The 71707-nt window shown below is 44.6% G+C and overlaps 2 protein-coding genes and 2 pseudogenes across 6 annotated transcripts; 2 read left to right on the top strand and 2 right to left on the bottom strand.

Moving 5' to 3' along the window:
- Positions 1-16122: 16122 nt before the first annotated feature.
- GSG1 (germ cell associated 1) lies at positions 16123-32636 on the top strand (the record flags this gene model as incomplete). The annotated part of the gene is given in 9 exon segments (XM_079773714.1): positions 16123-16170; positions 26132-26450; positions 28594-28764; positions 29450-29599; positions 30216-30327; positions 32296-32302; positions 32306-32359; positions 32363-32470; positions 32472-32636. Coding segments are annotated over 9 exon segments (1134 nt in total).
- An 808-nt stretch (positions 32637-33444) lies between these two features.
- FAM234B (family with sequence similarity 234 member B) lies at positions 33445-61331 on the bottom strand. Of its 3 annotated transcripts, none has more exons than XM_079773711.1 (13): positions 61253-61331; positions 53185-53583; positions 52055-52153; positions 48265-48453; positions 47133-47263; positions 45749-45896; positions 45156-45297; positions 43852-43995; positions 43598-43679; positions 41264-41419; positions 38898-39015; positions 36511-36731; positions 33445-35947 (listed from the first exon to the last, which is right to left on the bottom strand). In XM_079773711.1, exons 1-13 carry the CDS (start codon positions 61287-61289, stop codon positions 35942-35944), a joined length of 1872 nt encoding a protein of 623 aa, XP_079629837.1. In that variant the 5' UTR covers positions 61290-61331; the 3' UTR covers positions 33445-35941. The 3 variants fall into 3 exon arrangements, with proteins under 3 accessions (XP_079629837.1, XP_079629839.1, XP_079629838.1); XM_079773713.1 differs by lacking the exon at positions 61253-61331 and adding an exon at positions 61098-61199; XM_079773712.1 differs by lacking the exons at positions 33445-35947; positions 36511-36731; positions 38898-39015 and adding an exon at positions 40332-41072.
- LOC307101003 (ATP synthase subunit ATP5MPL, mitochondrial-like) lies at positions 36784-38813 on the bottom strand (annotated as a pseudogene). The gene has a single exon. The product of its transcript is annotated as an ATP synthase subunit ATP5MPL, mitochondrial-like (transcript).
- A 1578-nt stretch (positions 61332-62909) lies between the features above and the next one.
- LOC307102078 (ATP synthase subunit alpha, mitochondrial-like) lies at positions 62910-64520 on the top strand (annotated as a pseudogene). Its single transcript has one exon. The product of its transcript is annotated as an ATP synthase subunit alpha, mitochondrial-like (transcript).
- The last annotated feature ends 7187 nt before the right edge of the window (positions 64521-71707 follow it).

Below are 71707 nucleotides of genomic sequence, written 5' to 3'. Positions count from 1 at the left end.
TGGGGACATCTGGGGAGACTTCCCTGAGAAAAATGCACTTACGCTGAATAGGAACGAGAAGGATGAGTAGAAATGAGCTGAATGAAGTGGCCCAAAGAGGCAGCAAAAAGTGAGGCAGGTTTGAGGAATGGAAGAAAGATGGTGAGGCCCAAGGGCTGGGAGGCTGGCTACACACTGGAGCACTTAACTGGCTGACATCTAGATAGTCAATGGCTAAAAAAGAAAGTTCCACCAGCACAGGGTAAGCCTGAATTAAACCCAACGTCCATGTCTCCAGAAGATGCTCCCGACTGCTTGCAGCAAAGCCACCAACTAATAAATGGCTGACCATACACTGTCACACACTGTTTAATAAATAATGTGTCCCCTGAGTAAGAGTCTGTCACTAGCTGGCAAGGTTGGGCAAACAGATCACTTTGCTGACCACTCTGTGCCTCATGTGTTCTCATGTCTAACATAAGAGGGTTAGATTAAATAAACCCCAAGGTCTATTCCAGGGCAAACATTCCATAAGGATAAGTGTATAGCAGCTACCAGTCAGTGGGCATTTAAATTTTGAAGTCACTGCACTAGATCTTGCACAGGTTTCCCCTGCTTCCTGAAAGTATAAGCCTTTTTAAGCCAAAACATCATAAAATTACAATGCAATTACCATTACCTTATATGAAAAAAGCATTGAGTATTCCCAGATCCAAAAATTAACCTACCAAATTATACCAAGTATGCTTAATTACATTTTTAGAGTATTTTTGACATTCCAAGCCCCAACTCCACAATTCTGAAACAGCTATTGCAGTTAGAAAACCTTATGTATTCATTTAACCAGCATTCATTAAGCATCTACTCTCTTCCACGCTCTGGGGATGTCCCGAAGACCAAGACCAAGGGTGTTACACTTAGCTTTGCGCTAAGTGTAACACCCTTATGAGCTCTCTTAGGCTTTTCTGATTCCTTAGGACACATCTTGCTAACAGATGCACAGAATAAAGGGAGGTAAAGCCCAGATGCTCACAGACAGTTCAAAGCTCTGACGTCTTGATGCTGAGGTGCTGGGTGTGATTCTTGAGGAGCCACTCTTGCTTCTTGGGGCGTCCACTGCCTCTAATGGCTGGCAGAAAAACAAACACTGAACACTATTCCCACTTTTCACCTTTTTTCTTAAAAGCAAAAATCCCCTTGGGACTTCTTTTGGCTAGTGAAAACAGGTACTAATGTAATACGTCTTTTGGAAAAGCAAAGTGGCAAAATGCAAACTTTCGAAAGCAGGGGATAGCTCACAGAGAAGGTATAGGAATCATAAAAAGAGCTTACTCTAAATGTTACTCCATTGTAAATGGTTATTATTAATAATACGAATTCTAGCCCTAGCCGATTTGGCCCAGTGGCTAGAGCATCAGCCTATGGACTGAAGGGATCTGGATTCGATTCCGCTCAAGGGCACATACCTCGGTTACAGCTCGATTCCCAGCCCCAGTAGGGGCATGTGTGGGAGGCAACCAATCAATGTGTCTCTCTCACATCGATGTTTCCCTCTCTCTGTGTCTCTCCCCATTCCTTCCACTATCTCTAAAAATCAATGGAAAAAATAATCTTTAAATAATAATAATAATACGAATTCTACACCTTCTTCGAGACCCAGTTCATTTGTCTTCATGATGACCTTTTCAAATACTCCAGGACAGAAGTTAGTCACAATACATAATTTATATGTATTGTCAAGAAGTCTTATGCTCACTTCTTTAGTGATGTCTTTAACTTCCTGACTTGGTTATTTGTGTTTGAAGACAGAGATCATATCACCCATCTCTTCTGGATCAGGCATCCACACTTAGCTTTATGGTAAAGATACCCAATAAACACTTGTAAATTGATTGAATCTCATATGTCACCATTCTTCATACCTATTACCAGGAGAAGCTTAAGGAAAGTCAACAGGAAAGCATGTTAATTATTTTTAATCAGTCTTACTGTCCCTGTGATACAGGCTCTATTGCCTGGGGAAGGCAGGCTGGTAAAATCAGTTTGTGGGATGGCAATCCCATTGAACTTATATGAAAGGCTGATTTAGCAATTAATGTGTTCATAGGATATTTGTATCAAGTGTATTATTAAGCACAGACTTAAGTATTTAGATATGCAAAATAAACTACAATAATTTGAGTTCCTTTCAGCAGCTCATCATGTGGAATAGGCCATCTGCCCACCCACAGAAAACAGTCAGGGTCAGAACTCAGAAACCACATCTTCACCCTGTTCCTGAGATCTTTGAGCCACAAAACATGTCATCCATTCCAAAAAGATGCTCATGGAATTAAGTTCTGAGCTATTATGGTCAGCAAGCAATAACTCTTATGAGCAAAAGCAAAACGAAAGCAATAAGAACCAAAATTAAGCTACAAATAATACTGGAAAAAATACACAGAATACTATAAATAGTTATTACGTTATCACCATTATTATACATGTTTGAGGTGCTTAGGTAGTTTATTTCCTTCAAGATGCTTGTCCTGCAAGGTGGGTGGCAGTGCCTTGGTCCTGGCCTCAGAGTCTAACAGCTATGCATCTCAGACACATGGTTAGCTAAGCATTGAAAATGCTCTCAACGAGTTATGCTAAGATACTAGTTTCTACAGAGTCATCAGCACCAATTCAAAATGCCGCTGTCATGGAGTATGATAGTCCACAAAATGCTACAAAGCTATCATTTCACAAACCTGCAAATGAGGATCTGTACTCCCCAAAAGTCCCCATGTGGAAGTTTATTAGTGTTAGACTCCGACAACATTTCAGTATTTTCATCTGTGAGTAGAGAGAATGGAGAGGAAACCCTACAGAATCTTCCCGTCCTTTATTTCCTATGTTCTCATCAAAAGTACATATTACTCACATGTTTCTTAACTTGGATTTTCCAAAAACAGGGCTTTCAGGTAACATTACAACCTGTGAAATCATGTATGTAATGTCTCTGATTCATTATAAGCATTCACTGAATGTTAATTTACTTCTGTCTTTCCTTCTCCCTAAAAATAAAAATAAAATACAGAAATCAGGGATAAAAAAATGTGCCACCAAACCCAAAAGGGCAGTGACAGTGAGAGACTACAGCCAGTTCTTCAAATGCTGTCTTCACCCAGCCAGTCATGTGTGGGGCAGAGGTCAAGAGGGAGACCCAAGCATCTGTTGCCACTGGAGATGGGAACACATCTGTAAAAACCTATGTTGTGAAGAGATCCGCCCAGGTTAATAGGCCCTGATTTTATAGATTCAGGCTATCTCCAGGCAAATGAACACCCCATTAAGAGTATTCACATGAGCCAGCAGGAAAGGGAATTTTGCCATCTCCTTCTTTCACTAGAGCATGAGGGATTTGCAACGTGATTGAATGCTAGAGAGCTAGACTGAGAGCCAGCCTTCACCATTCCTGGTTGTGCACAGGACATCCTCCAAATCACCCACTGTGCGTCACTCTGGTGCAGACAGCCAGGCCAACCATGCTGCCCAGAACTGGGGCCAGTGCAGCCCTGGGACCAGCAACAAGGCACATCCTTGATTGATGAACATTGCAGAGTTAATTAAAAATCAGAAACAATGGGACTGATCTCCAAACCAAGATATTATTGTTGTTGGTGTTTACACCTGAGGTGGAAATTCTAACCTTGGGCAAGTCAAAATACTCTCTCTGTAAATTAACTACAATTATGCCTGACAGCAGGTACCACATTTGTCAAGTATAAATAGCTTTGAGATCTGAAGATGAAAGGCCCATTTGTCTTTGCTGCTTGTGAAGTTATTTTGCAGGAATCTTCCTCTTCTCCCTGTGCCTGAGCTGGAGGGGGCGCTCAGAGCCCTCGTCTCTGGTTTGCCAGAGAGGAAGGAAAGATATGGATGGCATGGAGACTCTGGGTTAAGCTCTGGATTTAAGTCACTGAAATTTAAAGATTACGTGAAATAAACTAACCTCTTAAAAGCAAACTTCAGATAACCAGCAATTTTATGAGGTGCTGTATCCAAACAACTTGTTGTACCTGCCATACAAATGTTAATGTTTTAATGAGTGTTTTTGCTTCTTTTATTCAAGGGCCTCGGAATCCTTTAGGATGAGAGGCCGCAGGAGCCTGAAAGGGATTAATGACAGGCTTTAGGTGTTATTATCCTCCCACTGAGACACCTGCAATCAAGAGGGCAGAAGGTGAGTTTTCAGCCTGAAGCACTCAGGTGACAGGTAGTTTTTGCTGCTTCAGAAAACCTCCCCAGGAGTGACTGGACAGCACCAAGGAAAAATGGGCAGGGAGAGTAATAACACTTGTAACAATAATAGCATGGATGAGACTTAACCATGTCGCCAGATGCTGTTCTCAGATCCTTTAATTTAATCCTGACAACAACAGTGTAATTTTACATTTTCCAGATGAGGAATCTGAGGCACAGGAAGATTAATTTGCTCAAATGTAAACATCTTGCACCTGAAACTAATATATTATTGAATGTCAACTGTAATTGAAAAGTAAAATGTTAAAAATTTTTAAACATCTTATAAGTGGTACAAGACAGGATTTGAATCCAAGTAGTTTGATTCTGGAAACTAAATTTTTGACAGAGAGACAAAGCTATTTAATCCTGTTCATTTCATAAAAGACTTGGCCAGCTCAGGTGGGTCTGAGGTCCCATCTTTCTGCCCTCATTCCTCCCTCTATACCTCTGGTCTCGTCCTAGATGAACGCCAATCCATTCACTGTGCCCAAGAAAGTATGTAGAACAAAGCTCCAGAAAATAAGGGGGTTCCTGCTAAGCATCTGCTTCTTACGTCTAAGAAGCTACTGTGTCAGGTCAGATTGAGACATCTAATAGCTAGAGCCTGAAGGAGGACTACGTTTAGTGTGTGTTCAGATACAAAGTGGAGCTCATTCAGAAGAGCAGCCAGGATGATGAAAGACCAGGAGACTATACCAAATAAAGAAATGCTGAAGGGCCTGGCTGGTGTGGCTCAGTTGTTAAAGGTCAATCTATGAACCAGGAGGTCATGGTTCAATTCCTGTCAGGACACATGCCCAGGTTTCAGGCTTCATCCCCAAAAGGGGGCGTGTAGAAGACAGCCAATCAATGATTCTCTCGTCATTGATGTTTCTCTCTCTCTCTCTCTCTCTCTCTCTCTCTCTCTCTCTCTAAAATCAATTTTTAAAATTAAAAAAAAAAAAGAAATGCTGAAGGAACTAGAGATGATTAGACTGAAGAAGAAAGGACTCAGAAGACAGGAGAACTAGCCTTAAATCTCTGACTGATCAGTTCTCAAGAGGGAGATGACCCCAAGAGGGAGAGTTCACACAAAGGCAAAGAAGCTAATTCCAGCTACTGCTCAGAGCTTGTCCAAAGACACATGGACTGCCTAGTCTTAGAAAAGGTATTTAAGTTCGAACTGAAGACCATTGGCACCCTTGTTAGTGACACATCCTTTCACTCTCAAGAGTCCTAGTTTGGATCTAAATTAATGGTCACCAGGAAGAGGGAACACAGCCCCTGAGCTCCTGGATAACCTGTGTAGGTTTAAAAACATTTCCAAGCATGTCATTTTAAATTTGCATATCCAAGATTTTTTTAAGGTAATGGTCCTATTAATTGACTTGTCATTGCAAGAATCATGCTTTTTATCTACTGTTCCATCATTTCCATTACGGTTTTGAGCCTATTTCTTCCCAGATTTGTTCCACTTTCCTCCATCTGTCAGCTCCACGCCAGCAGAGGAAACAAGCCCAGGAATGTTGTGCCAAATGGAAAAGGCAGGAAAGCGCTGTTTGACTTGGAATTTCACGGCATGTGGCAGGCAGGGTGGAGAAGTGACTGAGCTCTCTGAACAGGGTGTTCTTTGGGGCCTAGGGAACTTGGTGAAAGCATCTAAGTTGAAAACAAATGGGAGGGAAGGGCAGAAGGGATAAGCTGGGCCAGGCCTGGGGTTGCTGTGTGCCAGGGGACAACCATTGCGCAGGGATGCAGTTGTCTTTTCCTGTTGTGGCACTGCTTAGTTTAGCTTTGTGCTTTTCGGTTTTTAAAGAAAACCCTGCCTAGGGAACTGCCTGGTACTGGCCCCATTGAGAATCACTGATTCAGTGAAGCCTACTATTTTATAGATGAAGAAACTCAGGTGATGAAAAATTAGATTTTTTTTTAAGCCTCAAAGGTGCTCTTTCCTGTGAAATAGCAGGTTGTAGAATGTAGCTCCTTCTTCCTCATTATTCATATTAACTTCTTCTTTCCACCCATCAGCCAAAGACAGCTTTGGTCTGCAAGAAATGAGGAATCCTGGTGTGGAAATTCTAACAGGAAAGTTAAGGATGAGAACTTTAGATGTTATCAGATACAAAGCCCCTAACTACCACCTGTGTCATGAGAAATTCCACATAGAGCCTGGCTCAGTTAGCCATTGTGTGCAGGTGCATAAGAAATTGTAGACGTTGCACCAAATGCTGTATTTCAAAGAACAGAAATTCAGTTTGAATTGGAGATCTATGGTGAGGATGTCATTTCAGAAAGTATATCAATGAAAGGAGGAGATTTTTACTAGGTAGATCTGCTATACCTCCCAAACTTGGCACAGTGGCCTTATGTAGTAGGTGTCTTGGGGGCACAGTCTCCCTAATCACCTGAGCTAGGTGCTCTAAGAATGTCCCTGTGAGGGTTATGTGAGCCCTCCTATTGTAGTTGAGTCTTGATTGTAAAATAATTATTTTTAATTACAGTTTATGGGAAGACTTATAAGAGACTTCAGTTAAAGAAAGTCATATAGGAAGATGAAGTGAATAAGTCTTCAGAGAGTCTGGGTACCAGGTCCACGCTGCCTCAGTCAGAGGACTAGACTTGAGTTTCCTTCCAGGTTATGATAATTATTGTGAAGAAACATTTCAGCCCCGTGCACAGTGAGAAAGCAGGGAGCACTCGGCTGGGAGTCCCCTGGTCCATCCCCTGCTTAACTCTGGGACTTCAAATCACCTCATTTCTTTGAGGCGCAGGGTCCACATGTGTCCCCAAGAACGTGTACGAGAGATGCTTCCAAAGCCCCTTCTAACTCTGAACATCAGTGATTAAAGTCTAAAGGAGCTTGCAATTGCCCTGGGACGTCTTTCTCCAGGTCAAGTGATGAAATGGAAAGAGTAGCAGGAAGAGAATTTGCCCATGAGTGTCTTCAAGTGTTTGCAAAAAGGAATTGAGCCAATGAGACATGCAAGCAGGGAAGTTTTAGACTTTTCCAGAGGATCAATTACCTCTGTCCATGACTACTCCACGTCTTATGATTGTCAATACATGGGGCAAAGGCAACTTCAGATGGCCCCCTCTCGGAAATCTCCTCCAAAAATGGTTGGTCATGGTAATGGGCCCCTTCTTCTGAGTGACCTGAAGCACAGATAGGAGACCTATGTGGCATAAGCAACTGATTTTGTCATTAGCTCCATGGACCAGGTGGACGAGTGAGTCACCCAGCACCATGAGTTAAAGCAAAGAATCTGAAGAAGAAAATCAGCAAAATGTGGAATAGAAAGGTGTTAGGGTAAAATACCCTTAAAGCACTAGGAAGCCAAACAGTTGGAAACTGGTCACCTTTTCACAGGGAAATTCTATTCTGGGGTCCTCCAACAGCACCCCAAACACAGCAGTTGCCACGTAAATGCCTGCCAGTGGCCACAGGGGTCTCTGGACCAAGCAGTGACTAGTCAGTGCAAACACACAAGTGTTGGAGTGGAGAGAATATATTCAAGCACATCCCCTTTTGCTTCTGGAGGGCCAGGAGTGGGTCTGTCAGAGCACAGAGAACGAGGGCCACTGAGGGGGCACATCTCCTGAATTGCCCTGTACAGCAATGCCTCCTGGAAGCCAGCGAAGCGTGTGATGCTTTGAATGTATCTGATTGTCATCTCTGAGCAAGAAGCCACCAATAAAGACCCAGGCCCATAGGTGGGTGACATCATAATAGTACCTGTGTAGATTAATGTCTGTGTACCAGGCTTTTACAGTGTACATAGCTTTTAAGTATGCTATCTCATCAGATGCTTATGTCAACCCCACAAAGTAAAAAGAAACAAAAAACTGATGTTATCGACCCCTTCTTCAAAATAAGAAAACTGAGGCTCAAAGTGACCTAATGATATAGTCAAGCTCCCACAGCTAGAGCATCAGAGCATAAGCTCTGATGTCTGAATTAATGAAAGGCAGTACTTCAAAAAAAGAAGGAAAGGAGGCATAACCAATCATCTTTGCTTTGCTCCAGAACCTTTCATTCATTGGCACTGTGGGTGTCAACCCCAGGGTGCGCTTTCCTGTGTAAGAGGCTCCGAGTCCCTGGCAAATCAGCAGCCTCTCCCTGCTCACACCCCATTCTACACAGCTCCCCAGAACCGCACTGGGTGGAAAAGTTAATAACAAGTCCTGCTGCACTCCCACACCAATTAGTACTTAATGTATTGAACACCCACGCAGTCCTCACTAAGCCCCGCAGGGCTTTATGGCCACAGAGAAAAGGCTGTCTTTATTCTCAAGGAATTTACAGTCTGAAGAGGAAGTAGGAAAAGATGCATATCAAGTTACACACGAGATAAAATGCATCACAAAACGCCAGGATTAACAGTATCTGAAATCTAATTATAGGTGGACAATGTCTCAAGTGAGGAAGAATCATTAGGGTTTGGTCATACTTCTATATCTAAAGATAATTGCTTGAATGAAAATATTTGCTTTGCTCACTGTCCTTAGTAAATAAAAACATGTTTTCAAAGGCATGCTTAGATTTTGCAAGCCTTACATTTACTACAACTACAACTAGTAAACTGCACAATTCCTTTTAACCTTTTAATCCTTTTTATGTCAATTATGACTATCTATATATATAAAAGGCTAAATGACTGACTGTATGTCCATCCAACCGTCCGACCGACCAGCCGGTACCTATGACGCACACTGGCAATTTAAAAATAAACATTGACTCACACATGCGTGATACATATAAAGCTCTCGCTGGCACCAATCACATGTGTGTGTTTCATTCTGTCATTGTTGATCGTGAATTTGGTTGTTTTTGTTGACATTCTGAAGCTGAAAGAAAGCGGCGGCATCGACGAGATATGTCTAAAAACCAACTATTGGCAAAACTACCTCTGAAGCTGAAAGAAGCCGGCATTGTCAACAGAAGATATCTGAAGACCAACTATTGGCACAACGTACCATTTGAGTGATGATTCCATCAATTCAACGAATGATGCCGAAAAGGAAAATTTTTTCATTGAATTTCTTAATAATATTACTCCTTTGGGAATGCCATGTCATAGAATTAAAATTGAAAGTAGGTGCAATCATCATGCTATTGAGAAATCTTAATAGTAAATGAGGTCTTTGTAATGGTACTAGATTTATTATCAAAAGATTGCGACCTAACATAATTGAAGCTGAAGTATTAACAGGATCTGCAGAAGGAAAGGTTGTTCTGATTCCAAGAATTGATTTGTCCCCGTCTGACACTGGCCTCTCATTTAAATTAATTCAAAGACAGTTTCCCGTGATGCCAGCATTTGCAATGACTATTAATAAATCACAAAGACAAACTCTAGACAGAGTAGGAATATTCCTATCTGAACCCATTTTCGGACATCGTCAGTTATATGTTGCTTTCTCTAGAGTTCGAAGAGCATGTGACGTTCAAGTTAAAGCTGTAAATACTTCATCACAAGGGAAATTAGTCAAGCTTTCTGAAAGTATTTTTACTCTTAATGTGGTATACAGGGAGATATTAAAATAAGTTTAATCAATTTATCAGTCGTTTTTATCAATGTTGTTTTTATATGTATTTGTCGTTTTTATATCATGTTTTTGTTGTTTTTATTTCATGTTTTTACTGTTTTTATATCATATCTTTGTTGTTATATCATGTTGTTATGGTTTATTAATCAATTTATATATTATTTTCATATACATTTTACTAATTTTCTTGCATCTGTGACACTTCTATTATAGAGAAAGGGTGAATAGTGGTATTAAAATATTTCTTCTAATTAATTTCCTTTCAATGTGCACCAATCTGTGCACTGGGCCACTAGTTAATAATAATAGCTTCCATTAATGAGTTGCTTATTCTGTGCCTGTACTATAAAATGCTTTATACTTATTATATTACTTAATTTCCTCTAAGACCCTATGAAGTAACTATTATCTTCACTCTTCAGCTATAGAAATTGAGGATTAGGGAGATTATTTTTTTATGTTTTTATTAATTTCTGAGAGAGGAAAGGAAAGGGACAGAGAGATAGAAACATCAAGGATGAGAAAGGATCATCAATTGGCTGCCTCCTGCATGCCCCCCCCCCCCCCCCCGCTCCACTGCGGATCGAGCCCAAAACCCGGGCATGTGCCCTGACCGAAAATCAACTGTGACCTCCTGGTTCATGTATTGATGCTCAACCACTGAGCTACACTGGCCGGGCTAGAGATTTTTTTTTTTTTCAATTACAGTTGACATTCAATATTATATTAGTTTCAGGTGAATAGCATAGTGCTGGACATTTATATAACTTACAAAGTGATCCTCTCGATAAGTCTAGTATCCACTTTACACCATACATAGTTATTGAGTATATTCTCTATGCTATACTTTATCATTTCACATATATGTGGAATCTAAAGAATAAAACATGAGCAAAAAAAGCAGAAACAAGCACAGAGAACAAACTGATGGTTACCAGATAGGAGGGGCAGAGGGTTGGGGAATTGGGTGAAAAAGGTGAAGGGATTAAGAAGTACAAACCAGCAATTACAAAATAGGCATGAAGAATAGAGAGATTTTTAATACACTTGCTCAAAGTCATATAGCTTGTAAGTCGAAAAGTAGATTTGAACCAAGATATGCCTCAATACAAAGTTCTTTAAAAGTTTGTATTTCTTGCCCGGCCAGTGTGGCTCAGTGGTTAAGCATTGACCTATGAACCAGGAGGTCACAATTCGATTCCCCATCAGGGCACATTCCCAGGTTTCAGGCTCAATCCCTAGTGTGGGGTATGCAAGAAGGAGCCAATCAATGATTCTCTCTCATCATTGATGTTTCTATCCCTCTCCCTTCCTCTCTGAAATCAACAAAAATATATTTTTTAAAAATTTATATTTCCTCATTTTAGCTTTATGGCATCCTCATGAAGTGGGAAAGGTTTTAGTAATCCCATTTTAAATATGAGGAAACATTTATCCAAAGTTTCAGTGACTTGCCAAAGATTTTGGACACTAACCCTGCAACCCCATTCTACTTACAATCCATCCCATTGTCTTTCTATGGTACCAGAAACTACTCACATCAAGAGGGAAAGCCAGAATACTATAATACTATAATACTATAATCCTTCAGAAAGAAGTCGAATCCATGCAGTTTTAAATTGTTCTTTGCTATATGGGTAGCATTGCATCCAAATATTAAAAATCTACCCTTTACCAATAGAGAATGCCGATGGTTTGGAACTTCAAATCCAAGCTGGCAATGACCCACATTTAAGAAAACTCCTGTCCTGAACTCTCTCAAAGCCACATCATGCCAGTGATGGCTGGAACCTTGGGCAGGCTCCCTTGAGCACTTATCCTCTTAAAACTAGCACTTATGTTGCAATCACTGATGACTCAGCAGACATGAAAGTGCAATGGAATCCCTCTCCACAAGCCCTGTCCACTCTCAAGTTGCCTCCTTGGAGATCCACCTTCTTTGAACTTCTGCCATATTGGTTAATCAACCTAGTTAGTTGAGTGTGTCCAGGCCCTGGTACCCCTGCTTGCACAGATCTCTGGGAATTGTAGTTCTGCTGTAAATGATCAGAAAGTCACGTCACCATCTGTACAGTCACATCCTCAGGTTCCTCCTGGGTAAAATAATATTAATAAGCCTACTTGACTGCATTATGGGGATTAAATGAGACAATGAACAAAAAGGCCATAGTATAGTACATTGTAAGTAGTCAATAAATATTAGCTAGCCAATATTATATTGCATTATATTATACAGGGTGTGGCAAAAGTAGGTTTACAGTTGTTCATATGGAAAATGATACAATCTACACTAGTAAAAGAGAAATATGCAAATTGACCATCACTTCACTATGCCCACCAGCCGATCAAGGGTGCATATGCAAATTAACCTGACAAAGATGGCAGCAGCCCTGCCCCCCAGCCGCTCCAGGCCTCTGGGCAGCATGCATGCAGGCGCAGAGTAGCAGGGCGGGGTGGGACGCCTGCTATGAGGGAGGGCGGGGGGCGGAGGGAGCTACAGGGGGCTGGAGCAAAGGCTGAAGGCGGCAGCCAGAGCAAAGGCCTGAGTCCCAGGTGCTGGAGGAAAACCGGTGCCGGCAGCCAGGGGAAGGAAGGCCTATTGTACAAATCTTTGTGCAATGGGCCTCTTGTAATTAATAAATAATAATACAAGAATAAACTGTTTTGCATACTCATAACTGTAAATCTGCTTTTGCCCCACCATGTATAATCACTAAAATATAATATTATTATATTATTCTTATTGCTTCTGATGAGCAGTTTAAGTATATTGAATTTAATTAAGAAGAGTATGACTAATCATACATGCAATTGGATATATTTTTTTTAATCCAGAATTGGATCCTTTTCTCAACCAACAATGGTTTAAGAAGGAAAAAGACAAGAGGTAGGATTATTCATATATCAGATGGGATCACGTTGTGCCTGTGACATCTGAATGGATCGGCAAAAGAAAGCAAAGCTGAAAACCATTTACCTTTATGGATTAGAGGGAGGAAAGGCTTGGAAGAAGAGGTTGTGTTTTTGAGACCTTTGTTCCTTTACTAACAGAATCCCTACATATTCAATTTTTCTATGTTCTTAATTAAAAGCAATAAGGCTCAGAGAGGACATGCTTTTCTATAGACAAAACTAGAAAAAACATACCTGAATTTACATATCTGCACTAATAAAAGAGAAACATGCAAATTAACCATCACTCCGCTACACCCACAAGCCACGCCCACCAGCCAATCAGGAGTGAGTATGCAAATTAACCCAACCAAGATGGTGATGGAGGAAGCCAAGCTTTCCGCCCACTCTGGCTAGCCCTGGCCTTCGCTCAAGGCTACAAAGTTTCAATTATAGATGATAAATAAATCCCAACAAAAATGGCTGCAGCCATGGAGCGAGCAGGAGGCTTGGGTTTCCCCGGCGATGGAGGAAGCCAAACTTCCTGGCCGGCCCAGGCCTCCACTCAAGGCTACAAAGTTTCAATTATAGAAGATAAATAAATCCCAGATCTAGGGCCTCCACTTGGGTTGCCGGGGGGGGGGGGGGGGGGGGAAGCGTGGCCAGCCTGCAAACCACCACAAGCCCCTCGCCCAGGCCGCCCCACGCCCCAAGGGAACCCCCACCTTGATCTGGGACACCCTTCAGGGCAAACCAGCCGGCCCCTACCTGTGCACCAGGCCTCTATCCTATCTAATAAAAGAGTAATATGCAAATTGACCATCATTCCAACACACAAGATGGCTGCCCCCATGTGGTCAAAGATCCTGCCCCCATGTAGACACAAGATGGCCGTGACAAGATGGCCAGCAGGGGAGGGCAGTTGGGAGGGACCAAGCTGGCAGAGGAGGGAAGTTGGGGGCGACTGGGCCTGCAGGGAAGGGCAGTTGGGGGGGGGGGGGACCAGGCCTGCAGGGGAGGGCAGTTAGGGGTGACCAGGCCTGCAGGGGAGGGCAGTTAGGGGCAATCAGGCTGGCAGGGGAGCAGTTAGGCATCAATCAGGCTGTCAGGGGAGTTGTTAGGGGGAGATCAGGCTGGCAGGCAGAAGCGGTTAGGGGCAATCAGGAAGGCAGGCAGGCGAGCAGTTTGGAGCTAGCAGTCCTGGATTGTGAGAGAGCAGTCGGACATCCCTCGAGGGGTCCCAGATTGGAGAGGGTGCAGGCTGGGCTGAGGGACACCCCCCCCCGTGCACGAATTTCATGCACTGGGCCTCTAGTATACAAATATAATACAAATATGCATATTGTTTGTATATACATATATTCACACAAATATATATGCATATATATATATTTATGTATACATATGTGTATATATATATATATGTATGTATACATATGTGTGATAGATATATATAAACTCATGAGTTCACACCAATGCCTCTAATTCCAGTGCACCCCCATATAGGGTTCCTTCTTTACTCCCCCACCCATATTTGATTCCCCTTTCCGATGTGAGAATTCTAGCTCCCAACAGCATGAACACATTTTCACATTTGCCCAATGCCACAATACATCTAAAATAGTTTCAAAATTGCTTAACATATCTACCACAAGATGAATAAAGTATATATACTAAAAATATCCAGGAGTTGGTTTCAATTCTCCCATACTCAACCTCACCCAAGAAGGAAGGTAAATAGTCAAATAGTGTGTTCATAAATTACTTGAATTTTTCTTTCTTTTGCTTTTTCCTCTCCAATGTGGTTGTAGTATTTATTTGAAATTTAGTTGGGTTCATTTGTTTCCACTTGTTTCCAGTTTTAGGTTTTTCTTTCCCTTCCCATCTTGCTTTAATTTTATTTTTGAAAATGTAGAACATTAACATGCTTCCAAAAGCCAAAACGATACAAAATTATATATATACTAGAGGCCCGGTGCACAAAATTCATGCATGGGGTGGGAGGGGTTCCTCAGCCTGGCCTACACCCTCTCCAATCCAGGACCACTGGCTCCTAACTGCTCCCCTGCCAGCCTGGTCACCCCTAACCGCCTCTGCCTCGGCCCCTACCACTGTGGCTTTGTGCGGAAGGACATCCAGATGGATGTCCAGAAGACATCCGGTCTAATTAGCATTTTACCCTTTTATTATTATACGTCAGTGGTCGGCAAACTGCAGCTCACAAGCCAGACAGAAGGCCCCCAGCCCAACTCTTAGCTGCAATAGTGAGGAAGCCACCACCTCTCTCTTTAAACCTCAGTTATGTCTCAAATCCTCATTATGTACTTACTAAAATTAGTGAACCTCTACTAGGTTTCCAGATACTAGTCCTTTAGAATGGTAATTTCTATACATCATTACCTTTTGAAGGATGGTCTGGAGCTGTACTATCCAATACAGTAGCTACTAGCCACATGTGGCTCTTGAGTCCTTATAATGTGGCTAGTGTCACTGAGAAACTGAATTTCTCACTTGATTTCATTTAATTTATATTTTTAAAATGGAAGCAGTATAAAATATTTTTCTATTGAACTCAGCTTCATTGTTTTGGAGAGGACTACATTTTATTGCATATCACTATTGTATTGCAGTGTGTGGTTCCATTTTATTTATTTTTTAATGTAGCTACTAGAAAATTTATGTGTATATGTATGTGTGTGTGTGTGCGTAGAGAGAGAGAGAAAGAGGGAGAGAGAGAGAGAGAGGCTCATATGGTATTTCTAATTGAAATGTGGGTCTCACTGGTTTGGCTCAATGGATGGAGCATCAGCCTGCGGACTGAAGGGTCCCGGGTTTGATTCCACTCAAGGGCACATGCCCGGATTGTGGGCTCGATCCCCAGTGAGGGGCATGCAGGAGGTAGCCGATCAATGATTCTCTCTCATCACTGATATTTCTGTCTGTCTCTCCCTCTCCCTTCCTCTCTGAAATCAATAAAAAATATTTTTAAAAAACTCAGTGTGGTCTGGTCAGCATCATGTGGGAACCATCCCAGACCTTCAGAATCTGCTAGTTTACAAAGACACTCCCCCACCAGATGATTCTTATGTTCAGTCATAGAAGCACTGAGCTGGATGCCTTAGAAGACATACAGGCCTCTGGTAGGTACACCCTAGAGTAGGCCCTGTCCTTCTGGGAGTTGGGGGAGGGGGGAGGGAGAGGGCGAAGCAGGGAGATCCCTGCCTGCCACTGTGATGTCACAGAGTAAACCTCATGTGTCAGCCAGCCCCGCCCTGACTGGTGAAAGAGCTGCAGGACATCCTTTCCATCCTCTCCAGACCACCTCACACCACCTTAGCCCTCTGCAGGCAAGAGGGAGCCTGATTCATCTTCACACTAGATACTCATTCCACTCAACCAGATAAAACAGAGAAGATAAACTGAAACATCTTTGACTCAGAACTTCAAAAGTGAATGAACAAGTCCTCTCAACTGACTCAAAATGTTTGTCTCACCCAGAAGGTAGGTACCTTTATTTTTGAAATCTCATGACTACCTCATGTGTTATCCCTTCTCTCATGTGTATCCCGGAATATTGGATTTGTAATATAGGTTATACAAATTCGTCAATTTCTTTCACAAGCTTACGGTAAAGAGCTTGAGAACACACTATAGGATTACACAAAATGGAATAAAAATATATTACTCAAGCCCAGTTTTTATTGATAAACCCAGAGATGTCCATACCTTGGCCTCTTGCTCTTTCATCCTCTTCCATTAAAATGTCCATTTCTTCTTCCTTTGCCTCTTCATCTTACTTTTCCTCTCTGTTCCCAGAGCTTCTTACAGCCCCTAGCTTTTCTTTTTTCCGCTCCATCTGTATGATTCCTGTTGCCAAATTCTGGCTCCTGCTAAAAGACCCAGTGGTGGTGGGAATGAAAAAGATGCATATGACCCTGTTGAACTGAAAGAGTAGATACTAAGTTCTCTTCCAAAGAATGAGGAGGCACCCCCATGGTCCTGCTGGAAGCCAGCTCCGGCCTGGAATCTGCTGAAACTTAAGGAGAGCATAACCTTAAGCTCTTTTGGTCTCAGAGAATCTGTGAGAATCTGCAGGGGTCCTCCCAGACGCTGGAAGACGCTCACAGCCAGCAAAGATGTCTTGGCTTGTTTAGGGTAAAACCTATATCTGGAAGGAACTTGCCTCCCATCTGAAAAAGTTGGGGACTACCAACCTTCAGCTCAAAGGTTTCTAAGAAAGTTTTCATTATCATATATCTTGCCATTCTCAAGAGAGAAAAATGGAGCTGTTAGCTAGAGAAATAACACACACACACAGGCACAGAGCAATGTGGTATGCTGCCCGCTGGCTGGAAGTCAGGGGTCTCAGAAGAAAGGGTAAGACAGGGCCTAAGAAAGGGACACTGGGGGACTGCAGAGCAGAGCTAGTGATTCATTCTGAGGAGCCATCAGTGTGGGCTCACTGCTCCCTACCTCAGAAGCAGCCCCAAAGTGAATAGAAGGTCAATTGAAGAATCCTCAAAAGTGGATAAGAATAGGATAGAAAGGGCCAGCCAGAGTTAATTTTATTTACCACTGGCTTATGAGGAGAGACTCAGGGAATGTGGGAGAGTCTGGTTATCAGTCTTTACCTGAAGTATACAGCACACTTAATCCATTGCCTCATTCTGGGTGAGTTTCCACTATCTGGCCTGCAAAGTGAACCCTTTGATAAGGTGGCCCGTGCCTTCCCCTTACCCACCCCCCACCCCACCCCCAGGGGCAGCCTGCGGATGAGTCAGGCTCTTACTAGCGCACGTGGCCTTGAGCAGTCAGCTGCTCCGAACCTGATTCCTCCCGGTTGTGAGGATTCACGCAGATGCTCGTGTCTGGTACACGGTATGGGTTCCCTTTCTCAGCTCGTTCTCCCAATTTAACTCTGAGGAAATCGTCCCTTGGTGAGAAAGGACTAGAACTCAGGTCGGCTTAGGGATTCGTGGCCCCAACATTTCACAGAAGTGAGGCAAAGACAGAGCCTGGTTTTAGTACAGGAGCTAGGGACCCAGGGACGACAGGCGCAGGGCAACGCCCGGCACTGGGATCCACAGGCCTGGGTGGGAGGAATTCCTCGGACGACCCCGTCCCAGCCCTCCCTGCCGCCCGCCCCTCCGAAAGGCCTCGCTCGCAGCCCCCGCCCAATTCGGCGTCCACGTGGCGGCGATCCGGCCACGCCTCGTCGCGTCCTTGGCCCCAAGACCACCCGCCCTCCTGCCCGCTCTCCACGGTTCCTTCGCTGGGAGGGGCCCCGCGACGCGGTTCTCCCCTGACGCGGGAGGGAGGGAGGGAGAAAGGACCCCGCTCCCCGCCCCGCCCTCCGGGAAGTCCACGCCCCGGCCGCTAGGGCGGGACCAGCCAAACAATGCAAAACACTCTCCGGGCGCGTCGCCGTGGTAACGCGCGCCCGTTGCTAGGCGACCCGGCGCCGTAGTAAACCGCGTGCGCGGTGTTACTCATCCAGGGAGGGGGGCGATGGGGAGCTGGCGGGGACTCGGGCGGGCTCCCGCACCCAGACTGCTGGGGGAGGGGGGGAAGGGGGGAGGGAGGGCAGGAGTAGAAGGGATGAGGGCGGCTCACCAGGAACGGAAATGGGGCGGCCGCGCCCTGAGCGCCCCTCCTAAGGTTACTGGCGTTGGGCCCGCAGCCCTGCCCCCGCCCCGCGTCCCCAAGAGCCCAGGGCCCAGCAGGCCCGCGCGCGGGCTCCGTGACCCGCGCGTGAGCGATTGCCCCCACAGGATGTGCAAATGTGGCTGACCCTCTGATTCACTCCAGATGCTTGGGACGTTGAATAAGGCGGCTTCCTCTCCTGGAAATGACTGCTGGAGCTAAAGCCCTCAAACAATTACATTAAAAAGCGGAAAGGGAAAGGCGACGCAGAGGAGAGGCCCCCAAACGCTTTTCTGGGGTCCTTCCCACTGAACATATAAGTAGAAGTGTTCCCAGAATTTGGGACCCATGTGAGGAAGAAAGGAGTCGTTTTTATTCTGTGAGCATTTGAGGCCATGTGGACATTAACCATGGTTACGGTTGAGACTGACCCGAAGCTGGGAAATCCCAGAGCTAAGTGTCCAAGAGGGACGTGAATGTTTTGGACACTCAGCATGGGCATTTTGCTGGCATTACTCTTCCCTTCCAGTGTCAAAATGTCTTGTGTGAAGACCTCATCAGTGAACACTTAAATATGAGGCACTGAAGTAGAGATAGATATAATTATAGCAGCAATATCTCAGATGCTTCAAGATACATCATCCATACGGGCTCCGATCCCCAGGGAATCACCGAGCTTGGGAAAGGACAAAACATTTCCAAACTGTCACTGGCTTTTGAGCAATGTGTTTGTACCCTGGACTCTGTGGACTAAAGATAATACTTGTTCATGAGATCATTGCTGTTATCTGGGCTTTGGTCATCCAAAAGCAGGAATGTTTCCACAGGTGGGAGGAAATGGATTGGCCGAGGATCTGTTTGGTGACACTAGGGGTGCATGTGTGGAGAAAGGCAGCGGGTGTGTCTGTGGATCTGTGGACTCGCACTGCTGTTACGTATGTGAATCAGGATTCCTGTCTCCTTCAGCAACCGGAGGCTGTTGGGACACTTTTCTTTATTCACATCTTATCTTCACCTAATAGACTCCCTAACTGTATTCATGGGCCTCCTTTCCCTTACACACTTCACTCATTCATGGATGTTCGACAGGGCTAGGCTCCGAGGATCAGCAATGAATAAAACTTGGCTGCTACCATATCTAACTACTAAAGTCATGTGAGCATAACAGACAAGTAAACCATGTGATGAGTTACATGACAGCAGCACACAGAACATGCAGGAACAGGTGCATGTAGGTCAGAGCCGGTGAGAGCCCACACATTTACACCCCACTCCAGCCTTTTACCTACCGAGGAACAAAGAGGAGGGCGTTAATGGGCATGGGCCAGAAATCTGACTCCTGGGAGAAGGACAGAGAACTACTGCCCAGAAGGGCAAGTGAACCTTTGTTGGGAGAATATGCCAGTATGGATAGTGGAAAAAAAAAAAAAAACACAGCTGGAAACCTGAGCCCCAGGCTTTGACCTTTGGGAAGTGGTGCGCTATACAGTCTCCTCTGGCTCAGCGTGCTTACCCATTGTTCTAATCACCTCTTATCTACAGTGGACTCACAAATTGAATTCCTGTTTACACAGTATGCGTGGGTGTCCAGAGACCATTGTTTCTCTTACAGATGCCTATGAAATACGGTTTTGTACAGTGTGAGGAACAGTGACTGAGAACCTTACAAATATAGGTTGGTCCCAGCCCTTGGCTTTGTGATGTCATCAGCACTGAGTTGCATATCTATCCCTGTGGGGCTCATCCTGAGATGGTAACAGTCCAACCTACAGAAGTTAAATACTGTTTTGAGATGTGGAATCTTTGTGTCTGTGCTGAATCATGAGCTTCTGAGCTGAACCTAATTATATTTATGTTGCATTGACTAGCAATTACTTCTTCTGTTCTAAGAGAGGAAAGAGGAGAAAAAAAAATATTAACTCGCCTAAATTACAATGAAAGGAAGTGAGTGGGATGCTAAGCTCTGATTTTTGTGGCCAGGCACAAAACTCATGTTTTGCCAGAGAGAGGAAATTAGACATTGTGGCCCAGGATCCTTGGGATGGGGGGGTGTGGGATCTCAAGATGGAGCACAACTAGTAGCCAGCCAGCCAAGCACTCACACAAAATGCTTAGCCTCCTAAGGGGGTGGATTCGGGCTTTGGAAAGGCCTAAAATAATATAATTTTGGAGGCACTCTTTAAGAAAAGCAATACAACATGACAAGTACAAATTAGGTAGCAGGGTCTTGGGAGGGGCCTGCATAAGAGGGGGAACGATGAAGCTGAAGTTTCATTCGTTATATTCTAAACCCACCTCTAGGCCTCCTCATGAAAGACTCGGCCACTCCCATCCGCTTTTCCCTGGAGAAGGCAAATGTCAGTCTATTAAGACACAGGGGGTGCGGTTTATGAGCAGAGGCAATAAAAACCAAAGACATAAGGCTGTGCCAAACGGTGACTCAAGCGGGATATGAGAGTGTCTGCAAGTATTTGAAGGGTGTCAGCAGAGAGAGGGGAAAAGAATTGTTCACTGTTCTGGGGTGGACAGGGAATGAGGGTGCAGCTAAGTAAATAAGAATGTGCACAGAATTCATCGGGAAACACCGATAACTATTTTCTGATACTGTGGTGTAGCATTTCCCATGGGAAGTACTTAAGGATCGACTGAATCACCGAAAACTGACATTGGCCACAAAAAATGTGCTAAAGGAAACAATCCTGGTTCGTTCGGAGCCCTGAATTCCATAAGGCTGACACATGTGCTCTATAGATTAGTGTGGGGAGCAGGCCAACCGAGGAAACGAGAACAATCCCGAAGGGAGGAGCCGCCACCTCACCCACAGTTGCTGACTGGTGGGGAGCACATGACTAAAGAGGAAGAATCTGAGGAGATGGTGCCACCCAGCGTTGTGATGACTACTGTAGCCAGGAAACCAGCAGCCAATTCCATCATGAACTGTAACCACAGAATTGCTGCTCCCTGGTCCCAGCGGATAGGGAATTCTGTCACAACGAATAAAAGGGTCATTGGGTGATACAAAAATTGTGCCTGGGCAACAGTCAAATAGGCTGTTCACATCAGTGTGAGAAGAATAAAGAATATATTGGGTGACAGAAGTGAGATCCAGAGAGGCTCCTTTGGCTAAAAGGTAGACTAAAAGACTAATTCAAACACTCTGAGGAGAGCCTGCCTTTGATTCCCTAAGCTGACTGCACAAACACAGAATGGGAAAAACCTTCACTTGGTTGATGGTGAATCTGGAAGAGGTGGGAGAAGGATAGGGCAGGGAATAGAGGGTTTCATTAAATATAAGCCCAAGCTCTAGCCGGTTTGGCTCAGTGGATAGAGCGTCGGCCTGTGGACTGAAGGGTCCCAGGTTCGATTCCGGTCAAGGGCATGAACCTTGGTAGCAGACACATCCCCAGTAGGGGGTGTGCAGGAGGCAGCTGATCAATGTTTCTCTCTCATCGATGTTTCTAACTCTCTATCCCTCTCCCTTCCTCTCTGTAAAAAAATAAATAAAATATATTTTAAAAATATATATATAAGCCCAAAATGAGTCAAACAGGTGTTATTTTAAAATATATTTTTATTGGTTTCAGACAGGAAGGGAGAGGGAGAGATAGAAACATCAATGGTGAGAATCATTGATCGGCTACCTCCTGCACGCCCCTACTGGGGATGGAGCCTGCAACCTGGGTATGTGCCCTGACCAGGAATTGAACCACGACCTCCTGTTTCATAGGTCGACACTCAATCATTGAGCCACACCAGCCAAGCCAGGTGTTATTTTAGTTCCCTGGTTATATATTTTTTCAGTCTGTTCAGCTTTTTACTGATTGTTAGGTCAGAGTGGTAGTATACAAGTTGCTTACATGTGGAGCCAGAAACAAGAAGTCCATCCTGGGTATATACTAAGAGTGTCCTAAAATTACAGATTCCGGACCTCACCCCAGAACTACTATGGAATCTCAGGATGGGGGTCCAGAAATCTACATCTTTTCCAAAGTTTCGGATAGTTCTGATGCTTAGAATAGAGAAGTACTGCTCTCAATAAGAGGAATTTATAATCAAGACAAAGTGTTATGAGAGGGGTACAGTGTGACAAGGACAGAGAGGAGGGAACAGCTCCCACTCATTTTTAAAGAATGAGTGACTTTCACACTAATCTTGATGAGAGTCAGATCACCAAGTAAGAAGGTAATACAGAATGTCTCCCACCCTTGTCATCCTAATTAGTATGATTTTTGAGGACAGAAAGAACAACATGAACTTCTAGGTGACCAGAAACAAGAATATATGCAATCAACACCTTATTCATTTGTCATATTTCTTTTTTAAGCTTTAGAAACCATCCTATATAATAAAAGCCCAGCAACAGAATGGCAGAACGACCAGTTGACCAGTCTCTATGATGCGCACTGACCACCAGGGGGAAGATGCCCAATGCAGGAGTTGTCCCCTGGTGGTCAGTGCGCTCCCACAGTGGGAGCACCCCTCGGCTAATCGGGATGAGCAGCGTTCCCACAGCAGGCCAATCCCCACAGGCCACGCCCCCCCACACCAGTGCACGAATCCTGTGCACTGGGCCTCTAGTTTAAAATAAAAATAAAAATTGTCACTCCTTTGCCTGGAGAACAGGGAGAAATGGTAGATAGCTGTAGCATTGCTGACCCTGGAATTTGTCTCCTATCCTACTCCATCTGCATCCTTACCACATCCCCAACCCAACACTCTCTGACTGCCTCAGCATTCCATGCAAAGGGTTGATGTTAATAATCCTTAGTAATGATGCTAACTGAAGGGTGGAGACCATCCAAGATACCAGGAAGCTATTTCATATCCATGAGTTCTATGAAGCTCTGACATTGCAGATAATAGAGCTTATTAAAGAGATGGAAAGCCCTACATAAGGGAATGAAAACCTTTGCATTAATGGTGATCCTGTAATATTTGTGTGTCTGCCATAAAATGAAGCCCAATCCATTCACACCAGTTACCTAGGGAATGGCAGTGGAATGGAAACTAAATCATCACTTTGTAAAGAAATGTCCCTCTGTGGGTGCAGGTCTTTGCTTTTCTGTGATTAATCCCAGATCCCCATTGGCAAACGCTCCCATGTAATCTCCCAGAACAGCTGGGCCATGATTGCATTGTCAATTATTAAATGCCCAAGTTTCCTGCAAGGCAGCATTTAATCATGAGGCGCTCCAAAGAGAGAGAGAGAGAGATGGAAGAGGAGGGATGGTAGGGGGTGGGAGGAGAAGGTGGGAAGGCTAGTTTTCAATTTTTCAACGTTAAACCAAAGAGATTTGGAACCCAGACGGCATCCTGCAGTCCTTCCACACAAGCTGCAAGAGTCTCACCATGGCCAAGGTAACCAGCTTCGCCCTCTTACTGCTCAGAACATACATTGCAGAGTTATTTTGCACCTGATTCTTCTAAGAGGTGTGACTGTCTCATCAATTTGTTGTCTATGTTAAGCCTATGTTAATTATGAGTTTTTCTGTTAACCAATGTTGATGGAAGAATTAATACCTATACACTTCCTAATGATCTGAACCCAAGTGCCGGGAAGTCACTCATTGTCCCTTTTCTGTGGAGTAGAATCACCTTGGCATGGGGCTTGTCAGCACATGAAAGACATAACTTTCCTTATGGCTGCTGCTTCTTCATGATCACCTTAAGGAAACCCCTGAAAAATTAGGTTTGTTCTTCCATTCAAGAGGTTTGTGGATCCCGGAGGGGGGAAAAGGCATATTGTGGGGGAGAAATAAAATATGTGATAGGTGTCAAAGATCATTCTTGAATGAGGGTCCTTATGTCTATCCTTGGTGGACACTCCTTCTGAAAGAAGCCTCTTTGGGCTTCATTCCAAGCTCTCTTCATCTTTTGTTTCTCAAATCACCTTTCCTTAAATTCATTGTCACTTTGGTGCTGCAAAGTGGTTGTACATGGTGTGGGGTTCGTTATTCTTATTTCTGAATAATCTGCAGAACTTAAAAATATGTGTAAATTGAAATGGATTAAGGGTAGAAATGAAATCTGATGTGATATGATGATGATAAACAAATTTCCAAGCCACCAAAGACTGAAAATAAAGTTGTTGAAAATGTAGAATTGCCTAAATCCTTAGACAAAATGATTAATGAAGATGTTTTATCTGGAAGTCTATTTCCTATTCAGGCAATGGACAGGAAGATAATTAGAAAGGGTAACTTGTGTAACAGAATAATAACTAAAACCAATAGGATTTTCATGATTAAAAACAAGATTAAAACATTCTTTTGGGGGGCGGCGGCGGGGGTGATGAGCCAACATATAATACCCATATCTAGCAATATAAGATGTTTCTCCCTTCCAGGTGCTGTGGTTTTTCAGTCCTTACCGAGGTCACCCAGAGTCTTGCACAGTCTGACAATTCTTGGTGGATTTCATTTGTTTTGAGTGCTTAAAAAAGAAAAACCGAATTAGCAGATTGCCTTCCAGAAACAGTTTATCATGTTTTGTATATTGGTTTTTATATACATATGAGTAGTGTGTATTTCTTATTGCCATAAAATAATCCACACTTTGTCTGTAGCCTGCACTGTTTTAGTCCCTGGAAAGTCTAAAGAACAAACTGTTATATTTCTGAGATAAAGTACTCTGTTAAATGTAGAAAATGTTAAGCTGGAGATGATGAGAGAGGCAGATTAATGGGCCTATCCCATTTAGCTATGGTTTTATTTACGTCTCTTAAGCTAAGCAGATTTGGGTCTGATTAATGCTGCTATGAGAGATCCCCTGAAAAGCTCAAGATGGTTTACTTTAAGAAGCATCTGTCAGCAGCTAAGTATGGGCTTCCTTTCCATTCAGAACGTATTAGCACAATAGTATAAACATTCCATTACACAAAGTGCAAGACCTGTCAAATTTATTTTTGTTACATCTGGCTCCAAGCCACCACTCCCCAAAGTTGAAACGTCTAGCATTGGTCATTCTTCAATTAGCCCTTCTCTTACACTAAAAATAACGAGGTCAGGGGCTCCCCCCAGAGCCACACGGGCCACAGACCTTTCTGCGGCCGCACCCTGTGTCCGGGCTGTGAGTCGGGCAGTGCCCCTCCACCAGCCAAAGTCACCCTTTCCGTGGCTCCATGGCCTGGGCACTTGGTGCGCAGCCTCCATGGACACCAAGCAGCCATCTTCCATTTGATTCCTGCATCTCAGTGGCCGTGGATGGAAAGCTGGACCCAGATAACCAGGTCTCTCAGAACCCACAGCTCCCTCTGCTCTCCACCCCAGTGGGCCCACTGTTTCCTTTTATCCTCAAGGCCCCACCCCTGTGATCCAGTTAATCATTGGCTGATAGGACACATCCTTCCTTGCTTCTCTCAGAGGAACCTATGATGCAGGGAAGAGGACAGCGAAAACTCAATTACCATAACAGACACCTCAGCGAGTCAGTGCTACTACCTTTCAGTGCAGACGACTCCAAAAATGATGACCAGCGAGAGCATTGAGAGTGCTCCCAGTTCTTTTTCTCAACCTGATCTATAGCCCTCAGTGGCTTCATCCCATTCTGACTGAGGTTATTCTCTGATGCCTCTTTGGACCATCCTCAGTAAGCATTTTAGTATAATACGGTCCAGCTTAAATAAACATCATCGCTAGGGTGCCTACCCTGGGCCACCTGAAGCCCACCTTCCACACAGCTCCTTGGAGGAAACTCAAAGCGGCTGGTGGCGCCGGCAGGTTGGAGGGAAGGGGCCTGTGCTTAGGGAGCCTCGGGGAAGGGTGTCCGGATCTTCCAGGAGGCTCTGAAAGCAGGCTCTCCCCTTGTCTGTCTGTTACAGATGGAGCTCCCGAAGATCTTCTCTAGCCAATGGACATTCCTATTTGCCATCCTCAACCTGCTATCACTCAGCTTCTCCACAGCATCCCTGCTCAGCAACTCCTGGTTTGTGGGCACACAGAAGGTGCCCAAGCCCCTGTGCGGAGAAGGTCTGGCAACCAAGTGCTTTGACCTGCCAGTGCCCTTGGATGGGGGCAGCAGCAGCACATCATCCCAGGAGGTGGTGCAATGCAGCTGGGAGACTGGGGATGACCGCTTCTCCTGCCATACCTTCCGGAGTGGCATGTGGCTATCCTGTGAGGAAACTGTGGAAGAACCAGGTAGACTTCTCATCCCCAGCTGCCTGACCGCCCCCTCCCCATGAGATCTTATAGCCCTCCCCACACCCCATCGGCCTCACCCCCAAGCTCAGCATTTCCCACCACTGTACTGTGTGTTATCTCCTTAGGGGACCCCCTTTTAATAAGGATGAAAGTCCATCTGGCTTTTCCCTTCCTGCCTGTCTAGTAGACTCACTGGGTTAAAATAGCATTACCCTTCAAGGGTTCCATTTAGACTTTCAACAGTATAAGGATTTCCATTCTAGCAAACTAAAGTCGCTGTTTAGAAACAAAAAAGGAGAGATGATATTACAGGAACAGCCCTGCTCTGCCCAGTTGTGACCTTATCGGGATAACTTCATTTCTATAGGCCTCGATTTTCTCATCAATGAGATGGATCAGAGTAGATCACCCTTAAAGCCCCTTCCTTCCCCTACCTCCTGAAAAAAGGGTTTTCTCATTCTAAGTATTTATATATATAAAAGGCTAATATGCCAAGTGTCCCTCCAACTATCCGACCAGTCACCATGATGCTCACTGACCACCAGGGAGCAGACTCTCAATACAGGAGCTGCTGTGACATGCACTGGCCATTTACAAAGAAATGGCACTGCAGACCTGGTGCTGACAAAGCAACACTTGGCTTCCCCCAAGTGGGACACAGGCCCCGCCACCACCCTGGAGCGACAGCCTATCAAATCGCAGCCAACACTGCCAAGACCCCATGGCACAAAATGCCGCCCACAGCCCAGCCCAGAAACAGTGGCTGTGGGCGCTGGGTAATGATGTCATGTAGCAATGGCCGGCTTCCTCTCCCTAGTGACTAGCCTCCTTGGAGTTTCTTCAGCCCAGGAACCCGACTTGCTTTATAGCCAGGTAGAAACATTTTACACTTTAACCAAATGTCTGTGAAACATTTTCCCATGCCTCATTTCATTTGATCCTCACAGAAGGCCTGGAGTAGGTAGATAGGAGACTCAGTAGAATCCTATTTTCTTTTCATTAGCTGGAAAACGGAGATTTAGAAAGTTTAGAAACTTGACCCGACTGAAAAGAAGTAAGAAATGGTGGAACTTGAAAATGACTTCAGGTTTTCTCACTGCACAGAATATAGTCAAACACTGCTACAGTTAAATATTTCACCCTTTGTTCTCCCGCATGATCTACAATAATAATCTGCTTCATGTTGATATTTACTGCTGTGTTGCTGACAATTACCTGAAAGAGAAGTTGGGGTGCTTCACTGGGTGGAAAAAGTTTAGCTAAATCAGAAAGCAGGTCTAATTAAGCAAGTTTATTTATATATATAAAGCTCTCTCTGGCACCAATTGCATGCGTGTCTTTCCATCTGTCACTGTTGATCGCGAATTTGGTTGACACTTCTATTATAAAGGGCAAATATCGATATTAAAATATTTCTTCTAATTTCCTTTCAATGTGCACAAATTCATGCACCAGGCCTCTAGTTACTTGTAATGTTAAAAGCAGGGTAATTGAAGCTCAGAGAGAGTAATTAGGCCCTATGAGGATGTCAGGGCTCCGATGTCAGCATGCACCCTCACCCCTGGTCCTCAGGTTAGGAGCAATTAGGTTGAGGTCACCCTCCCTGCTTCCTACTCAAAGCATTCAAATGTCACCTGGTAGTGAAGCTTTTCTAAAGCCCCAAATCACAGACAATTTGCGATCTGCTCCTTCTCCTGGCTTGGGCTAAGGGGAAAAGGAGCCAGAAGAGGAATATAAATGTGTATTGTGCCATTTAATACCACTCCAACTCCAGTCCCTAAACAATTTAGAGCCATTCAGACTAGTGGGACTGCCTCTGCAAATGGCCTGGGTTAACACTGGGGTCATTAACTCTTCCTGGGGTCATTAACAGGAGCGGGAACATTTCCCTCTCAGGGAAACATTGTCATCTTCATTATCAGGAATTGAGAAATTAATTTCGAATGACTCTTGTCTATGCCATTCATTCTTCCATGCATTCTTCACTGCTTTCAAAGAGACGTTTACTGCCTGCCTACTGTCTGCTGGGCAGGCACTGCGTCAGAATAAATGGAGTGGTGCTGGGTATGGGACTGGGGACAGATTTCCTCGCAACTGTCCAAGGAAGCACCTCCAAGAAACTGACCCTTGTCTGTTTCAGGGGAGAAATACCGAAGTTTCATTGAACTCACACCACCAACCAAGAGAGGTGAGAAAGGACTACTGGAATATGCCACGTTGCAAGGCCTACATCACCCCACTCTCCGATTTGGAGGGAAGCGGTTAATGGAGAAGGCTTTCCTCCCCCACCCTCCCTTGGGGCTTGTGGCAAGTATGTGGGTTTGATAACAAATTTAGTTGCCATTGAGTTTGGGGGCTTCTCTGGATCCAAATCGTACTGTGATCTCCCACTTTTCTCTTCTGAGCTCCAAAGGGCTGACACAGATTCCTTCTAGAGCTGCCTTTCATTCACATGCAGGAATGCAAGGAAAGGAACAGCAGGGACAAATCAAGTTCACAAATAGAAAACCACAGCTCTGACCTACTCCTGTTGCCAAGTAACCATGTTGAAAAGCTTAGGTTTTTCCTTTTTTTCTCCAATAATTTTTGTGTGTCTGTGTAAAATAGAAGGAAAAGGGGAGACATGGAGGGAGGGAAGAAACAAAACTGACTGTCCAAAATTAAGAAAAAAGAGAAACAACCAATGGTAAACAGCAAAGCCTATTACTGCAAGATTTCAATGACTGCTCAAATCTCTCTTAACAGTATTTACAGCCAATCAATTTTTCTTGATTATATGTTGGGTACCAAGTAGAGTGAGAGCTGTGGGGTGCTAGCAAAGAACCCCAAATTAAGGAATGTTCCCAGCTGGTTTCAGCTTTGTCTCACCCTCCCCTTCTCTGATGCTGCAAGGCTTTTCTCTTTCAATAGGCATCACCTAATTTCCCATCTGATTGTTCACCGTCCAGTTATTTAACTGGCAGGGTGAGGGTGCCTCTTCCTCTGCTTTCCGACAGAGAACCTATGGCTATCACTGGGAGCCCAGTTTGCCTGCATCGGACTTGAACTCGGTTTCCTCCTCCTATTAACGGACTTGCTGTTCACCGGGAACCCTGGCTGCGGGCTCAAGCTGAGCACCTCTGCCGTCATCTCCTCTGTCATGTCAGGTGAGCACCCCCAAGGCTGGAGAGGATGGGTGTCCTCTGCGCCCTCTGAAGCACTAGCTGGCTGGCTGGTCTCTGCCCTGAGGGGAGGAAAGAGGAACCTTTGGCGGGGTGTGTGTGGGAGGGAAGAGGTATGAGATACATTGCAAGCCTTTTCCATCTTAAATTGAGATAACATGTGAAATGTCATCTTAGACCATGATGTACTTTGTGAAATGGTTTATCCCTAGGTTCTTTTTCTTTGCAAATGCCTCGATGTGTAAATTAGCTTGGTTTACTTTTCCATTGTGACACAGAGCTTTTCAAGACTGTTGGCTGAAGTAAGAGATGCACATATCAGATCAAGAATAAAGCTCACACTGAGGGTATGGGTGGGGAGAAGTCAAGGGGAACGTAGCCCTGAGTGCAGCATTGACTCAGACGTTCTCCATAGCTCTACAGTCTGGGCAGCCTGTTGCAGAAAGTCCCCTTGCATTCAGAAAGTCCCTCTGACAGATTCGTCTTCCCGGACCTGTGACTGCACCTGATACACAGGAGAAGGTTGATCTGAAGTCTAGTTCCCTGTAGATGGCAATGTCAGCCTTTCTCTAAAGGTGCTGCCTTCCTGCTCCCTCTGTAGGCCTTCTGGGGATGGTGGCCCACATGATGTATTCACAAGTCTTCCAGGCAACTGCCAACTTGGGTCCAGAAGACTGGAGGCCACATGCTTGGAATTATGGGTGGGCCTTCTAATAAGTGCTTACCATTATCTCCTTAACCTTTGGCCCCGCCCCCAGCCAACCTTTATTAGATGTGCTCCCCTCAAGTAGACCCTTGCTTCGTGTTCTTCTACCTTCTCTTCACCCCTCATCCCAGAAGCCTGTCAGTCAAACAGAGGGTTGGACCATCAGGCCACACCCATTCTTCCCCCATCTTCTGAACAGGTACAGAGAGGGTTCTAGTTTGTTTTGTGAGGTTGTTGTCTTGCCCACTTTTTCTGCTGGTACAACTGTTACAATTGCTTCTTTACCTGATAAGTATGTTGCCCTTGGGAAAAAAGACTGATTTTGTACGGCTTATGGGAATGATGCTCTATATTTTATATATTTTATGATTTGAGGTATTAGAGGACAGAGAAATGGTCAATTGGCCTTGAAATTTGGATTGAATTCTACTCCCTGTGAATGGCTTATTCTCCTGTAATGAAGACTAACTTCTTCCTACCTCCATTCTTATTCCACCAAACTGTGTTAGAAATAAAACTTCCCCTACAGTCATTCTCTAATCCTTAGAAAACTAAGGAATCGGTGATTTTTAGAGATCTCTTTAAAAAAAGAGAAGCAGCAACCATGACAAAACAAATATAGTCAAGATAAACATCTCCTTTGCTTAAGAGTTCCTCACTTTCTCCCTTGAAGCACATGCTGGATTCAGGCACAGGGGCAACCTGAACTGACAGTAACTATCTGGATAGTGCTATGGACTTTAACAGTACTGAAAAGATGCAGCGCCAGCTCAAGTTTCTATGCTAAAGAAGGCAATATGGAAAGCTCCACATGTTGGTTACAAGATCCTACCCTTTTCTCGCTGCATAATACATGCTATTTGATTCAGGCTGGGTCTTTGGTCTACTTCTCCAGCCACCCTGTCAGTTTAGCTCATTTCCCAGACTCACTGTTTCTCAACTTTGCCTGTCTCCAAGCCATTGCTGGCATTACTATAGAGCTCAGACTGCAAAACTCCCACCAGAAGCTTCCCCAGCCTGAGTCTACTTCGTCTGCCAGAGGCTGCAGACAGGAACACACAGTACCAGCATGTGGCCTGGCTTTAACCATCCCTTGGCCTCATGAAATCTCTCACTAACCTCACACAACTTCCTGTTTCCTGGGCCACCCAGAATCACAGGGAGATTTAGGATTTGACTTTCCAAGTTTTTAGGGCCGTGTCTGATAAAGTTCCCTGATGACTTTTCTTCTTTGATGAATCCATCCAGCTTCTCTTCATCTCTAGCATCCCTTCCATCCATTATAAACTCCCTAGAGTCGAGAACCAAATTGTTTTCATAATAGGCAAATTCCACTAGTGCAACCTGTAATACCTCCAAATGTGTAGTGCTTCCTGAGACTCAACTTTGTGGGCCCTTAAAACTGCTAAGCTCAGAACAAAGGAAGAGGGAGATGATCACTCCAGCATACCAGTGAAGGAAAATCTTTGGCAGGGTGTGTGAGGGAGGGGAGGGGTTAGGGAGAAGGGGGCAGGGAACTATTACAGTGGGTGGTGCCCACTGTATTCAGCCAAGCCACAAGTCTATGGAGTCTTGGAGATTACACAAGGGTAACTGCAGCTTGAGAAACAGTAGGCAACAACGTTAAGTGTGTGTGTTTATATACAAAAAATAGGCACACCAAATATAAACAAGCACTAACAAGTAATCAATTCCATGAAAACGAATCTGCTCAACTCCTCGTCTGCCTTGAATACTACATGCATCATTCTCTTTTACTACGAAACATCCAGAGTGGAACCTACTACGACAGACCAAATTAAGTCCTTTTACCCACAGTTCTTTCCCTGAAACACAGTGGAAGACAGCACAGTCAGGTCCCTAAGTCCCTAAGAGGCATCAGCCTAGTTTACTAGTAAGGAAGGGATCAGGGCATTTTTCTTTCAAACCTGTCAGAAAGATTCCGTCTAATTTTTTTTTTGTATGTTTTTCCTAGTACAGCCTGAATTTCCTTCACCTGCTGCATGGCATCAGCTGTCACCACCTTCAACACATACACCTAGCTGGTGCTGGAGTTCAAGTGCAAGCACAGGAAGAGCTTCGAAGGAAACTTGAGTTGCCTGCCACACCACCACCAGTGTTTCCTCCAACCGCTGCCCAGGTGCAGTCCACCCGGGGGGCCCTCTGACCAGCTACCACCAGTACCACAATCAGCCCAGCCGCTCTGTCTCTGAAGGAGTTGACTTCTATGCAGAGCTACGCAACCAGGGATTCCAACAAGACACCAGCCAGCTGCTAAAAGAACTGGCTGGGTCTCCTGTAGAAGAACAGTGTTAGGAGTTAAGTGGGTTTGGAGAGCAGGCTGAGCCCCACCTTACATGCTTGTTATCAACACGTGCTTAAGCCAAAGTCTGTTTCTTGAGCATGGTTTTTAGAGGTTAAGGACAAGGGTATGTCCAAGTACAAGTACAAAGTGTGTGGGGGGGGTGCTGGGTGCCACTGCTCCCTTTCCATTCACAGCTCTATCTTTCACTGTCTATACCTCACACGTTCAGATTCATTTTCTCTCCTTTACTCATTGCTTGTTATGTGCTGGGTTCTGGGCTAAGCAATGGAGATAAAAAAAAAGAGGAGTAAAATGCAGTTCTTGCCCTTTAGGGGCTTATCAATCTGGTCATCTGTCTGGGGTTTGAAGGAATGGAGGTGGGCAAATCAGCAGTTGATGATTGTGGCTCCATTTTGCATGGTGCACTTGAATGTCCTGGAAGTCACAGAAGGGAAGACAAAGGCAATTGTAGGGGCTTTGACACATAGATGTCCCTCACACTGCCTCTTTCATGCTCTGCATCCACACTGTGGACACCCAATGAAAGTTTAATTAAACATGATCCTAGAAGCCAGAGGGAGATGAATGTGGATGAGAAGGCTCCAACCACATGCAGGGACAGGCCCACTTCCAGAAATGGCCCACTGAGGCAGGATTACGCCTCCTCAGTGGAGAACCACACAGGAGACTTCCCCAGTGAACAGGCTGTGGGCTGTGCTGCTCTCTCGATCCCCACCTTCTCACCCATCCACAGGGGAAAACATTCTTGACAGCTAAGAATGAGAATGGCACACAAGTATGTTCCTATTCATGGTATTTATTTGTTCTGTAACAGTTCACATTTTATTTATTTTTAAATCCTTATTGTTCAAAGTATTACATATGTCTCCTTTTTCCCCCATTGACCTAACAGTTCACATTTTAAATAGTACTTCCTGATACACCAGCTGGCTCTTCTTTAACATGGGCAATAAGGACAGCAATTCACATTCAAGGGGTTGGTGTCATCAAACCATACCAGGAAGGACAGCAGACACCGTCTGGGGGGTTGAGAGTGTTTCTAAGGGAAGGAAAGATAAGAGACTGGGAGGAGAAACACCCCTGCGTTTGCAGAAGTCAGTACTATTTCTAGGGAATTGTCACATTGGCCTTGCTAGCAGCCCCATGTTAGGAATGAAGAACGAAATCTGGGTGGGTGGTTGCCTGAGAGGAAAAGTTGTTTAGAGACACACTGAACAAGAAACCCGCAGCCACACTGGTCAGATGAAGCTTCCACCATCTTTGCCCCCATTTACACCTTCTGTACTGGCTGTAAGAGGGAGAGAAAACCTAGAGCTTGTACCATGTTTAGCAACGAGAGTCAAACTTATCACAGTCAAAACAATCTATGTTAATTTGCAAACGCACCATGAAGAATTTAGGGGCATTATGTTTTTCTAGCTTCCTCTTACATTGTTTCTGGGATTCACCCAGCACAACTACCTAAAACAATCCCCCTAAACCAGGTCCTCAGAAAACAATTCCACATGTTACTCCTGCCTAAAGGCCTCAACCTGGTAGAGAACCAGGCTTAGGCCAACCATGGCTCAGCCCAGGCTGCAGGACCAGCACCCAACTTTTAGGTATTCTGTCAACTATAAATGAGTCTTAGAATTCTCTACTAGACCTTACTCTCTCCTATCCAGGTAGATTCAAACCCTAGAAGAACATCTGGAATCATCCCCATACTCCTGGGTACACTGTTAATGGTCCCTCAAGTTTGTAATAAGCTTGACCTACTCATGCCCCAACACATGCCTTCCAAAGTGTTGAAACCAAATTTGCTTTCACAGACTTAAGGCAGCGAGGTGCCCAGAAACCTGGCAAGGCGAACCTCAGGCCAGGCTACATGCCTGAGGGGAGCAATTGCTACCAACCTTCTGTGATGTCATAATGCCTAACAGTGGGGCAGTTAGTATCTATCCCGTCAATGTAGGCTCCCTAATTTTCTATAATCTCTCTATATTCAGAATTCCTTTATTAACACAAGTTAAAAAATACGGCCTCAAGTAAAGAGAGAACCTAAGTGGCACTCAGAGATGACCTAGCAAAACTATTCACGAGGGAAAGCAGTTCTCCTCCAGCTAACACGGGATCTCAGCTAAATACACAATGACCTAGTTTAGGAGAGAACTTAATAGAAGAGAGAACCACTGGAGAAAATTCTAAAGAACTTAACCAATTATAAAAATTACAGTATTTACATAGGAATTTTTCTGAAAATACAATGCTTCAAAGATTCTACAAGAAAAGAGGTGTATAGGGCAAAAGAGATGCATCCTGGGCTCAAGAGCAAGAGGAAAAGTCCAGAAACAGCTTTGCTCTCATGCAAGCAAAGCAAAAATATCCCTGAAGAAAGGAGAGCAAAAGAGAAGCGGTAAGGAGGACGCCCAGTAGAAAATGCTAAGGAGGCAGAGTAGAGATGAAGCAGAGAGGAGCGTATCTGCCTCAGTTGTTCCCGACTTGTTTTCCTCGATGTTGAGGACAGCATACACATAAGCACTTTCAAAGTTACTGCAGTAAAAAAAGATCATGACCAGCAGAACAATCAACACCACAGGGTAACATATGGACCTCATCATTGCTCCCCTTCTGATGGGAATATGGTGGTTCTATGGTCACTAAACATATAGACGTGGGAAGTGTGAGGAGACAGGATACATAAGAGGTGAATGCTGGGGTGGCTCACCCTGGCTCCTGCTATCAGTCTTTCTCACTCTGCTGAGGTTGGGATAAAGCTGAGGAACAGGTGGGGAAAGTATAAGAAGAGGAATGATGAGTGGCCCTGATAATCAGAGGCAAGCCATCTGGATGACCAAACCAGATGTATTTCAGGACAAGAGACTGAGTCCCTGGAGCTTAGGACATATCTAGAAAATATTTCATCACAACGCTGAAAACCACACACACATGGCATGATGCAAAACAAAATGCTCCAGTGAGAAACTTCACTGGAATCTCCCAGCAAGAGTTTATAAGTTAGACATACAAAAAACAATTATTAGATTCACATTTCCAAATTATCCACACGGAGTGCCTAGAGGTGGGGCTTAATGCACAGGTTGAAAAAAATAGGTCAAACACCCCAACCACATGGTTCGTGCCGTTACTGAAGAACTCCAAGTGCCTTCCAAAGTCCTCTGCCACAACCACGCAGAGGTGGCGAGAGGGGAGGTTGAAGAAGTCTTCCTTCTCTCCAAAGCACTGATTTTATACCGACAGGAGAGAAACAGCATCCGTTCTGCTCACTTCTTCTTAAACTACAGGCTGCATCCGACTAGATCTGGGGAAAAGGTGCAAGTATCAGTGGCTGGACTATTCTTCATGCTGGAGAAATGGAGGAAACCTAAAGGTCAGAATCCTCCATTTTCCTGTTCTTCTGTGCAGCTCCAACAGCTCCTAAGTGTCCCTCCATAAAGGCCCAGAGACTTTCTCTTGTTCCATGGTAAGCTCTTGAATATTGAACTAGACCACAGATCGAGGGTTCTAGCATTTTGAGCAAGATAACTATGCAACTGCCACAAGCCCAGCATGTTAGCATCACTAGCCTCTATCCAGAAAATACCAGTAGGATCCACCCCCCTCAGTCACTGGGACAATAAAAACTATGGCCCCACCAATGTCCCCTAAGGGAGATGGTACCATCTCCTCTGAAAACAACTGAGTATCATTTCTCAGGGGTAATGAAGCACCCTTAGAAAATAACACTGGTCTGAACTGGTTCTTGACACCCAGCTACTCAAGAGGCTCCCATTCTCTCTCTTTTCTAAAGAGCAATGTTGAAGTTGGTAGAATTTGTCCTAAACCCTCAATAGTATCCAAATATTTGTGTCAGAAGCTATTCACCTGCAAGGGAGAATCAACAAACTTGATCCTAGAGAGGAACCGTCGCAGCTCCCCACGGCCAATTTTGGGGGCGGTCTCCTTTAGCTGGACCATTTGGCCCTCCATCAGTGCCCACCGCAGACTCAGCTTGCTGACCACCAGGGGTGCTGGATGGCCTCTGGAGCGTGGCCCCGTTGTCCTGGTAACATAAAAGGCATCTTTCCAGAGGTCGTTAATTCCAACTGAGGAAGGACAAAAACAAAAGCAGTTAACAAGGACAGGAGACTTCCACTACAGTAGAGTGGTTCGGTTCAGCAACCAGATTCATTCGTTCATTTACTCCTTCATTAACTCATACAAGAAGTTTATTGAGCACCTAAAAGATGCAAGGCACTGAGCTAAATAGTGGGGTGTAGTGGCGAAGGGCTGGATGCCGGCAAAGCAGCACCTTCTTCTGGGTTTTTGTACCATCGTTTCTTTTTTCTTTTTTTTCTCACAGGTATATTTATTATTCATGCCAGCAAGGAAAGGGCACTTCTAGATACAGCGTGTCTCTCATCCCCATCTAACAGCCAAGGTGTATGCCGGGCTGATGCTCCCCCGCTGCGCACTCGGCTCAGCTGCTAGTGATGACCATGAGCAGGTGCAGGACTCAAACCTTTCAGAGCTTTAGCTTTTTTATCCGCACTCCTGGTCTTGTACACGATGAGGCCCGTCAGCCCCATCCTCACCCAGATCTCCTGGTAAACGTGGGTGTAGTAGGGCTTCATGGGGACTCACACATTTTTAATGAGGCTCTGAAACATCTCGCCACAGGACCAACGGCTCAGGCTGCCGCGAAACAGCTCGGGCTGCCACGACCCGCACAGCCAGCTCCTCGGGAAGGTCACCGAACGGTACCATAGTTTCTCTTCAGCTGCGTCTAAGAAAGCCCCAGCTCAGGGAACTAGAGGCTATACCAACTATGGTGACAATTTGGTAGAAAAGTGAGCACAACAAACTAGAAACTCTGAGAATTCCTAGATTGTCAGCACATGATCATATAAGCTATTACCTAGCCCAGTGATGGCGAACCTCTGACACGCGTGTCAGTGCCATTTCTGATGACACGCGGCCGCTGAGGCGGCCGCATGCCGAGGATGAAACATTTATGTTATTTAAACTATAAATATCGCGAAATAATGTTTTTTCCTCAAAGGGACATACTACCCGAGTTATGCTCAGTTTTTTGGCGAAGTTTGAAACACCGAGCTCAAAAGGTTGCCCATCACTGACCTAGCCAGTGCTTATTTTGCCTCATCTTTAAAATATGTGTTGTAATAAAAATGGTCTTGATTCTTAATTACCATTATTAAATGTGCACTAACAGTATTTAATATGCTAATATTAAAAAATCACTCATTTAGGTCAAATTGCAGGATTTTGTAAGCTGACAGCTCCCTACTTGGCCCCCTACCACACACAAAGCCCGTGGGCAGGTGTGCTGCAAGCTCCCAATGTATCCCAATAAGTTCAGAATGCATTAGCTTCGACCTTAAGGCAAATAAGTTTCTACGGAGAAAGCAAGTCTCTGAAGGGCAAGAGAATATGGAAAGACGTAAGGAACGTGGCCAGTCTAGTCTTCCCCGTCCACCCCAGCAGGAACAGGTTCCCCGAGGCCAGCCTGGGGAAGGAACCTCTGGGGCGAGACCATCAGACACCTCCAGACTAGCAGGTAGCAGCGGCGGGGTTTTCAGGGCTCAGTTTCCTGAGTTAAAGGTCCCTAATATATGACCCCAATTTGGCTAGATGATACTATTTAGATACACATATGAAGTAGAGGAACACTTCCCAAATGTTAACAGTCGTGACGAGTGGTCTTTTTCCCTTTGCTTTTTCTCCTGGCTGCCATTTCTAGGCAATGGGCATGTTCCCTTTCACTGGTCAAAGGAGTCTCCACTGATCCTAAACCAACGAATGCCCTGAGAAAACAGTCTACCTCCATCATATCCCTCCAGTTAATTCTAAGTCCTGAGCTCCTAAAGAGTCAAGAAACTACTCTTATTTGTGCTCACAGCCCCTGGTGTAGTGCCTGGCATACAACTGGTGCTCAGTAAACATCTGCTGAGTGAGTGGATGCATGAATCACCACCACTTAGAACCCTCTGGGGATGGGACCCCACTTCCCCCTCAACTTGCAGCAGATCCAGAGGAGGTGGGTCCTCACCCCGTGAGCCTGGTGTGCTTCCCAGAGGGAATGCTCCCGCAATGGCCCTGGGCGCCAGGGACACCAGGGAAAACCAGTGGCTCAGCACACCCCCTGTCGGAAAGCACACATCCTTCCCTTGGGGACATGGTCTTCTCACACGCGGCCAGCACATCCTCTCCCCTCTCTGTGTACACAGACTCCCACCGTCGCTGGCACTGACCCTCTGCAGCCGTCACTGTGCCCGTGGCATTGGCCAGATCCAGAAGAATGGAGGGGAACGCCGGGTGCAGGAGGTAAAGGTGGTGAAGACTGGGTGGCTCAGTTCCCAGGATGACATCCTGACAATGAGGAGCAAAAAGGAAAAGCAAAAGTAATTCTGCATTCCCACGCGTGACGGTCCTCGGAGGAGACAGTGAGGTTACTCATTTCTCTCAGGTGCTAAGACCTGATCCCAACTGCAAGGAGAGAGAAACTCCCAGACATAGGAGACATATTCCTAAGAGCTCAAAATCCTAACCAATCACTCACTTCTTCAAACCACTGTAGTTAGAAAATGCTTTCTTCCTTTTAAGAAAAACAAAAGGAAGAAAGGAAACGTGCATGCCCCGGGACAGAAATCTGAGGTAGAGACCGCACAGTCTCCCGCCTCTGGGGACATTCGGGTGCGGGTTCATCCCCTGCAGCAGGAGGGGGGAGATGTGTGCAGACAGCGATTATCTACGTAAGAAAACATGCCAACGACAGGTCGTCTCATTGGATAGTAAAGCCAATTGCAAGTGTCAGGATAGGAGTCACAAAAATCTTATTTATAGAAATAAAGAGAAGGCTGACCAGACAGAGCAAGTCATTAATTATAAAACAAAAATTGCAAGGCCTGAGTGTCAGTCTCCAAGCTCCCTGTAGCAGGATAAATGCACACTGGAACTTCCTTTAACAGAGTAACTGCTGTGCAGGGCTGATATCGGGCAGGAGCACGTGGTGCAGCCATGCAGTTGCTACAGCACAGAAATGCCGTGCACGGGTTAGTAAACGGCTGCTCTACTGAGCTCCCCGGGAGCACCGCCCCTTCCCTGGGATCCTCTTGGGTCTCCCCTCGAGGAGGAAGTGAAACCCTGAAAAATGACTATCCCCCTGCTTCTATATTGTCAGCACAGGAAGAAGTCCACTGAGGAGAAGCGTGGGCGGGAGGCCGGCAGCCACCACACTCCCACCACACGCTCACAAAGCAGAAGAGGGCTTTTCCACACGCCCTTAGGTCCCAGGCATGACGGGGCAGATCTCTGGCTTAGCTACCAGGACAAGAGAACAGCCGAAACTCCTTCCTCGCCACCTACAGCATAGGCCCAAATTCCTTGGCATGAAAACCAAAGTCTTACACCATTTAATCCAAATCTGCCGTTTCCAGCCTCTCCCACAATTACTTACCTGCCCACCGCATGCTGCAAGAATGTCTGGTGACTACCTAAACACATGCTCCACTTTGCTCTATCTAACCTCTTCTCATCTTAACACACACACACACACACACACACACACACACACACACACACCCTCCTCCCCGCCCCCGCCTCAGACTAACTCCCCTATCCAGCTCCTTTCCTCCTGCTAGAACACTGTGTGTCCTTGGGAACCCGACTTGAATGCCACCTCTTTCCTGAAAAACTCTCTAATCTCCCCAGACAAAATGAGTATCTCCTTTTTCGCTTCCATCTAAAATTCTCACTTGTGTTTTCTATTCCCACATTTGTAACATGCCTTTGTTATTTTCAGATGCTTACATTTGAGTCATCTGGTCCAAAACCCTCATTTTATTACATGAGAAAACCCCAAAAGTTAAAAAGTTAGGTAAACTGCCCATGGTCACATGTTAGGGAATAGCAGAGTGAAGACTATAATCTTGATGTTACGCCAATCTGATCCTCAATAAGAGGGAATAATATATCAGCACCGTCATTCACGGGTAAAGAGCTTGAAGCTCAGAAAAGTTAGCTGGCTTGTCTGACAGCATACAGCTGGTGAGTTCAGGACTCTTCCTCCTCGGTCTCTGCATGCCCCCATCATTGGGGACCATCTCTCCTCTCTGGAGGTGCAGCACTGTTTCCAGTGTACCCTTAGGTCTCTGCAGAGAACATGGTACCTGGCACACAGCAGGTACTGGTCAACATGTGTTGAACGAAATCAAGGTGGGTCTCCCTAAAAACTCATCGGCACCTCTTATTCTACCTGACTCATCAACAAAATACCACAATATAGCATGTAAGGCTTTCTAAAATCCGCCTTCTGCGTATCAGATCTTCTCTCCCACAATCTCCCAAGTGAACTCTCACTTCAGCCGAGCAGGGCCCCTCCGTGTGGCAGCAGCTAAGGGGCTGTGGTCGGCTGCCCCGCGGCGTGGCTGAAAGGCAAAGGCGGGAAGCAGAGCTCAGGAGGAAGCAGGCTCCTGCTCTGCCCACTCGAAGGTTGCTTTGTTCTAGCCACAACCACCTGGAGGTGTGGCTGGTCTAACAACGCCTTCAGACCCAGCCAGCCCCACAGAGCAGCCACCACCCGACAGAGTGACAGAGGGACCCTCCCAGGCTCACTCACGGAATTGGAAGGCGCAGCTGGCAGCCCTTCAGCCCAAAAGAGGAAGACGGACTTCTGGTCCGAAGTAACTGCGGAGGTGGTTGGTGTTCTTTTCAAGTGACACGGAGCGGTGTAATTCCAAATAACAGAGCCAGAGTCCCCATCCACCACCATCATCTGTGAGAGAGAAGACAGTGAGGAGAGCCCATCCTCAGAAGGGCAGCTGGCCCAGGGAACACACACACACACACACACACACACACACACACACACACACATTCAAATAACATTTATTAACAGGCTGAAACAGACGCCAACAGCATCGCCTCCATCCTGCTCCTTCCCTCCTGCAGCGGCAGCAACGCTTCAGAACCATGATTAAGTGAACGCCGTCTCCTGTACGCTGTGCTGAGAGCTTCCGTGGCATGTGTAGCTCAGCCCTAGGGTAGTCTCAAATTTAAAAGAGCACCGTCCAAAGAGGGGAAAAATAAATTAAGAGAAAACGCACTCCTTAGCTGCATCTCTCAAAGGATAATTAAAGAAAGTGAATTCATAATCCCTGGCAGCATTTAAAGTTCCTTTCCCCACAAACACCTCACACCCAACAGTTCTAGAGCCTGTCACCTGCCAAAACTCCCCCGTCTACCTCTAGCCCAGTGTCTTTCGCCCTTTCTCCTCAGTGTCTCTGCTCCTCAGTGTGTGGAAAGACTACATACACCTCTTTCTACCATCACTTCCCTATTCTTCCCGTCTCTAGGGGCCTGCTCTTCTCCGTCCATGCTCACACTCAGCCTCGCATAGGTCCTAGGGAGACAAACTCCTCTGAGTGAGCTGATAGGAAAATGGGCTCACAGTTCAAGATTCCCTTTGATAGTCTTGGGAAGAAGTCTGGAGACACAGCACTGAACAATTTTATCCAGTCATGCGTATTATCTCATTTAGCTGCCACAATAACCCTATGAAGTAGTAGGCAGTGTTGTTACCCATTTTACAGATGCAGAAACTGTAGCTAGGCAAAATTATGTAATTGGCCTAAGGTCACCAATAAACAGTGGAGCCAGGATTAAAACTCAAGTCTTAACCAACCTACTATATATATATATACCCTCTCCCTCAATCCTGCCAGGAATGCCAATGAACATTCCAATCTCTACCTGAAGTTCCTTTGAAAGACAATCAGACATTGCTTCCGGAAGGCTCTCCCTGAAGTGACAATTGATCGTGTGATCTGTCCTCTGCTCATGACCGAAAAAACCTACTGCGTTCACACCTCATCCAAATTCTACAGCTTTGCTTTCAACACCCTCCATCAGCTTGACTTTATCCTGACCTCTCTGGCGGGAACCCTCAGCCCATCCTTATCTGTCCATCGGGCAAACCTCTTCTCTGCCCCCATGATTCTGCACATCCGACCCCCCGACCACCATGAAGCATCTCTTGACTTTTTCACTCGATCTGCTCTCCACGTCCCCGTGGGAGTGTGAGCCCCCATTACAGCACAACGTGGCAGAGCTGTGTACGAACAGCACCCCAATGACTATGAGTTACAGACAGTGGCCTGGCCTTCATTCACGCTGTGTTCTCCACAGACATCATCTGCGTATCCAGCACAGAATTTGGCACACTTGAGAGATGATGGTTAAGTGTGTGTTGAATTCGCTCTCAGGGAACAGTGTGCAATATATAGATACATATTTTACAGTGAAGATAAACCAAAAAGCTAGGTCAATTATCAAAAGGAAAACATGAAAACTCTTGTTCTGCTTCTAATGTTCAAGAAATGAAAACTGCCTACCCAATCATTATATCCTCACATTATGCAATCTCACGTAAAATGAGAAAGGGACATGCCATGCCTTTCTGTCTCTGGGCCTCTGGTCTTGGTGTTCCCCACCTGGCATGCTTCCCCATCCACCCCTCTCACAGGATACAGTTGAACTTTGAAGTCCCTGCTCATCCTTCCTTCTTCTATAAAGTTCTCCATAAAAAACCCAGCCTCCATAGACATCTGCCTTTGCTGGAATCTTAGGTGTATATTGGATGCACGGAAGTATTACATGTATTTATGCCTGCCTTCTCCCACATCAGAAGGCTCCTACTGCCTCGCTGTAAGTGAGGAATCCACGAGAAGGTCTCCTGTGCAGAAAGAAGGTTAGCCAGAAAAGCTTCCGATGCTACAGACTTTAGCACCGAGTTGTGCGTATTCACTTTATCCATTCAGCTAGACTTTTGAGTTCTTTGAGAGAAGGAACATATTTTAGGTTCTCTTTATTTCTCCCAGTGCCTAGCACAGAGCTGCACACAATGTATATACTTTATATGTGTTTTTGATTGATTTGAGTCCCAAGGATTTACCTTTTTCATCCCAACTCCATCCTGTATCTGCAGGAGGAAGTCTAACGTCTGATCGTCAGTGAAATACCCAGGAGTGGGCTGGCTACAAATGAGAACAAGGTAAGAGAGCGACAGTGAGAAAACAAGGAAAACAAGAACCTCTTTCCCTCCCTTCTCCTGCATCAGCCCCAGATATCAAACAATTGTTCTGGGCAGTTTTTAAACACAGGAAAGTGGTTCAAAGCAGCAAACGTGAGAAGGAGTGCACTGCCAACCTGGGTAGGCCCTGAAGACTCAGGGTCCAGTGCGGTGTGAGGTTCTGTCCCCGGAGCAGGACCAGGGCCTGTCTGGTTGTGATCAGGAGGTTGCTGCAGTTGGAATCCGGTGCCTTCACCATCTGGAGCAGCTCAACACCGTCGCTGAATCACCAAGACCCCGACAGTCAGTCTCTGGATTACATGAGGCTCCTGACCCACTTGTTCTGTTCTTTTCTCTTGGTACACTCGTTTGTATAACTTCTATATTCATCTCCCACCATTAGGGGAAGTCTGCCGTTCGGCGAACTCTCATTTTCCTGACCTTTAGAAACCAAGAATCCCTAGAAAATCCACACAAGTTCATAAGGAACTCACAGAGGTACTGCATACCATTCACGTTGGACACTCTGGGAAATAAAACAGAGCCAAAGAGAGCGGCAGATCTGGGCAGGAGTCCTGAAATTGCCATTAAGCATGGACAGCAACTCCTGGTAAATATACACTGCATCACATTATTTCTTTCTCTGCACAACTGGGACCCTTTTATTTAACATCTGTCCAATTCACTGGAACAATAGGACACTACCTCAGAAAATGACTGAAAACGCCTAGTATTAAAGAATGAAGACCATTATTACTAAACTAGAGGCCCAGTGCACGGGATTCGTGCACTGGTTGGGGGCATGGCCTGCAGGGATCAACCCGATGTAGGAGTGCACTGACCACCAGAGGGCAGCTCCTGCGTTGAGTGTCTGCCCCCTGGTGGTCAGTGCACGTCATAGCGACTGGTCGACCAGTATTCTGGTGGTTCTGCTGTTCGGTCCCTGGGCTTTTATTATATAGGATGGGTAAAATCTACTGCATATGACAAACAAACTACATGCTTTTAGTTAAGAAGGAAACAAAAATAAAAAGCAAGATTTCATGGATGCTATTCTTGCTTCTGCCAAAATGATTCTTCAACTAAGAGAAAAAAAAAATAGAGGGAAAGTAGGGTAGATATTTCAGCAGTTTGACAGTTATTTTAAATAACCCTATCTCCCTAATTTAAAGTTCCCCAGCCTCACCCCGACTCAGGACCTAAGCAAATATCCTTCTTTCCAACCTACGTGCAAAGGGATCACACATCATCACTAACACAGAGATATCAACACAGTATGTTATCAGGAAAATTTCTCACTCACTTTAACCGGATCAGAAGGTAATAGCTTAAGATTATCACTGCTTCCCCCCAAATCTCTGCCCACATAATTCACCAGCCCAACCAAACTCAGAGACTCCATGGCACGTGAGAGTTTGAAACCTCAATGACAAGGTCCTACCTGTAAATGTCAATGAGTTCTGACAGGTTGATGGATCTTCGCTTCTCCCATTCTGGCTCTTCCGTCTGCAGAGAAGGCGGTGCGCTGTCTCGATTTTGGGCCTGAACAAAAATGTCCCGCAGGGTGACAGCTTGGATATTTCCTAGCACCACAGGAAGAGCCAACACTGAGAAGCTGAATTTAATAGACCTCCCCCAGGATGAGGATCTGAGAGAGACTTAGAGCCTGATGAGATGGGTCTACCATAGCTCCCCCCCCCCCCCGCCCCCTAGACTGGTCCAACAAGGAGTGAGCCGGGAAGTGATTATATAGATGCTGGACAAAGAGTCTTCTCTTTGGAGAAGGCAGTAAAGGTTCCAACTGGTCCAACAAGGAGTGAACCGGGAAGTGATTATATAGATGCTGGACAAAGTCTTCTCTTTGGAGAAGGCAGTGAATGACCTGCAACAGGTGGGGCAGTGAGCACTCCCTACGATAGGAGGTGATGAAAGGGCTGGTGTCAGCAATTGCCCAGCTTTCACCCAGTCTCACAAAAGAGGCCTAATCACCTACATCCCCAGGGAACAGTAGCAAAAACCAGCCTTGCTTCTTACCAAAGCCAAACAGGATGTAGACAGCCCCATTTGCGGTGATGTAGACCTGAGGGCCAATCAGATTCCCCACTCCCACGATGTTGTACTTCACAGGTCGGCCCACTGGACTCCCTGTCCGGCCAGACACCAGCAGAAAGCACAGATCTTGCTGAAGAATTGAAAGAAGGGGGTCCAGTCAACAGAAGCCCTATTGTTTCCCAATCAAATAGTTTCTCCACATAGTCATTGCTTCATTGTTAGCTAAGGATTCAGAAACACTTTCCAGGTTGGAAAGCACCAAGCCAAAACTGCTTTACTTTATTCCCTGGAAGTAAGAAAGAGAGGCAACTGTCCCCTTCCCTTGTTAGACACCCGCAAAGGGCATGTTGACGGTAGCTCAGGCAATTTCTCTGAAGTGCAGTTTTGGCTGAAGGACAGGCTCTTGAGACCAGAATTCTAGCCCAGAGCTAAACACAGGACAGCTGTCCCCTGGTCTCTGCTCTCATACCCAGAAATCCCCAGTAATATTTGGTCCCAGCAAGAATCAATGCAGACACTGATCTCCGATCATAACATTACACATCTGGCCTGGCCACTCTCAACCTTACTCTCAAACAAAGATGGGCAAACTTTCTGTGAAAGGCCCGATGGTTAATACTTTAGGTTTTGCGAGTCAAATGTTTCTGTAGTAACTACTCTACCACTACAGTGTGAAAGCGGCCATAGGGAATACATAAATGTGTTCCAATAAAACTTTATTTACCAAAACAAGCAATGGGCCAAATCTGGCCTGCAGGCAATAGTTTGCTGACCCCTACTCTAGAGGATTTTCTTTTTGGGAGAGTCACTGGTTGGGAAATATGAGGACTGTATCAATATCCTGACCTTAGTAAAGCTTTTGACAAAGTTTATCATCCTGAGTTCTTATGCATACGAGAAAGACAAGTGATTTTCAGTGTACCAGAGGAGGAGTCAGTGACCATGCAGAGGGAGGTTTTAGTGGAATGTCACAGCACGCTGCTTTTGTCCCAGTCCTATTGGTCGTTCCTATCAAGGTCATGGGTTTGATTGATTTGGCCATAGATTGTAAAAATAATAACATTACTATAGTAAGTCTATAACAAGGCCACAAAACTTCGAAGTGATAATTATTCAGAATTCACACACAGCTCTAGCTGGCTGCAAAGCTCCACCTGCCATAGTTAGTGGAACCATAATGAGACTGCCAGGGAAATGGGTTCATAAAGGTAATTTATCCACTTAAACTCACAAAACAAACTTATTTAAAGCTAAGCCCTTGTAATAAGAGGTTTCAAGCAGCATTTCTAACAACAACAATACTAGGAACTAACTAAAGTTGAAGTGCTCCCAGTAGGAAACATAAGGACCATTTTATAGAGCATACCTGTGATTCCCCAACAGCCAGAACCACAAGATCTCGAACGCCATCTTCGTCCACATCTGGCAGTACCACCCCTGGGGCAGCCAGGGTGCCGTTGGATAGGTAGTTTGGGTTTAAAGTCCAAATGGCTTTCCCTAGGGAAGGACAATAGGCTGATTACAATGATGGCTTTCTGCCTCCTGAAAAGGCTGGCCACAACGCTCCCAGGCCAGAAAAGAGAAACTCAGTGGCTGAACAACAGATAGTAATTCCTACTTCCTTTTTACCTTACTGGGAAGAATGGAGCAGAGAGTGTGAGATGAAATCCCCAACTGCCTAGCTAACAAACCCATGTAATAACTTCATACCTGGATTTTTTAGATAAATGGAGGTACTAACGTTCCCCAAGAGAGAGGAGCCCACTTGTCTGGGACAGAGGAATTGATCTGAGATTATTACAACTATTAAGGAACCACCAGGGCAGCCAACCAGAAAACTAACTCTCTCCCCTACCATGTGTTCACCTGAGTAGAGAAATCAATCATAGATTTTCAACATGACCTCAGCTCTAGAGTTAACTCGCAGGCAATCCTTTTCCATTCAGAAGTACCCAGGACCAAACTCCAACCTCTAAAATTGGGAAGGATGATATTTATTCAGTCCAAGGTGTTAACAAGCATACCAATAGTATACTTATGACTCTGTAAAGAGCCTTCATTACACATGATTCTTTTTCATACCTTTTGTCATGTATGTCTAAATGCAATAGGAAGATTAAAAGCCAAACAACATGCCTCAACAAATCTTACTTTCTTCACTGACATATTTTTAAGTAGTTGATGCCCAAGTTCACACACGCACCTCAAAGCTATCAAATATGAAGAGGCAATGCTCATCTGTCTTTTGTGGAAAGAACAGAGTAGGGAGACTATCTAGAAACCAAAGGCCTCAAGGTAGTTTCTGTTCAGGCTAAACTGTGGATCTAGCACTCAACCTATTCCAACCCTTTCTGTTATCTCCCTAAAATAACCGCCTTCCAAAGCAGTAAATCAGATTTTCCACCAGGTGAGAGTGGAAGGTCCTCCCCAACCAGACTGTTCTAATCTGAGACCATGGCTCACTGGAGCAGAGATCTTTTGTGGCAAATGATCTTCACCTGATGTCGCATTGAATGCGCTGAGCATCTTGTGCATCCCTGTCACGAGGCAGATGGTCCCGGCCACGCTTCCTGGCATCAGATCCAAACATTTAATATCTCGAGCCTCCTCAGGGAGCGGACTAGACCAGAGTGTGCTGCCGTTCATCCCCGAAAGGCACACGAGAATAGCAGGAGGCCTTGAGACACCTAAAAGCACACAAAAGAGAGAAGAAATGAAAGGAGGCAGAGGAAAGAAGTAGAGATGAGTAGGAGGCCAGAAAATCAAAAGTAAATGGTGGTAAGGCAGCAACCCACACCTGTGTACTCGGCTCCCTCCCATATTTCTGGTAACAAGGTCTGTCCTGTCCTGTCTGTTCAACACATCTTGTCCAGGACAAGAGCCCTGGATCTCCTCCAGGCTGCCTTATGCAACTCCACACCTGCACCTCTCCCAACACCTTTGCTCCCATGCCTGTCACCTGAGCCCAACAAAATACTGACATTCTTAAGGATAAAGACTGTTGCATTAATTTCTGTACATGCAGTACCTTACAAAATACTGGTACATAGCAACCAATTGTTGTCTGAATAAAGACAGGAACAAAAAATTGAGAACATGAAAAGTTGAGAACAACAATAAAAAAAAAACTGGGAGAGAAAGTATGCTGAGAAAAATGAGGCTACTAAACTAGATCATCTGCAGAGCAGGGAGCAAAATACCTGAGGGCAGAAAAAAATATTTTTTTTTAATGAACCTTAAGATTACACTTAACAACAATCAGTAGGTAGGTCTTCCTGGACTAGAGTTCATTGGAATCAGCTGATTTGGCCCCAATCAGTAAAAAAATACTACCTGGGCAAATTTATTAGGTCAGCAAACTCATTAGTCAACAGAGCCAAATATCAACAGTACGACTGGAATTTCTTTTGAGAGCCAAATTTTTTAAACTTAAACTTCTAACGCCACTTCTTCAAAATAGATTTGCCCAGGCCGTGGTATTTTGTGGAAGAGCCACACTCAAGGGGCCAAAGAGCCGCATGTGGCTCGAGAGCCACAGTTTGCCGACCACTGACCTAGGTCCAAGGATAGCTGGTAAAGGATTGGAGTAGCTCACCTCTTTAATAAATAATCCTTTATGTCAATCAAAAGCAGAATAGTAACTTTCTCTGGTGCCAGTTTTACATTCACTTTCAGTACTGACCCATCTCACACACTTTCCAACTCCAGCAACAACTAATACAGCTTTGTGGCCCCTATTCCTCAGTGCTGCTAATTAAAATCACAACCTGAAAACAAGAGTCAAACTGTAGCTCACAGTTGCAGCCTTGGTTGCCAGAAGCAGTGGCACCCATGACAAGTCGTGGTGACAAATGTTAACATCCTGACTTCTCACGGATGCTCTGACATACTGTGCTGCCCTTCCCCTAAGGGGCCCTACTGACTCTACATCAATTCTCTGACATCTTTTTCTGGATGGTGATGGGTTATCCCTTCCCCATTAGTCCATGACTCCCTCAGGCAAAGACCACACTCATTTTGTTTAGATCAATATAACCAGCAGAGCTCTGCTTAAGGTACACAGCAGGCATTCAATACATAGTCACTGAATGAATGGATGGACAACAGAACAAACAAATAAAAACACAATCCTTCTTATGTTCAGGGGCACAGAGCTTTGAACCCACTGTCTGAGGTTAAGGGCAGCAGTTTGATATAAGGGTCAAAAAACATGAACTCCACAGCCAGACTCCCAGGATTTGGGTCCCAGCTCTGCCATTTACCAGCTGGGGGACACTGGGCAAGTTCCTTAGCCTCACTATGCCTCAGTTTCCTCATCTGCAAACAGGGAATAATTATATTGTCTACCTCATGGGACTGAGATGAGGGATAAATTCATCCATAATATCTGTTATAGACTTTATATGGTGTGTAGCACATACGTTAGTGATGCTATTATTTTTACAATCTATGGCCAAATCAGGCTAGTTTGTATTGTATCCAACTTAAACCCATGAGCTTGTCACTATGAATCCTGATATGTAGCAAACCATACAAATAACAAATGACCAAAAAGAAATCTCTAAATCTAAGCGTGGATGGGGGAAATTTTTACTTCAAAGCCTAGCTCATGAGTCATAAGCGGGAAAAAATATAACTCAGGTTCAATCACATAGTCAGCTTTTTGCCTGGAGGTTCTCTCTGTAACAAATCTATCCCCAAATGGCTTCTATTTAGTGCACAAGCCCCAAAAAGGTATTTCTTATAAGAGGGGCACATAGCCTAGAATTTTCTAGAATAGACTTGGATGTTTATTTCAGGGCCTGAATGATTAAAAAGTAGTTACTAGTGCATCCTCAACCTCAAACTTGAGTTCCTATATCAGCTCACACACTATAGTTCTAATCCCCTTTAACGGAGGGTGCAAGACAAGCCAACGCTCCCGTGGACCTATGCTGAAAACCAACACTTTTTTTTCTTCCTTTTGCAGCTGACCTGTGTAACAGACACTCAGTTAGGGTAGGTTGTGAAAGGTTTACTAAGGAGACAAGATGTGGTCAGGGTGTAGGAAAACCACCAGGAATAGTAAAGCCCTCAGAACTGTTACTGCTCCCAGGCCCAGAGGGACAGTGGAGGAAGTGATTACTGGAACCCAGAAAAAGCAAGTCCTGTAAGAGGACCACCTTTGACAGGAGCTGCAACCTGTGATCAAGGATGTAGCCAGGCTGAGGTAATCCGGCAGGGAGGGAACCAGAGGAATTCTCTCATTCGTTCTCTCTCTCTCTCTCTCTCTCTCTCTCATTTCTTGCCTGTGCTCCCCACTGGCCAAACCCAATTGGAAGTCCACAGGCAAGGGAGACCCCTGACATAATCCATGCATGATCCTCCCCAAGCAGAAAGAACAGAGATGAAGGGAGTAAGCAGAAGGAGTAAAAGGAGTGGCAGTCACAAGAGTCACAGGGATGTAAAGTAAGAAGAAGTAAGTGTGATATATTAGTACTAGAGGCCCAGTGCACGAATTAGTGCAGCAGTGGGGTCCCTCAGCCTGGCCTGTGGGATCAGGCGGAAACTGGCTCTCATCCCCCGACAGGTCCCAGATTGCCAGAGGGTGCAGACCAGGCCGAGGAACCTCACTGGTGCACGGGCAGGGGAGGGATGCAGGAGGTTGGCCAGCCAGAGAGGGATTGTGGGAGGGCTCCAGGGCATGTCTGGCCCATCTCGTTCAGTCCCGATCAGCTGGACCCCAGCAGCAAGCTAACCTGCCGGTCGGAGTGTGTCTGCCCCTTGGTGGTCAGTGTACATCGTAGCGAGTGGTTGAGCAGCATTAGCATATCATTAGCATATTATGCTTTGATTGGTTGACCAGCCAACCGGTTGACCAGACACTTAGCATATTAGGCTTTTATTATATAGGATGTGAACAAAAGCTTTCTGCCGGGGATGGGAAGGTAGGAGAGTCAACATTTACTATAATCTAAGAGGCAATGGAAAACGAACTGGGAGAAAACTCAGGAAACCTCAGTACTAATGCTGAGCACTGCAGGCATGTGGGCAAGTCACTTCCTCTCTGGTCAGCTTCCTCCCTGGACTGGTGACCATGAAGAGTTCCTTCCAGCTGCAGAGCTCAATGGTTCCTTGACTGAGTGGTATTTAGAAGCAGGAACTTCCTGCTGGGGGTTATCTTGTGTGACAGCTCATGATGCCTTCCTATCCAGGGCAGGCCCTTTTCTACATGGCCCCTTGGGAGAAGCTTTCTGGCCAAATCACTGAGCTTCTCCTGGAGCAACCTCTAAAAGACACGTCTCTTACCGATGGCACTGCCATTCCTTGAAGTTACAAAGGAGAGAAGCACATCCCGCAGGCCATCTCCATTCACATCAGCCAACTCCAATGGAGACAGGTCCCCACCTGATAAACACATTTAAAAAAATCCTTAGCAACTTGCCACAAACCAGTTAAAAAAAAAAGGGGGGGGGGGGATACATAGTGCCAGTACTTCATAAAAAACAGGCAGACTTTCAGTTCCTAGATAAGAGAGAGTAGACACAATTCTGCCTATTCCTCTCACCGAGTACAGCTAAAATCCCTGGGCATTATACATAAAGCAAATACGAGAAGACTCTGGAAGGTCTGGCCAGGCCTTGAGCCTTACTTTTCTCTTTAAATCGCCCTTCCTACAGCTTTGCTGTCCCCTGAACAGTGCTGGCTGCATAGCAGGAACCCAGCAAGCCAATGCTCTGTCCTATCTACATCTAATTAAGGCCAACACCTCTTTCACCCTATCCCCTCCCTTCTGGCAACCACCAGGCCCGTCTCTGTGTCTATGAGTCTGTTTCAATTTTGTTCATTCATTTATTTTGTTCTTTAGAGTCCACATATAAGTGAAATCACATGGCATTTGTCTTTCTCTGACTGACTTATTTCACTGAGCATAATACCCTCTAGGTCCATGCTGTTGCAAATGATAAGATTTCATTCTTTTTTATGGCCAAGTAATATTCCATTGTATTAAGAAGTACAAATTGGCAGTCACAAAAGAGTCACAGGGATGTAAAGTACAGCATAGGGAATATAGTCAATAATATTGTAGTAACTATGTATGGTGCCAGGTGGGTACTAGAAATACTGGGGAGAACACTTTGTAAAGTATATGATTGCCTAACCACTATGCTGTATACCTAAAACCAATACAAAATGATACTAAAACTAAATTGTAATTGAAAAATACAATGCCAACAGAAACACAACAAAGCAGTGATCTTCCCAAGTTTTTTGAGCTGTATCAATCCATCTTTTTGTTTTACTTCCAATCTTAACCTCCTAAAGGCAGCTCTACACACAGGGGGAGAAACGCTATGTGACACAGTTAAAGACTTGGAGTAACTTTTCAATGCAATCAGAAGCTTTACAGAATTAGGGATAAAAATCCTGCAACTCACCTCCCTGGGGGCCCAAGTGGCGGCTCCAGGTGCTGTGCAGATCTCTGGGGGGACAGGGGATCAGGAACGCACATACGAGCACCAGGACCATCGAGATCACCAAGGTCAGCAGAAACACAGATGTGCGTACGTAGGACACGATGGGAGAGGTTGTCTTCTGCTCCAGGCCTCCAAGGGGTTCCGAGGGGTACCCCTCTGTGGGGCCCTCCGAAATATGCGGCTTTGCAGCCCCTGCCACCTCGGCATCTGAGTCAGGCTCTGGGGCTTCCCCCAGAGGACTCTTCCCATTTTTGACCCCTCCGTTCTTCTGCTGCAAGTCAAGCACAAGATCGTCCTCACTCTCATCACTGTCGGCCTGTGTGAGGGGATCATACTCCCCTAGGTCTGGGCTCTTCTTCCCTGAAAAGACAGAAAGAGAGGGCTTCACAGAGGAACAATGAAGGAGAAACCCTCACCAAGTGCATGGCAACTGCAAACACCTAGGAAAACACACAGAACTAAGCAAACTGAAACAAATCTAGATTTACAACCTTGGACTTTCATGGCTCTGCAAAATAGACATCAGCATGGAGGAAAGTGTGGGGGAGGGGAGAAATCACCGTGTTCTAGAATCATTGCTTTCAGGAGTTTAAGAAACTGGAAAATAAATGGAGAAAGAAAATTTCAAATACCTTTTTAGGTTTTTTGTTGTCCTAATTTGTTTGAATCTCACTAATGAAAAAAACCCATGGCTCTCCTAATTTGTTTGAATCTTTAAACTGTGGTTCCTAATTTGTTTGAATCTCACTAATGAAAAAAACCCATGGCTCTTATATCATCAACCTTCCATATGCCTAATATGAGTATTTTCTTTGCTGTTCTTAGATATGTGATGTTCTGATCTTTCCTGGAACTTCCCTAAACCTTTAGAATAATGATTCTCTATACATTGTTTCTCACAGTCCAATATTTGTGGCTTCCTAATTGTTTCTATGAAACAATTTAGAAAGTTGAACACTAAATGCCACCTGGACATGTTGCACTGGAAATTCACTCCTAAGAACCTCACTGGGATTCCGATGTCTTTCAGTACATGTTTCAGTAAATAGTGTTTATCTATAAAAATGCTATTCTGAGCACATATTCCAGGAGGGAGCAGGAACACAGAGGTAGAGGACTTGTCTTGAAGTTGATTTACACAACAAGGACCTGTTTTTACTTAAACCTTATGTTTATTTGGGGGTGGTAAAGAGGCAGAAATTACAGGAGGGCTTAAGCACACCTCCTTGCAAGCCACCCCTTGGCCCTCGCTGCCAATGACTGGATGATTTTATGCCTTTATTTCATGTTATAACCAAGTAAAAAACAAGAAAAAGTTTCTGTTTTGGAAATTACCTGGTAAGCTGTTACTAATGTAAATGCTACTTTAAATCTTTTGTTAAGAAGAAATATTTTAAAAAATCTAATTAAAAAGGGAAAAAGAAGAATCCTCGATCCTAATCTCTGTCTCTGTTCACTGTGATCTTGGTGATGTCACTTCATACATTACATCTCAGTTTGCTCAAGATGTGAAATGAAGCAATAAAACACTATATGGAGACCCATATGGGAAGTAAAGTCTTTAGTGTAAAGTTTAGTGTTTGGTACATAGAAAGTCAATAAATATTTGATTAAAAAACAAACACTCGAAAAAAATGAACATTCCACAGAATAATTTTATAACATTAAGTACTTTGCAACACACACACACACACACGCACACAGAAAATACTGAGTAATCTGGCAGTTTGTTAACTACAAATTTCTATATATTTTCTCCTTCAAAGCTATTCATTTTGTCTGATAAATATTATATTTGATTTTAAAGGCAAAAATTATTTTTAAAAAACAATTTTTAGGAATTTCATTCAGAATAGTACTTCAGGATATGCCATAGAGTCACTACAGGTTCAAGCTAATCTCATCTAGTTTTTATATCTACTAGAGGCCCGATGCACGAAATTCGTGCAAGGGGCTCAGCCCTCGCAGCCCCCACAGACCCTCGCAGCCTCTCGCAGCCTCGGCCAGCCCTCACAGCCCCAGCTTTGTCCGGAAGGTCATATGGACGGTCATTCTGCTGCTCGGTCTAATTAGCATATTGGCTCTTTATTATATAGGAGGATTCTATGAGCCAAATTATTTTATTAATTAGGGCATTTCATGCCCTAACCATCTCAGGTAACTTGATGAATTTACAAACAAAACCACAGGTTGTTGTAATACTATTTTTCTAAGTGCTTCTTTTAACTAAATGAATATACCTAACAGGATCTTTAAAATGTCCTATATACAAAAATGGGTATTATTCAGCCCATAAGGAAATTCTGACACAATGGATCTTCAGTACATTATGCTAAATGAAATAATCCAGTCACAAAAAGACAAATACTGTATGATTCCACGTATATGTAGACAAATTCACAGAAACAGAAAGTGGAATTGTGGTTTCTATCTTCACAAGAAGCAGGCTGTCAGCACGGCAGGTTAGAAAAGCAGCTGTGACGCAGTCAGTTGAGGAGAGGTGGATTTTTTTTTTTTTTACAGTCTGGGTCCAATCAAGAGACAGAAACCAGATAGTAATTCAAAGAGGGCAAGTTTAATATAAGGACAGGGGAAGAGAACTCTAAAAGGCAGCATACAATTGAAAGGAGAGGGCTAAAGAAGGACAAAGTTGACATTTAAAGGGCCCAGATCCACTTTCACACATCAAGCAACAAAGGTGAATTTGGAGTTCCGGGGCAATATACTGACAACAAAGACAAGTAAATGCAAAACCAGCATGCCTAAGGCCTTGGGACAAACTGGCAGCTCCCAGCAAGGCAGGACAGTGACATCCACCAAGGAAGAGGAGTGGGGGCGGGGGCGGGGGTGTAAGGCGAGATCTGAGTTAACAGGCGTGCATTAAATTCTAGCTTACAGCTGCCCTAGCTCACTCCTCTGGCCCCAGCCACTGCTCACGTGTCAGCCAGTAGCTAGCTGTTAAGCAAAGGCCCATATAAATATGAATAGCAATCAGAAAGGAGCCATCACTAGTAGTCATTCTGTAAGACACTACAAAGTTCTACAAATATTCAAGAAAAAAGTTACAACAAGACTTCAGACAAAATCAACTCAAGAACAAATGCTGGACAAATGATACCACGAAATGTAAGAAATAACGAACAGCCGAAACCGGTTTGGCTCAGTGGATAGAGCGTCGGCCTGCAGACTCAAGGGTCCCAGGTTCGATTCCGGTCAAGGGCATGTACCTTGGTTGTGGGCACATCCCCAGTAGGGGGTGTGAAAGAGGCAGCTGATCGATGTTTCTCTCTCATCGATGTTTCTAACTCTCTATCCCTCTCCCTTCCTCTCTGTAAAAAATCAATAAAATATATTAAAAAGAAATAACGAACAGCTGCTTTCCCATGGAATTCAAGAAATTAAAGAGCCTTTTCTGAAATAAGAAAAAAATATATTTCTAAGGAGAAAGAGAGTTCAATAAGTAAACAAGCAGGGCTCAGAAAAAAATGGAAGAAAATAATAAAACAATTTTTAAAAAGGTATCTCTGCTGGGATCAGCAAAAAAGAACAGACTGCTAAAAACAGAGTCAGAGGTATAAAGAATAGACTGGTGAAAAATCAAGAAAAGTGAAATGTAAATAACAATGGCTGGCAATTCTGAGCCCTCACTATGCACCTTTCCAAGCCCTTTCACTCTTATCTCAGTAAGTGTTCAGAACAACTCTTTAAGGTAGACACATTATCATCTCCATTTTAAAGATGAGGACAATGAGATTTGGACATTTAACTAACTGGCCCAGAGCTAAACAGCAAGTAAGTGATAGTGCAAGAATTCAAACCCAGGCAATCCAGCTTTGAAGTCTGTACAGACTACCTATGTGCCTCCCACAGAAAAGAGCAAGGCTGTTAAAAGGACTAGAAAGAGCCCTGGCCAGCGTGGCTCAGTAGGTTGGGCGTCATTCAGTGCACGGAAAGGTTGACTGTTCAATTTCTGGTCAGGGAACATGTCTGGGGTCTCGGGCTCAATTCCACCACCACCCTCCCCCGTGTAGGGAGTGTGCAATAGGCAGGCAATCAATGTTTTGCTTTCATGTAGATGTTTCTCTCTCCCTCTCCCTTCCTCTCTCTCTCTAAAAAAAATCAATAAAAATATTTTTTAAGAAAACTAGAAAGGTATGACTATAGAAAACAAAGGTGATCCAGTATATGCATAACTGAAGAAGAGAACAGAAAAGAAAATGGAAACAAAAACAATACTTTAAAAATATACACACAAAAAAAAGTTCCTGCAATAAAGCAAGACCTAACACTGCAGAATAAAAGATAAAATGAGTCCCAAGAAAAACTGATACAGCCCTGCCAGCGTGGCTCAGTGGTTGAACTTCAACCTATGAACCAGGAGGTCATGGTTTGATATCCGGTCAGGGCATGCCAGGGTTGCAGGCTCCATCCCCAGGGGGGTGGGGGGGGGGCAGATATGCAGAAGGCAGCCAATCAATGATTCTCTCTCATCATTGATGTTTCTATCTCTCTCTCCCTCTTCCTTCCTCTCTGAAGTCAATACAAATCTATTTTTTTTTTAAAGAAAACTCTTACAGAATAATCAACAGTGAAACATATCCTAGTAAAGGCATTGAACTTCAAGGACAAAGAAAGAATCATATGAGCAACCAGGCCAAAGGAAAAAGAATCAAGTCACTAATAATGGAAACAAATATCAAGCTGACTTCTCCACAATAACATACATTCCTAAAAGATCATGCCACAATATGTAAAAAGTTTTGAGAGAGAAAAAAACATTGGTGTGCAATGCAAGAACTTTCATCCAGGCATGACATTTCTGAATTATAAAGGCAAGCATGCAAGAATTCAGAGGCTATCTTACTCTTGTGTCTTTCCTTTAAAGATCATAGAAAATGGGGACCTATTCTTATCCAAACTCTTAAATATTTACTTTTACAGTATTAACAGTACAGATTTTTCCAGGTAGTTCAAAGACAAACCTCAGCTTAATTATTGTGGACTGCAAGTTTTGGTTTGAGAACTCCTAATATTTTTTTTCTATGTTTCACAGAAAGACAGCATGGGTTGAGGAGATAACATCAAAACCATGCTTCTAAGCTCAGGGTACTTTAGCACTCTCTTCCCTGATGATTTCAGTTACCACCCATATTTTTAAAACCAATAGAAGGTTTTCAAAGAATAAGGGAGAAGACACTGATTTCACAATACATCAATATAAATGAGCTTTCCATAGCTATCACTTTTCCCCATACAAAGACTGAGGATGCTGGTTACATAACCATTCCCAAAATGGTATGAAGGAAACCATAAATAGCAAAGAGATGCAACTATACCATCCACAAAGGTTCCAGGAAAATATAATATATGCTACTCTAGAGTCTATACTTTACATCGACTCTACTGCAATGAAAGGTAAATAATTCACATCATGGATTAGTTTATTCAGGGTACATAATCATTCTAAGTTACACATAGTAAAACAAATCACTACAGTAACATTATGCTCTGATGTTCCCTTCAGTGTTTGACCTTCAAACTTTAAAATGAACTAAGAAAATATATACTTAAGAGGTAATTGTCCCACAGGCTGCTTTATGAATGTCACATTGTCCTTCCGTTATTGATTAACCTCATTCTATGCATGTGAGCCAAACAATCTTTCCATCTTGAGCTTAGTGGAAGGGTTTGAGGCTGTGAAACATAACTGCTTTTTCTTCATGAGGATGAGGATATCTGTCATTACCTCACCATTACATCAGGCCTTCCTTCAAGTGTCACATTCATAAAAGATCATGGTGCTGCTGATGATAACAACAGCTAACCCTTATTGAATAACATGTGTCAAAGGTTAACAAACCTCTCAAGTATATTCATCTCTTATACTTTGCCAAATAACCCCATGAGGTCAATATGTAGTGAGTGTGTGGAATACAGTGAGTGTTCCATAAAAATATTATAATTACACGTGAAGAAACTGAAGCTTGAAGAGATTAAGTAACTAATCTGGTAAAGACTGGATTTAAATCAAGCCTGTTTCATGCTCTTAGTCTCCATTCTATTTGGCTTCCTTACACATAAAAATAGGAAAGACACCATTGTGGTGATCATTTCGCAATATATACAAATCCTGAATCATTATGTTATGCACCTAAAAATAATGTTATATGCCACTTCTGCCCCTTTTAAAAAAAATAGTAAGTTAACTAAGGTAACATGACAGTAACCCCTAGGCCAAATAATTACAGTGCATCCAAAAAGAGCTAAAAGAAAGCAACTTTTACCTAATATAAAAGCAAAAAAAAAAATGTATTGGGGTGGAAGGGAGAAACAGCAAGAGGGAGCCAAGCTAAAGTACAAACTGAAAAAACACACACACACACACACACCCATATCACATAAAAGAATATATGGCTATTGTATCTGGGCCTAAAAAAGTATCAAAATACTTGACTGCTCAGGGCAAGCTGCTGTGCAAACATAGGCCCAAGGACCAGACTGTGTTTTCTCTACCCTATCAGATGACCACGTTACTGAAACTGAATACTCCAGGGAGCAGAAATGCCACCGCCGCAGGATTTGAGAATGCAGACGAGCTCAAGAGTTTTGAACGCAAGATTTTTTTGCATTCTTATCCTCAGAGAATAACTATTACCTATGCTGGAAACGAAAAGAAATAATGCTAAATATGTCTGACCATCTCATTACCTCCCTTGGGAGAATATCATACTACACTAAGGATACATAAGGCTACTCTCTTCAAAGTTAATTAATCCTGCAGGTACAGAGACATGCCCCCCTTTTTATTTCAATGTTACATACACATTCCAAAACGGATATTATCAATGTTCCTTCCAATGTTCTAATGAGCCCATGTGAAAAGAAATGTCTTAGATCATGAAGTCTGGAGACAGAAATGCAAATTCATATCAAATCCATACCCAACGCAGTCATCCACGGCTCAGTGTAGCAGGCTGCAAGCTCCTTGACCCTGTAACCGCCCCCCCCCTCACCCCCCTGCACCTTATGCTGGATATCCACCAGATACACAACTAGCCCTTCTAACGATGCCAGTGAAAGCAACTGCTTTACCCACTAAACCCTTAAATGAACAGCAAACAAATGTGTATAGCTTAATGTTTAAAATTTATTTAGGTGGAACTATAAAAACTTTAAAGTCTTAACGTTTGCATTTTATTGGGGCAGAATAAAATACACATTTACTAAAGTAGCGAGTTTCTAGCAGCACAGTTCCATTCTGAAGATTAAAAACAAAACAACAAACAAAAACTTGGAGCTGCTGCCCAAAGTACTGAATGAGCTCTGGAAGTTGTCCTCGCCACCAGTGCCTCTTTAAAGAATATCCCATACGTCACCTGCAAAGTGGCAGGTGCCACATCATCTCCCTCCTAGATGCTCAGCCTGGACAGCCAGAGGCTGACCAAGTGGAATCAAAAGCCCGGGATCTAGCGTTAAAAGACCCCCGGCATTCAAGTTCAGGTTTTTCCAATACCGCTTTGCGACTTTGGACGAGTCAATTCAGCCAAACAACTCTCATTTTCCTCTTCTGTACACTCGGAGGTTAAAGACCTGTCATTAAGTGGAGAGGCTGCTCCAGAGGGTCACAGTCCTCGGCCGCCCCCGCCCCGCCCCCGCCCCAGGTGCAACCCAGGAGAGAAGGAGCTGGAGACGCTCGGGAAAGGATGCTCCCTCTCAACCCTTCCCTTGAGGCGGCGGCGCGCGCGCTGACATTCGCCATCGCAGCAGCTCAGCCCGCTCTCGGCACCTGCCCGGCGCGCCTCCAGCGTCCCTCCCTGCCAGGGTCCTGGGCTCGCCCCGCGCCCGCGGTCCCCGACCCGCCTGGCGCCACTAACCCCAGCCCAGGGAGGGTGCTGCACCGCTCGCCTCCTCGCGCCTGCAGCTCCGCCTGGGTTCGGGCCAGGCCCCGACCGGCTTCACCCACAGAGCCTTGTCTCCCCAAGCCCGGCGGGGGCGGGGGCGGGGTGGTCTCGAGGCTGCAACTCCTTACCCGGGAGCTTGAGTGCCCTGGACAGCACTGTCGCCATGGCGGAGGCCCCGGTGCGCGTGCGCGCGCCCGCGTCCTGTCGGGAAATGTAGTTCCGGGCGGACGGTGCGCTGCGCTGGGTCCGAAAAGGTAGGAGCTGCGCGGAGAGTCAAGGTCAGGAGGCGGGGCCGGCTGGCGGCCTCCAAGCCCACTTGCAAGCTCCCGCGGGCTCTTCTCTCGCCCACTCGGAGCCAGGCCCCTTACTTGACAAGTGACCTGCGTCTCACCTTATCCTCAGTGAAGTGGGGAGATGAAGCCGACCACGTAGGTTTGCAGGGAGAATGGTATGACATAACCGACTCTTGTGTTGAGAAATACGCCTTAGGCTTTGGAGACAAGACAGACGGGATTTCAATCCTGCCTGCATCCCTTACTAGCAAGGCCCTCTTGGGCAAGTTACTTGGTATGACTAAGTTTCAGCTTCATTTTCTTTTTCTTATTTCTTATTTATTTATTTATTTATTTATTTTGGTAAGAGAACATTTATTGAGTAAATTACAGAGGTAGAAAAAGTAATTCCTAGAAGAAATAGGTGTAGGAAACAAGTCTAGAGGTAAAGGAAGGGCCGTTGGAGCTTGGGAGTGAGGAAGCTAATGGTAAGGTTAGGGCGGGGAGTGGGGAGGGAGAGGGCAAGGGAAAGATATGGGCAAGCTCCCTGGAAGGAGAAAGCTCAGCTTCATTTTTTTAAATGGAGACAATACTATCTACTTCACAGGCTTATTCTGAGAATTGATTATATAATCTGTTTAAAACACAGCACACAATAGGCAACTGTTTCTTTCTTAGGAAAAGGTCGAGGCTTCCTGGAGCTGTAACCCTAATTTCTTATTACCAGTTTAAGTACTTGACACCCTACCCGCAGCTCCGAGCTTGAAGGGTCTAGGAAGCAGAAACTGACCTGCTTCTCCCTCACAGGCACCAAGAGATCAGCGTTTTAGTGCAGGAATGCTGAAGATATCTAATCCTTCCTCTTTGTTTTACTGAAGAGAAAACTGAGTTCTAAAAAAGTGACCTAACTTCTTAGTGTCAAAACAAAAGCTCTAAGATACCTCTCAACTTGGAAGCTGCCTCATTCCCATGAAAAACTGTAGATGGGACTATCGTGTGGAAATCTGAGAAACTCATAACAGCCATCCCCGTCACCCATTTCCCCAGGGAAAAAAAATGTCACTGACTCTGACAGAGCACAGACTCTAGAGCCAGGTCATGAGTTCAAACCCCAACTTCACCATTTCCTAGCTGTCAAATCTAGGGCTAGTTGCTCAGTCCCTCTCTGCCTCAATTTCCTCATCTGCAAAATGGGGATGAAATAGTTCTTATTCCACAGAGTTGTCCTGAGAATTAAATGGATACCTGCAAAGCACTGAGAACAGTGCCTAGCACCTAGTAGGTGTTTTATAAGTGTTAGCTCTTCTTTGTAATAGTAATTTATTAATTTTTTTCAATTTAATAATTAATTTAATGGGTGGTGGAGTTTTTGGGGGGTTTTGTTGTTGTTGTTTTGCCTTCTACGATACCCAAAATTTCTATTGTTTGCCACTTTTCTGGGGATACAGTTAAAAACCATATCTGAGTTAGTCCAGAGGCCGCGGCTGCAGAGGAACTGCTGAGAAGCTGAAAAATGTCCATGTGCGCTGCCGTAGCTGTGGCCGGCACTCTTCCTCGGCGGGCCAGGCTGGTCAGAACTGCTTTGGGATCATCCTTCCTTGCTGCAAGTAATCTCCATGCCTCTAACACTCGTCTTAAGAAGACTGGCACTGCCAAGATATTGGCACTGCTCTGTTATTGAAAAGCAGATTCTTAAAGCTCATACCTCTGTTGACCATGAAGAGACTGGGCATGTCTTAAGTATTGGTGATGGTATTGCCTGAGTACATGGGCTGAGGAATGTTCAAGCAGAAGAAATGATAGAATTTTCTTCTGTCATTGAACTCGACAATGTTAGTGTTGTGTTTAGAAATGATAAACTAATTAAGGAAGGAAATCTTGTGAAGCGCACAGGAGCCATTGTGGATGTCCCCATTGTTGAGGAGTTATTAGGTCATGTAGTAGGTGCCCTAGGTCATGCCATTAATGGAAAGGGTCCAATTGGTTCCAAGACCCATGGGTGAGTTGGCCTGAAAGCCCCTGTGATCATTCCTCACGTTTCTGTGCAGGAACCAATGCAGACTGGCATTAAGGCTGTGGATAGCTTGGTGCCACTGGTCATGGTCAGTGTGAGCTGATAATTGGTGACCGACAGATTGGCAAAACATCAATTGCTATTGACACAATCATTAACCAGAAATGTTTCAATGATGGATCTGCTGAAAGGAAAAGAAGCTGTGCTATATCTACACTGTTACTGGTCAGAAGAGATCCACGGTTGCCCAGTTGGTGAAGAGACTTAGAGATGCAGATGCCATGAAGTACACCATAGTGGTTTCAGAGACTGCTTCACATGCTGCCCCACTGCAGTGCCTGGCTCCTTATTCTGGCTGTTCTATAGGAGAGTATTTTAGGGACAATGGCAAACATGCTTTGATCATCTATGGAGACTTATCCAAACAGGCTGTTGCTTATCGCCAGATGTTTTTGCTGTGCGCCAATCCCTGGTCGTGAGGCCTATCCTCATGTGTGTTCTGCCTGCATTCCCATATGCTAGAAAGAGCAGCCAAAATGAATGACTCTTTTGGTGGTGGCTCCTTGACTGCTTTAACAGTCACAGAAACACAAGCTGGTCATGTGTCTGCTTACATCCAATGAATGCCATTTCCATCGCTGACAGACAGATCTTCTTGGAAACAGAACTGTTCTACAGAAGTATCCACCCTGCCATTAACATTGGTTTGTCTATGTCCTAGGGTGTATCTGCCGCCCAACGCAGGGCCATGAAGCAGGTGGCAGGTACCATGAAGCTGGGATTGGTATCGGGAGTTGCTGCTTTTGCTCAATTCTGTTCTGATCTCAATGCTGCCACTTAACTCTTGGTGTGCGTCTAAGTTCTGAAGCAAGCAGAGTATTCTCCCATGGCCATTGAAGAACAAGTGGCTGCTATTTGTGTCGGTGTAAGGGAGTGTCTTGATAAAATGGATCCCAGCAAGATCACAAAGTTTGAGAATACTTTCTTGTCTCCTGTTATCAGCCAACACCAAGCCCTGTTGAGCAATGTCAGGGCTGATGGAAAGGTCTCAGAACAGTCAGATGCAAAGCTGAGATTGTAACAAACTTCTTGGCTGGATTTGGAGCTTAAACGCCTGTGGAGTCACATGAAGTACCAGCTTGGTTTTGTCATTGTTTCTTCTAGTAGTCAGTCCCGTTTGTAAAAGGATTACCCTCCTACTCCAGATGTACAGAAATCACCTAAAAAATAAAGGTTCCATATTGCAAAAACACACAGTATATCTTATCTTACATCTATGTAGGTCATCTGGGAGAAGAAGCAACACTACGAGTCACAAGAAGTCAGTGGTGGCTTGCCTCAGATCAGACTAGTTCATTTGAACACATTCTTGAGATATGAAAATTGATCAAAAGAACCTTTCAGGTGAGCAGGATGTAGAAAATGTCCATTTTAGCTGCAGAAGAAGAACTTGCATTTCTAGGAGACGCTACTATGGACTGGAATAGCCAGGATACACAGGAGAGAAGGAAAGAGGAAATCTGCCCACTTTCTTAGTGAAAGGGGATATCCTAGGAGAGCCCCTTCCTATGCAGTGGAAGTAAAATAAAGTTGTACAGTTTAAAGTTGGATTAAAATTTTGCTTTAAAGGATGTAGTCGCCTTAAGCGCCAGTGTATGTAAATAAACACAGTCCCATGTGTCCGCATAAACTTGTGTGAGTGTGTACACATCTCACAGATGTGGCATCTCCAGCTCCTCAGCTTTCTGTACCTACTCTCGGTGGCATTTCCACTCTCCCTATAATCACCCCAGCTTTGCCCAAATGCTTTTCAGGGGAAAACATTTACTCCCGGCTCCCAGAGCTTTCCTCCTCTTTACCTTACTTGCTCTCTGGAAATCTCTCCCATCCCCCCCACGTTGTTTTCCATTTTAACACAGGAACCAGGGTTTAGAACAGTGTTTCTCAAATTTAATGTTCTTTTTCTTCCAATTAAAGGAAAAACTCAAAGCAGCCATCAAATGTATCAGGATCTCTGCCGTTTACATCAAGAAAACCCGTGAGCTCCTCTCTAAGTGACTTGGCAGAACATGAGTGTCTTCGCTGCCTAAACATCCTCTGAGGTCACACCCCACCCCAGGGCTTCTTGACTTACCTTTCCGACAAGTGAAACAAGAGTGGTTGGGGATTAACTTGCCAGACTGCTGTGCCTGCTGTGAAGAGGAGAGATTCTATATCTGAAAATCACAACTGGAGGCAGAAGAGCCCCCTCTGTTCTTCCTATATTGATCTGCAAGGGAGTCTTCTTCCCCAAGCTTCCAAGCTTCCAATATCTTCCAGCAGAAACCCATATTTGTTGGTTCTTATTACCTTTATGATATCCCAAGTGTTGCTCGGAATCGCTAAGTGTCCTGCATGGGCTCATGATCAAATCTGGTCGTCTAATATTTACCATTCCCTGAACACTGGCACTTCTGCTGGTCCTGAGCCTCCCAGTAGCTTTCACTGCTTCCTCCTGGAACCAATACCACCATGTTCACCAGCAGCTCCCCCTGACTCCCCCCCCCCCAAAAAAAAAAAAAGAACAGTGAACCAAGCATATGTGACTTGTGTAGTTTTCCTGAAGAGTCGAGGGGACCAGGGGGAGGATCATAGGACACACAGACTATCGCCCCCCAAAAATCTGTTAGCTACATCTCTTCTCCCAGGTCTCTGCTCCTGGCTCCATCACTGCAACCTCCTCCACCAGGACACTCTCAGGTGTGTCCTGCTTTTAATCTTTCTCCTCTTCCCTTTCCTGCCTCCTGCTGCAATTAGCCTCAAAATAAAGCTAGAACCTCACATCCATCTCACAGATGGCAGAATATTTGCATGGAAGCTGCCACATCATGCTCACACTACCCTTCCAATATATTCTCGTATTTCAATTCCCACGATGATCCTATGAGGTAGGTATTACTACCCCAGTCTTACAGTGAGGATGTTTACGCTAGATAGATAAATCCACTTGCCCAAAGTCACAGGGTCTACGTGTTTGAAGGAGGACTTGAATGCAGGGGTGTCTGCTTTTTAATTGCGAGTAAATACATCAAATACATGGCACATGTACTACAATTTGTCCTTTCTTCATCCATGGCACACGTCAGTCACCACATTCTTTCACAGGGAGCCTACACTCAGCTTTAGAATCCCTAACTCAGCCATCCAGGGGCCACGACCTATCAATTTGACTTGGCTAAAAAATGAAAATTATTTGTAACCCGTGCCTCACATATATCATAGCAACCAGACTACAACCCTTGCTAAGACAGTTCCTGATTTATGATAGGTATTCAGTGTTGACTGTAGCTGACATTTGGCCAACGTTTGTTCTACTCTGTTGGGAGTCTTAGCTGATGAGTCCGACATGTTCTGATTGATGGTCAGGACCTAGGCAGTGTTGGATTGCTAAGACTACACCCCTGGTTGAGTCTTTTTAGTTCTGCACTTCTAGCTCACTGGTTAAGTCCTAAGTAATGCTCTAAAAGTCAATAATTAGGGCGTCACTGGTGTGTCACTGGCATGCCAGAGCACTTCATTATTCTCTCCTTCTTATTTATCACAGAAATCAGTGTGCTATGATTATTTGAATATATGTCTGCCATATTCAAACTCTCCTACTAAATGTTGAGTTCTTAATAATAAAATGAAATCTTTGTATACTTTTAGCCCTGAACAATGCAGAGCACATTGCCCCAGATGTGTATTGAATAAATGTGAATTCACAAATGAATAGCACATTATAGAAGAGAAATGAAATCAATTTAGAGAAAAGTTTTAAAAGCGGGAGGACATCTTTATAATTAATAAAACCCTTTTTTTCTAAGTTCACATTCCTTAATTCATGTCACCAAAATGTTCTCAAACTCTGTCACTGCTCCTGGTCACACCAAGTTACAAGAAAGAGGTCACAGTGAATTAAGTTACTCACGCTTTGTCTCTCTGACACAATGCGTGCACAGATTCTGACTTGTCACCTGCTTTCCTGTTCTGACAAGAAAGAAAGGGTGGTTCCTGTTTATTTTCCTCTTATTACACAAACTATTAAACCTTACAGAATTTATATTTCTTCTCCTGGGAGAAGATGGCACATTTACCTATAACCATCCTGAAGGGTGGACCTGCAACTCCAGCAGCCAGTCTCCCAGCAGCCTTCACCTGTCAAAGGACTAGATCAACCCACAGATGCTGAGGCTCCTGGCTCCCTCCAGCCCTGAGCGATGCCGCTGGCCTATGTGGAACCATCGCCTTAGATGACAACCCAACACACGATCTTTCCCTCCACATTGATCTGTCCTGAAGGAAAGATAGACAGCCATGATATGAGATATCCAATAAGGAGGGAATATGCTAATTGACTGCCCCGCCCTCAAAGATGGCGGCACCCACAGCCACAAGATGGCAACGCCCAGTCCCCTCAGCCCCACCGGGGTGCCTGCCTCTGGAGTCCCCCAGTCTCCTCAGCCCCCCAGGGCCAGCCCGAGGAGCAGGCAAGCCTCGGATGTGGCTGCCCAGCCACCCAGGGCCGCCTGAGGCTCAGGTAACCAGGTCCAGCAAGGCTTGCACTGCCGACAGTGGCCGCAGCAGTGGTGATGGGGCATCGCCTTCCCCTGATCACCAGGTCACCTCCCACCCCTGAGGGCTCCCGGACTATGAGAAGGGGCAGGCTGGGCTGAGGGACTCCCCCGCCCCCCGCTCCAGTGCATGAATTTTCATGCACCAGGCCTCTAGTACTATATAAAAGTTCTCTCTAACACACAATTATATTAAATACTATAGATTATTCTCATTTCTATACAATGAACATTTTCAGCTTTCCTTATTTGAAGCTTATTGTTATAATGTAATTTTATGAATTGCATTCAACCTAAAAATATTTGACCTAAAAATTATTTCTTAGATGTCCTTCATTGTAATCTTATGATCTAAAAATTATTTCTTACATATCTTTATTATAATCTTGCCTCCAAAATAATCTAATAAAACCGGTCATCATTTAATCTGGCTCGTTTTCTGGGTTTGGCAACAAGCTTGGTTTGTCAGTCTGAGGTTTAATATGACACAGTAGTTGATCTGATGCTTAATTCATCTCTCGGATGTTATTTGAGGGTTTGAGAGGAGCAATCACAATGGTAGAGCTAAACGGATGTATGTGGCCACAAACCATGCAGAGGTTGTGAGAAATAAATCTACCTTTGCCACCACAAATATTTTCATTCATTCTTTTCTATTTTGTTTTCCTCCCAAGAGCTTATCTTTAAAGAACTAAAGGCTCTAGGAAATATTTCTTTTTGCTTATCTAGTTTCTAAAATCTTATTCATTCCTTTTTTTCTCTCTCTTATAAATATTATCTTTTTATACCTTAATCTTTAAGACTTTTGGATTTTATTCTTTCATCTGAGTAATTACTTTTTATTTCCTACCCCAGTCTTAAAGACCAAGGTGGTTTGCTTAAAGATGAGATTTTGTATAAAGGTTTTTCCTCCTTCCTAATACAAATTGTCTCATTTTGTGTCTTTTTTCTAAGTTAATCTTAAAAACCTGAGTTTTGTTCTTCACTTAGAAGATTTTGCATGAAGCTAATCTTCTATTTCCTCAGTCTCAAATGCCACCTTATTTGATAAGGTCTTGTTTGCGGAGATATTTTCAAATAAGTTGTCATATTTTCCTTCATTACTTTTTTAGGGGAATGCTTGTTCCCCACTCCTCATATTTCTGCTAGAGCATCATGGAAGAAGTGAATTTTCTGATTGATGAGTCAGAAGAAGGAAGGAGAACATGCTTACCTCTCTATTTCCCTATGGGACTCATTCATTCATTCATTTTTTTAAATTATTCATTCAACAAATATTTTGAGTGACTGCTACTTTCTGGAACCTATTCTAGATGCTAGAATTGTGAGATCAAACAAAATAGACAAAAATCCTGTCCTCATGGTGTATGGAGCCAGGCAGGGAAGAAGGTGTCAGATGTTATGGAGAAAAACAGAAGAGGGAAGGGGAATGAAGTGTAGAAGTGGTAGGTGATAAGTGTCGTGGGGTGTTCAATCTTAAACAGGATGGTTAAAGGCCTCAGTAACAGGGTGACAATTTCAGACTAAAGAGCAGTACAGCCTTCACACCTTCACACTGGGGCAAAAGGGGCTACTGTTCTGGGCCTTATGCCTCAAGGCACCCCAGGCTTTGAAGTATCTTCCTTGAAATGTTCCAAGTCCCCTCCAACACCTGGGACCAAATGGGCTTCGGTGCCATTCTGGGGGAGCATATCCCTGCGGGCTCCTGTTTCTCTCCTTAGGGGAGCTCTCCGACCCTGCTCCCACCCATATGCCCATGAACTTCACAATGCATTTTTTTTATTTAAATTCTATATTGTTGAAAGTATTGCATATGTCTCATTTTTTAAAGTGTTTTGATTGAAGACACCTGCTAGAAATATTTCCACAGCCCTCCTCCGCCCACCAATAGTCTCCCCACCGCACAGAGCCACCCCACTTCACTCCCACCCCCATGTCCAGTGTCAGCCCTGCTGAAGGGGATTTGACTATGTGCAGTTGTTTCTTTTCATAACATTGGATCTCAATATTGGAAGGGATCTCAGAAGTCTGCACATCTAATCCCCACTGAGTAGGAATTGCTTCTGTAATCCTCAGTCATTTCATCTCTGCGTGGACATTATCAGATCCTGAGAGCGCGTGGCATGCAGTAGATATCCACGGTTGGGTAACTTTGTGTCTGTTACCCGTGACCACACCCAGCAATACTAACTCTCCCTTCCAAGCCGTAGGAAACAAAGCCTGATCCCTGGTCCATATGGCAATTGTTAAAATGCCTGAAATATGAGGCAGGGCTCTTAAGAAATTTCGCTGGAAGTTATTTCCTCCTTCTTATAAAAGATATTTTTCCTCCCCCCCACCTTCCCTTTGCCTTAAGTACATGAAGTTTTGTCTCCTAATGCAAGAGGCTTCCTTTGACATTAATTTCTCCTTCAGCAATCAGCCTCACATTCTACAGAGAGAAGTTTTTTTCAGGAGAATTCTCCCCTTGTTTCTTTTTCTATGTTAACCTTAAAGACCTAAGGTTTTGTCCTCATTTCTAAGCATGAAGCTCCTTTCTTCTTTAACAGGCCAACCTTAAATAAGAGAAAGCACCTTAGAGAAAGGAATTTTGCATGAAGCTTTTCTGCCTGCCCCATATGATCTCTTACAAATTATTTCGTTAATGTTCATTTTAATCCTGCACCTTTGTTCCCTTATGAGAAATTGTTGAAGACATTTTCCTCCACTCACCGGTCTTAAAGATCAGGATGCTTCTGTCACTAATGTATTGCTGCTTACCCCTGAACATTATGGATCTGTGGCTTGTTCTCTCTTTTAGTGAATGAGCAAAATATACATACTAGCAACTTAGAAGAGATACAACTAGGGTCAATGACCATGCACTACTTTTTCAGAAGTAGGTTCATAGTTGTTCATATGAAAAATAATACAATAATCTATACTAATAAAAGGGTAATATGCTAATTATACCAGATAGACTGGACATCTTCCGGACATCCTTTCTGACAAAGCCAGGGTCCCGGGTGCCTGTGGCCAACCCGGGAGGCACTGCCCGGGTCCCAGGTGCCTGCGGAGGCCAGAGGGAGGGGAACCCAGGTCCCGGGTGCCTGCAGCTGGCCAGAGGGAGGGAAACCCGGGTCCCGGGTGCCTGCAGCTGGCCAGAGGGAGGGAAACCGGGTCCCGAGTGCCTGCAGCTGGCCAGAGGGAGGGAAACCCGGGTCCCAGGTGCCTATGGCTGGCTGGAGGAGGGAAGTCTGGGTCCTGGATGCAGGGGCTGAGGCAGAGGTGGTTAGGGGCAATCAGGCAGGCAGACAAGCGGTTAGGAGCCAGTGGTCCCGGATTGTGAGAGGGTGCAGGCCGGGCTGAGGGACCCCCTGCACCCCCCATGCACGAATTTCATGCACTGGGCCTCTAGTTAAAAAATAGTAATTCAAGAATAAACTTTTGTGTATTCACAACTGTAAACCTACTTTTGCCCCACCCTGTATTTATAATGTTTTCATTTAAAAAGAACCAAGAAGGTATGATTCATTTCAATGTTATCTTTTTGTGTGTCATTTCAATAAAATATAAATGTACAAAATACATTTCAGCTACCTAAAATAATGGCATAGATCTAAATGTATTAACATGGGAATGTGTGTGTATGTGTGTACATGTAAAAATGTCTCATACATATAAAAAGATTCCATGGACTGAATGCCCCCCCACCCCCCGCAAATT

This window comes from Cnephaeus nilssonii, assembly GCF_951640355.1.
Source record: "Cnephaeus nilssonii genome assembly, chromosome: 6".
Taxonomy (NCBI): domain Eukaryota; kingdom Metazoa; phylum Chordata; class Mammalia; order Chiroptera; family Vespertilionidae; genus Cnephaeus; species Cnephaeus nilssonii.
This window is presented reverse-complemented; position numbering and strand designations above follow the sequence as displayed.

Bases quoted from the DNA above. Each gene is read 5' to 3' on its own strand.
- FAM234B (XM_079773711.1), bottom strand. From the start codon at position 61,289: ATGGCGACAGTGCTGTCCAGGGCACTCAAGCTCCCGG. The intron at 43,996-45,155 runs GTAGGACCTTGT...TTGGTGATTCAG, and splicing joins GAACTCATTGACATTTACAG to CGACGGTGTTGAGCTGCTCC. The intron at 43,680-43,851 runs GTTGGCAGTGCA...TCTCATTTGTAG, and splicing joins AGTCTTCAGGGCCTACCCAG to CCAGCCCACTCCTGGGTATT.